Source organism: Dermacentor silvarum, chromosome 3 (genome assembly GCF_013339745.2).
Source record: "Dermacentor silvarum isolate Dsil-2018 chromosome 3, BIME_Dsil_1.4, whole genome shotgun sequence".
NCBI classification, from domain to species: domain Eukaryota; kingdom Metazoa; phylum Arthropoda; class Arachnida; order Ixodida; family Ixodidae; genus Dermacentor; species Dermacentor silvarum.
In genome coordinates, this window is record NC_051156.1 from 18,235,554 (window position 1) to 18,307,642 (window position 72,089).

Here is a 72,089-nt window from a genome sequence, read left to right on the forward strand (position 1 = left end):
CTTATTTCCGCTGACCACATTCCAAACTTTTCTTGGATTATCTCTAAGAAGGAACGGGAGCGTGTGCTGGTAGTAATCTTTTTTACTTCAGACGAAATTTGTTTGTAATCCGTCTTAGCGGTGGCGTAAGCGTGCCAGCGTCCGGCCGTTTGGGTTGCCTTGGCCCGCCGGAATAGTCTTTTTTTCTTGTTCAGCAGGCGCCGCAGGCGTGTGTTAAACCAGGGAGCATGAGAGATAGATATAATACGTTTCTGAGGGATGAATTGATCAATTAAAAAATTGACTTTTTCTTTGAATAAGGTCCAATTTTCATCAACGCTGCGCGTGTGGACACTTGGAGTAAACTGGGTGACAAAATCCATTAGTTCGCTGTTTATAGACTCAAAGTCAGCATTTTTATAGTCTTGGATAACTTTTGGTGTTTTGGTAGCGGGAACAGACGTGCGTAGTTCAAAATAAATGAGGCAATGATCACTCAAACTAGGTAAATATCTTAAGCTGGAATTAAGCTGGGGTGTAGTAGTGAGAAGGAGGTCAAGAATGTTAGCAGACTGCTGAGTAGATCGTGTAGGCTGAAGGACAAGTTGCTTAAAATTAAAATCCAGACAGAGGTTGATGAAGAGAGAGCACTCAGACGAGCAGTCAGATGAGGGAGGAGAGTCATGCCAGTTAATTGTTGGAAAATTAAAATCACCAAGAAGGAAGAGTGGGCATGAAGGGAACCGGACAATTAACTCATTTATTACGTCATGTAAATCTGAATTAAATGTCAAGGGTGAACTGGGCGGCCGATAGCACACACAAAAAATAAAATCACGATATCCCAGAGTGACACGCGTACACACGATTTCCAAATGAGTAGCAATATTCATAACACAACAACTCAAGCCGTCACGTACGGCGATCAACACTCCGCCACCCCAGCGCGAGATACGGTCACAGCGAAAAAATTTGAAAACTCTTTCACATTCAAGGATTTCATAATCTGCAATATCACTCGAGAGCCAAGTTTCGGTCAAGATAACAATGTCAGCTGAACACGAATCAATGGCTGAAGACAGGTCATCACGTTTATTACGCACACTACGCACATTGGAGAAAAGGAAGGAAGTTGGTTTAGCGACAGGACGAGCAGGTAGCTATAGCGATGAACTACTAGTGGCAAATGAAGCATTCGGGATAATATTCGTCGAAGCCGAAACAACAGATGTGCCTCTGATCTCGCTGGAACGCCTTTCGGCAATATCTACTTCACAAACACGATCGGTGGTGGAACAATAGACGTAGCACTTTTTCTTGATGTAGAATCGGTTCAACCGCAAGAGATACTTCTCTCCCGAAGCCTTACCGAATTCAGCCAACTTTTTGCAGCTGTATCTGCCATATTCGTGACATAAATGGCGCTGCAAGAGTTTTCGACTGCGAGAACTGCAAAAGGGAGGAGGAAGTCTTTGCGAGAGGTGAAGGCTTCGGAGGGCGCAAACAGGGCGGTGGAAGAGGGAGCATAGTCGCAACAAAGTGGCACAAGAACACAAGACAAAGGAGGTATATCAGTGTCCGCGGCGACGACCACTCGAGAAGGCGGCTTGTCAGATGCGGTGTCTCACGTCGGTGACAACTCAAGTTCGGCACGCGCACACTCAACAACGGCATGGTTAGGAGCAAGAAAGTCCCAACCCAAAATAACGTCGTGTGAACACGGTGAAAAAACGACGAATTCGACTACATACAAAACGTCCTGAATGACAAGGCGAGCTGTGCATGCCACTGAAGGTTGAATGTGGTGCGCGGTTGCGGTACGCAGGGAGACGTAGGAAAGCGGAATCGTAATTTTTTTGAGCTTGCGGCACAGTTCTCCACTAAAAATAGACACAGCGGCTCCAGTATCGACAAGTGCTTGCACAGAAATACCTTCGATATTCACGGTTACTTCATTCGTAGGTAGAAATCGAGGCCTTGAAGTTGTCGACACGAGCGCAGTTCTTGCCTCGGGAACTGCGAGGGCTAGTTTTCCGCTTGGACTGATGGGGGGCGACGACTCATTTGGGGAAAGTGAACGGCGACGTGGTGAGGGCGATCGACGTGGGCCGTAGTCCCGTCGATTCGGTGAGCAGCAGTTCATCGTTGAGTGGGAGGAGATCGGTTGTGGTGGCTCAGAAGGAAAGTAGCCTTGATTTACTTCGCCCGCGCTAGTACGGAGGTCACGACGACGACAGAAACGTGTGACATGGCCAGTTAGAGAACAGAAGTAGCAAATAGGCCTGTTGTCCTGGGGGCGCCAAGGCTTAGTTGACGGCGGTGCGGGACGCCGAAAAGGAGGCAGATTCGGGTGGGCAGGCGCACGCGCAGCGTAGAAGGTATTTGCTGGTCGAACAGGATCGGTGCTGAGTGGCATTGCTGGTGACTGGCGGCGTGCGACCTCAGCATAGGTCAGAGGAGCGGAAACAGGCGGATGCTGGTAGGTGGTTGGTAGAGCCTTAGAACTTTGCTTCTCTATGGCCTGTCGTAGCGTCGGAGCAAGCGCCTGCGCGGAGTCCGGGACGCAGGAAACCAGGGACAATTGTCGCGCCACTTCTTCTCGGACAAACTGCTGTATCTGCCACATCAGCATTGTGGTGTCAGTAGAAACGGAGCTTACAGTTAACGCTGGAATGTTGGCTGTGTCAGAGCTCGGGAGGCGTGTAGAAAGGCGCTGTTTCCGCAACTCGTCGTAGCTCTGACAGTACTGGACCACTTCCGTGACAGTTTGGGGATTTTTGGCAATGAGCAAGTGGAAGGCGTCGTCCTCGATCCCCTTCATGATGTGTCTGATTTTATCCGCTTCGGACATAGCAGGGTTGATGCGATGGCAGAGGTCCACAATATCCTCGATGTAGGACGTGAAGTTCTCGCCGGATTGCTGGGCGCGACAGCGCAAGCGCTGTTCTGCGCTGAGCTTGCGAACAGCGGGTCGGCCGAAGACTTCCGCGAAGTTCGTTTTAAAGAAGGACCAGTTGGCAATATCAGCTTCATGGTTGTGGAACCACAGCTGTGCTACGCCCGCCAGGTAGAAGTTGACGTTGCTGAGCTTGTCGCCATCATGTAGGCGCTTACCCACTCATACGAATTGAGCCAGTCCTTGACGTCGTGCTCGTCGGTTCGTTTAAAATGACAGGGTCTCCCTGTCGTGGTATGCCGGAGCAGGCGACCACCGGTGGCGCTTGGCGTTTTGATGAATGCCAGAAACAGGCAACGGCCAAGCGGAGCGAGTGCGAGCACCAACCACAAGAAGCGTCTTCTTCTTCGTCTGCTGCTGGCGCGCGTATTTGTCACTACAATACATATATTGTAGTGACATATCTATGCAACCCATGTATGCATATATATACATACATGCGTTGGGTTCGGAAAACTGGTCGGGCCCCTGCCCCCCCCCCCCCCCCCCCCCCCGGAGATATGCAAACTTTCCACCATACAACGCGCTTCAGGTAACCGTCGGGCGACAGCAACAGTATCCCTCCAGAGTATAGACGAGGCAACCTAATGTTTGGCCACGCGGCGCCAGCGCCGAATACTGCCCTGGCGGAAGGATGGAAATGTCGCAGGTCGTCGCTGGGCCAGCGCGCGAGGGTATTTTCTACGGCGCACGCAATTGTTCGTGTTCTTTTCGTGACGGCGAGCGCGACTTGTTCAACCAGGAAAGATGGCACGCAATACTGCTGTGTTGTTGATTCCCGCAACAGCCTCGAAAGGTCGAATGCCGCCCGCGAAGTCCTACAGAATTCCAGGGAGGTGGTACGAGAAGGACAGACGACAAGCGTGGGTAACTGCAGTGCGCCGAGTCAAGTAAGTCACGTACTTTCGATTTCGCGTGCAATAACACGGCCGCTCGATAAAAACGCAATAGTAATGTGCCTGTATTTAGCGCATGGCCGTTTTTTTAGACGTGTCGCGTAGTTGAATCGTACAGTGAAATCCGCTGGGTTAGCTTAGCGGTAAAAGCATACGTGTTGCGCCGCTAAGCTCGACAACGCGAGCTCGATTATCGGCCACGGCGGTCGCATTTCGATGGGTGCAAAATGCAAGAATACACTTGTTACCGTGTACTTTGATTTTTGTGCACGTTTAAGAACCCCCAGTGGTCAAAATTATTTCTGAGACCCTCCATTACAGCGTGCCTCATAATGATATCGTGGTTTTGGCCCGTAAAACCCCCGAATTTATTTGACTGTACTGTTCGTTCACTCGGGATCGGCAAGGACGAGCTCAAGAGAATTATATCCCTTTCACAAACGCTGCAACTTCAATTGCTAGTTGTGCAGGCAACAAAATCTAGGGGCTGCGCGCTTCTTGTCTTTTGTGTGGTGGAAATCCGTATTTAATGCAAGCTGCGGTCATTGCGTGCGTCGGTAAGCGGCAGGTCGGAAAGCAGTTGCCCGAGACGTGCTTGGCCATGCTTTCTAGGTTCCCAATAGCCAAGCATGCTTTAAAGTAATTGCCACCTTGAACATTCTTCCTGCTTCACTCTTCCTGCCAAGAATCTTCGTTTCGTGTAGTAGCCGGCCATCGATGTGAGCTTACTTTAGCTGCGGCGGAACATACGCCGGACAAGAAAGTTGATTAGCTTTGATGAGGCATGTATCGCAAATTGTTGCGCTCGTGCTGTTAGTCCCAAAGGAATCGCTGGTTACCGTGATCTGGGTTCATTTCGCGGAGCAGTTTGTATGAGGAATTTTTCATGAGCAGTGAAAAGATACCTTGCTAATTAATGCAATGAGTTACCATGTCTCTAACATCTGCATTGAATGAGGCATGATATACGTGAAATATTTATACAGCATGATATAAGGCATTATGCGCATACGTAGTACTTACATCGTTAATTAATTTTATTGGCTTATTGGTGCCTAATGCATGTGTTCTTTCTGTGCTGACAGTGGTGATGCCACTCCCTGGGAGCCAAAATGAGAGCAGCCGTGTGTGCGCAACCAGTGACCAACGAAACCAACCGCAATCGTCACCGTCTCTGCACATCTCTGCAAGCATTCATGACCGCTTTGTGACTGCACCATTGAGAAATAAAAGTCACTAAATTAAGGAACTCGGTGTGTACCTCTAAGTCGATGTCGTATACAATCTTGTTTGACACCTGCGACAGGCACTTGGCTTTCACTGTCACATCACCACCCACAATTTGTTGAACACCATACACGTGTGGAAGCAGGCGCTCCCCTTTCTTGAGTTTGCCACCACGAAGAATGCTGTCGGCGTCGGCAACCTTCTTGAAACCGCATTGCAGTCTTTGCATCGCTCTTCAGCAAGCAGGCGATCTGCCGCCGTCGAAAACGGAGCGCCGTGAGCACGAGCAGCGAAGGAAAGCGCGGGCGAAACAATGTAAACAAAGCGGAGACTGCACCACTGCGCGACCGAGCTGCTTGACATTTCAACATTGGGGGCGCTGTCAGGTGCTACTGCGCCTCCTGGCGATCGTTTTCTCGTCTATGGGGTGGAGTGGAGTTAATAAATGTAGTGTCAACACCATGGTGCTGCTCGGAAGAGTCTGTTATCGCTCGGCAAGGTGGTGTCATCGTGTTCAAAAGTGGTATCATCGAAAGGGAACACTCAACGGAATGTGCGCGAAACACTAATGAGAACTCCGCAAAGAAAACTCAGCTGAGAGGTCGCAATATGGCCGGTTTGTCGTCTTGCGTTGTTGCGACCTCATAAGTAGTAGCAGCATTACATTCGGAAACATAGCGCGTCACTTAACTCGGTAACATTTCGCCGCAGCACTAAACTCAGCGACAAGTAATGCTTTCGCATTTACACATCATAATAATTGCTTAGGTGACCCCATAGTTTTTATTGGGATAGCAATTATATTGTTACGTAAAACGGCACAAGGCGGGACTATTTACACTGTATTTACAGTATGAGAGAGACACAGTAGCCAAGATGGTGGACAGCCACCAGCACCAGAGAGAACCGTCTTCTTCGTCGTCTGCCCCAGGATGAATGTCTCTCGCGTAGCATTACCCCCGGCGGTGCAAGCGCCGTCCCGGCGCACTTCACACATTGTCGTTAGGAGGAAGGCGGTAGGCTTTCAGTCTGCTAACGTGAACTATGTCACTGGGAGCGATCGCCGGCGGTAAAGTCGGAGAGACGGGAACAATCTCGTAGGTGACGTCCGTGACCTGGCGGACGATTCGGTAAGGACCCGTGTATCGAGATAGCAACTTTTCGGATAAGCCAACACGGCGGAATGGACACCACAGGAGAACTAAGGCACCGGGTGAGAAGCGAACGTCGCGATGCCGGCTGTCATAGAAGCGCTTCTGGGTCGCTTGCGAGGCCAACAGCCTAGAGCGGGCGATCTGACGAGCGTGATCGGCACGAGCGATGGCATCACGTGCATATTCGCTAGGCGGCGCGGCAGCAGCCGGTAGTAGGGTGTCCATCGGTAACGTTGGTTCACGGCCAAAGAGCATATAAAAGGGTGAATAACCGGCGGTATCGTGACGCGAGGAATTGTACGCGAAAGTCACGTAAGGTAACGCCAGGTCCCAGTCACGGTGGTCAGATGAAACATACATTGAGAGCATGTCCGTGAGGGTGCGATTTAGTCTCTCGGTGAGGCCATTTGTTTGGGGATGGTAGGCAGTGGTCAACTTGTGCTGCGTTGAGGAGGAGCGCAAGAGATCGTCGATTACTCGTGATAAAATGCGCGGCCTCGATCTGTGAGCAATTGGCTAGGGGCGCCATGGTGCAGAATAACATCGTGGAGCAAGAAATCGGCAACGTCAGTAGCAGTGCTGGTGGGGAGCGCTCGAGTGATTGCATACCTGGTCGCATGATCGATAGCAACGGCGACCCACTTGTTGCCGGATCGTGACTCAGGAAAAGGACCGAGAAGGTCCAAACCAACCCGGAAGAATGGTTCGGTCGGGATGGAGAGCGGCTGAAGCAGTCCAGCCGAGGGTGCGGCAGGACGTTTCCGACGTTGGCATTTGTCGCAGGAGGTCACGTAACGTCGAACAGACCGGGCGAGACCGCGCCAAAAGAAGCGGCGCCGGACACGGTCGTACGTGCGGGACACACCAAGGTGACCAGCAGTTGGTTCGTCGTGAAGCTCACGCAGTACCGTTGAACGCAGCTGTTTAGGCACAACGAGAAGCAGCTCAGGGCCATCTGATTGGACGTTACGACGGTAAAGTGTGCCATTCACGAGGGCGAACATGCGCAGTGAGGCGTCGTTAGGTGCGGATTCCAGCCGATCAATGAGCGATCGCAAAGCATCATCACGGCGTTGTTCGTCACCAATCTGGAGAAACTGAGACATAGACATAACGCAGGGGTTAGGTTCGATGTCCGGTCCCTCTGGTTGGTCAACAGGGTAGCGGGACAAGCAGTCCGCGTCCAAATGGAGGCGGCCAGACTTGTAGGTAACTGAGTAAGAGTACTCCTGAAGGCGCAGCGCCCAACGTCCAAGTCGTCCAGTAGGGTCCTTCAGTGAAGAAAGCCAACAGAGAGCGTGATGATCGGTGACAACACGGAAAGGGCGGCCATACAAGTAAGGACGGAATTTCGAAACCGCCCAGACAAGGGCAAGACATTCCCGTTCCATAATAGAGTAATTGCGTTCAGATTTCGATAGGAGACGACTTGCGTACGCAATAACACGGTCAACGCCTTGTTGGTTTTGGACTAAAACTGCACCGATGCCGTGACCACTAGCATCTGTGCGCACTTCCGTGGGAGCAGCTGGGTCAAAATGGGCAAGAATAGGTGGTGTCGTTAGGGCGGCGATGAGCTCAGAGAAGGCGTCAGCTTGTAGAGGACCCCAACAAAACGGGACGTCTTGCTTGAGAAGATCAGTGAGTGGACGTGCGAGCGCCGCAAAGTTTTTCACAAAACGGCGAAAGTAGAAACAAAGCCCCACGAAGCTACGGACGTCATGGACAGACCGTGGAACGGGGAAGTTCGTGACAGCGCTTATCTTTGCTGGGTCCGGTCGGACACCGGAAGCGTCAACGAGGTGGCCCAGGACAGTAATTTGACGAAGGGCGAAGTGGCACTTCAAGGAATTTAGCTGGAGGCCAGCTCGTCGGAAGATTGCTAGAATGGTCGAAAGCCGCTCAAGGTGTGTTGCGAAAGTGGGGGAGAAAATTATCACGTCGTCCAGGTAACATAAACACGTCGACCATTTAAATCCTTGAAGCAGTGTGTCCATCATTCTCTCAAACGTGGCTGGTGCGTTGCAGAGACCGAAAGGCATGACCTTGAATTGGTAAAGGCCGTCAGGGGTCACGAAGGCGGTCTTCTCGCGATCCAGGTCGTCTACAGCGATTTGCCAGTAGCCAGATCGAAAGTCCAGGGATGAAAAGAAGGTGGCACCATGGAGGCAGTCGAGGGCGTCGTCAATACGAGGAAGAGGGTACACGTCCTTCTTGGTGATTTTGTTGAGGTGCCGATAATCAATGCAGAAACGCCAGGAACCGTCTTTCTTCTTTACTAATACGACGGGAGAGGCCCAAGGACTAGAAGATGGTTCGATGATGTCCTTCGCAAGCATTTTAGCCACTTCTTTTTGAATCACTTCGCGCTCTGATGCGGACACACGGTAAGGTCGACGGCGAATGGGCAAAGAGTCGCCAGTGTTGATACGGTGGGCGACAATCTTAGTCTGGCTCAGGGGTCGATCACGAATGTCGAAAATGTCGCTGTATGAGGCCAAAACCCGGCAAAGAGCGTCGGCCTGGTCAGGCGAAAGGTCTGATCCAATCATGTTGCGAAAAATGCTGTCGTCGGAACTTGGTGACGGGGAAACTGCAGCTTCCGGAGGTGCAGTTATGGCGACAACCTCGACGTCATAGTCTGTTATCGCGGTGAGGTGGGCAAGCGACATCTTGTGGGGCAACACTTGGGGGGTCAGACCAAAGTTTAGTAGCGGGAGGAACACACAGTTATCAACTAATGTGGCGATGGTATGTGGCACAGTAACATTGCGCGTCAGGCGGACGTCTGTAATCGGAGAGACGATATAGTCGCCGTCAGGAACGGGAGGGGTCGATGACAAACACACGTACGTGACGGCTCGCGGTGGTAGGCGAACAAAATCGGTGGGGCTTAAGCGGCTGACGGGCGTATCGCAGGCATCTGATACAAGAGGAAGATCGAGGCAGAGCGTTTCAGAAGAACAATCAATTAAGGCCGAGTGTGCCGAAAGGAAGTCAAGGCCAAGGATAAGGTCATGGGGGCAGTGAGCAAGGACGGCAAAAAGGACAACAGTGTGACGACCGGCAATGCTAACACGGGCGGTGCACATTCCGATCACTTGAACAGCACCACCATCGGCAACACGTATTGTCTGTGTCGTAGACGGCGTCATAATCTTCTTCAGGCGGCGGCGTAAAGGGGCGCTCATAATAGACAAGTGTGCACCAGTGTCGATGAGGGCGGTCACAGGAACATTGTCGACTTTGACTTCAAGAAGGCTATGGTGAGTGGGGAGCGTCAGTAGAGGATTTGCAGGGGACGGTGGCATTGCAGCTTCACCTCCATAAGCTGCACTATCTAGTTTTCCTGCGGCGATCGTCCAGAGAAGGACGGCGAGGAAAAGCGGCGAGGCTGCGGCGAGCTGGATTGGCGGCGTTGCGGCGACGGGGAGCGGGAGAAGCGGCGAACAGGAGCAGTGGCGTCAGATGGAAGAGGCTCGTGGGAGGTCGACGAGTAGTAAGTAGGGGAACCAGCGGCTGGACGTCTGAAAGGAGTAGGGTACATGGAGGTCTGGCGAGATACGTAGGTCCAACGGCGACGGCAATAACGAGCAATGTGCCCGGCCTGATGGCAGGAGAAGCAGATGGGCTGATGGTCGGGCGTTCTCCATTCCGCAGGATTGCGGAAGGAGCCGGGAGAGGTTTAGGAGCGTCGAGTGGGTCCAGAGGAATAAGGCGGAGCGTCAGGACGAGTCAGTGGGCACGCTGATGGAAGGCCAAGATTAGCAAACTCCTGCCTGACGACAGCTTGGATGAGGGACACGAATGGCTGCGAAGGGTCACTGGCGTGGGTTGTAAACACGGGGGGTTGAATCGGTGCAGGACAGGCGGCTTCAATCTCGCGACGAACAATGCGAGTAACGTGGTCACAGGTGGGCGGCTGGCGAACGGCATCACACGATGAAGTTGCAGCCGTATTGGGCAGCCGGGTGAATTTCTGGGTAATACGGCGGCTCTTCGCGTGTTCAAACCGCCGGCACTCTTTGATGATTGTGTCGACGGTATCAACGTTGGTATAGACGAGCAGGTTAAAAGCATCGTCGGCGATACCTTTGAGCACATGAGAAACCCTCTCGGACTCAGACATGTGCTCGTCAACCTGGCGGCAAAGAGCAATAACGTCCTGAATGTACGATACGTATGACTCGGAGGATGTTTGTGCACGAGTTGCAAGTTCATTCCGCGCAGCAAGCTGCCGACCAGTGCTGTCACTGAAAAGGTCACGAATCTTCTCTTTGAAAGAGTCCCAGCTGGTAATTTCCGCCTCGTGCGTCTCGAACCACACCCGCGGTGGGCCATCGAGGTAAAAAAGCACGTTGGCGAGCATAAGGGTCGGGTCCCACCTGTAGCCGGCGCTGATCCGTTCGTAAAGGTTGAGCCATTTGTCGACGTCAACCCCATCCTGGCCGGAAAATACGCCAGGATCACGAGCAGGAGGCAGAACGATGTAGGTCGGAGCGACGGGAGGGGCAGGGGGTGAAGACGATGTGCCTGCACCGACTGACATGGTCGCAAGCGTGATGAGGCGGCCGTTGCGAAGCTCCGTGATCGAAACAGGGAACTACCCCGCACTTCCACCAAAAAGATGTTACGTAAAACGGCACAAGGCGGGACTATTTACACTGTATTTACAGTATGAGAGAGACACAGTAGCCAAGATGGTGGACAGCCACCAGCACCAGAGAGAACCGTCTTCTTCGTCGTCTGCCCTAGGATGAATGTCTCTCGCGTAGCAATATGGACACTCTAAGCGCTTTTCCGCTGTCGCCGTGGTCGTCGCCGTGAGGTTCCGTATAAAGCCCAAGGGCGATAAAATCATTGCCGCGCCCCGTACGCTGTATGTGCGAGTGAAAACGTTCGAGGGTCAGCCAACGATCGTGGGTCACCCTCACCCACGCGAGAGAGAAAGTCGGGGCGGGAGCACGCCGTCTTCGTCGTGCGCGAGGCACGGGTAGGGGGAGGTGAAGGAGGCGGAGGGGGGGGGGGCGTTCTACTCCGGCGGCTGCTGCTTGAGACGAAACGACGAGAAGCGACCTGAGACGAGGACAACGTGCGCGCCCGTGCGGCCCTCGCTGTCACGTCGATATGCGATGTGGACAAAGTGCAACTAGCGCCGGTAGCTTCGTATGCGCTGTTCTTCGGACGTTTAGTTCGCGTTGAAGCGAGAGAAAGCACAAAGCTCAATTCGCTCACCGCTGCTGCGGCGCCTCCTCACTCCAGTGTTTTCACAGCGAGTTGCCGCCGTCATCGAGCGAGATGTGCTCATGTTAGCCTGTGAGCATGTGACACCGTGCTTGTTAATGCAGTTAGTAAGTGAATCTTTGCAAGTCTATACGGCCGATAAAACTAATATCGTTGCTTCTTGTAGGTGTCTACTAATTTGCCATTGGAATCGATGCTTCGCCTTTCGCGCGAAACAGCGACATTTTAAGCATAAAATGGTTTTAGCTCCCGTTGTCGGCGACCTTCAAGAGACCTTGATCCAAAATCCAGAGCCGTTATCCGGGCACTGAAGACGAGAATGGGGCGAGAACGAAACGAGAGCATCAGGGCATCGTAGCGAGAGCAAAAAGAGATCATCCGGGCAGTCAGTCAAAACTTATGAAAATGCGGTCTCTGGCCCCCAACCCCTTGCACAGGACCGCATTACATACGCTAGTTATTTCCCAAACAAGTTACAAAAATATTGCTTCCACTTTCTTCTTAACGTTTGTTCACAATGTTACTCAAGCTGTAACTTGAACGCTGAAGCTCAATTTGTCATTTCCAATAGCGACGTTCAAAAGGCGCAGATACAGTGCAACATACACTTGATTGTCATCTTTTGGCACCGAGACAAGGTTGCCTGTGCTCTTTTTAACGCCAGCTGTCCGTCAGTTTCGCGGCGCGGGTTTTGCGCCACCTCCTTTCAGAGATGGCGCCACGTGGCGTGACCAGGCCTAGTGAAAGGCCTAGGCTAGTGAAAGTGTAGCAACACCGGTCGGAAATCGATTCGCGGCACGAGCTGTAGCTTTTTTAGGCGGGCCCCAGGCAATCAGGAAGCAGGATTAAGTATTGAACATAGCGAAACACCAGTAAAGGGCAGAATTAGGCGACCAGGAGTCAGGAAAAGACGCAGAAAGGATAAGAATAGAGAAGGTAAAATTTGCTACATTAACATGCAGGGTGGTCGTAAGCAGGAAAAATGGCTGGAAATTCAAACGCAACTGAATGATGAAGCGATTAGTGTGTACGCCTTGACCGAAACGCATCTACGAGATTTGGAGCAGCCGCCTGTTATTGACAACTTTGTATGGGAAGGGTGCAACAGAATGACCGGGTCAAGGAAAGGCGGAGGCGTAGGCGTACTAATTAGGCGAGGTCTGAAGTGGCGAAGGGTAAACGAGACATGTAAAGAGCATTTATGGATTAGTGGTACATGGCAAGGTAAAAAGACGTGGCTGGGAGTAGCTTACCTGTGGACAGGTAGTGATAGCAGGGAAAAAAATAAGGAATTGGTCGATTGCATTAGAAGCGATATTAATGAGTTCAGTAACTCGGGCCAGGTGATATTAGTGGGAGATATGAACGCGCACATGGACGATTTAGACGGATATACTGATTACAACGGCTCTCTAGTGCTGGATTTGTGTGATGAACAGAACCTTATAGTAGTTAACAGGGAGAATAAGTGTCATGGACAGGTAACGTGGCAATGCGGAAACAGGCAGTCATGTATCGACTACGCCTTAGTCTCAGAAATGGTCTACGAACAACTGGACCAAATGATGATAGACGAAAATGGAAAAAATAGCCTGGGAAGCGATCATAGACGTTTAGCATTAAAGTTTGGGAGAGATACCAGCGCAGAACATGAACCAATAGCCTCAGAGTTTTTAAAAATGAATGACGAGCAAATAACAGAGATCGCAAACAACATAGAGAAGAAAATTGAGGCTTTTCCTACAGCAGTCTGGGAATATAAGGAACTGGTGGAGGTTATGCAGCATGAAATAAGGCGGACACGGCAATACAATTGTTGGATTGGAAAGAGGAAACCACGTAAGTGGTGGAACAAGGAAATTAAACAAGCTATAGAAGAGCGTAAAGAGGCATCTAGGGTTCATCGAGAAGCCAAAAAGTTGGGATTACAAGAAGAAGAGGTGCTCCTTAGATGGAATACGTACCGAGAAAAGAAAAGGGTTGCGAGTGAGCTCGTGCAAGAGAAGATTAAATGCGCAAGTGAACGTTGGGTGCATAACATTCACAAAAGAGACAAAGGCGCCCCAAAAAGATTCTGGAACCATATAAAAGCACTCGGAGCTCCAACTAGAAACTCGCAAACGGCTATAAGGGATGAAGACGGTAACATCTATGAAGGCGATGATGCGCTGCGGTACATCACAGACGTTATCAGGCATAACTTCGGTACGAGAAAAAGCGTAGTTCAGACAACAGATCCAGCAACAACAGAGAGGCCTGAGAGATCAAAATTCAGCATAGAAAGCTTTTATTGGAAAAAGGCAGCAGAAAATGTCCCTAACAACACGGCAGCAGGACCCGATGAAATCCCAATACAGCTAATCAAAAACCTCGGTCCAAAAAGCAAGGCACTGCTGACTAATGCCATAGAGCAAGTGATTAGAACAAAGAATATTCCCGTTGGATGGCGTGAAAGCAAGATGAATCTTATCTACAAAGGCAAAGGAGATAAGGATAAGACGAGCTCGTACAGGCCAGTTACAGTAACGTCGGTGATATATAGAATAGCAATGCAAGCCATAAAATTAGAACTGTCGAAGTGGATGGAAGAAAACGGTGTATTGGGGGAACTACAGAATGGGTTCAGGCCAGGCAGACGCTTAGAAGACAATATGTTTGTACTAACTCAGTGCATAGAGATTTCAGTAGCTCAGAAAAGACCTTTATGGATAGCATTTCTAGATATTAAAGGAGCTTATGACAACGTAGACAGGGAATTGTTGTGGGATATTCTTCAATACGAAGGCATAGATGACGATTTCGTGGAGCTGCTGAGGGAGATATATCGAGACAACCAAGTACAAGTGGCATGGGAAGGCCGAAAAGGAAATGAAATGGTGGGAATTCACCAAGGATTGAAGCAAGGATGCCCTCTGTCACCATTGTTGTTCACGCTTTACGTCAAGGGCATAGAAAGACGACTGGAAAACAGCGAATTAGGTTTTGATTTATCCTACATGCGTAATGGACAAATGGTGCAACAGAAGATCCCTGGACTGATGTACGCAGACGACATTGTGCTACTAGCGGACAATAAAAAAGATTTACAGATACTTGCGAATATCTGTGGGAACGCAGCGACAAATCTAGGCCTTAAGTTTAGCACAGAGAAATCAGGGATTATGATCTTTAATGAGCACACGAGTAACTTCGTGGTGTCAATTCAACAGCAAGTAATACCCATAGTGAAGCAATATAAGTACCTCGGCGTACACATAAACGAAGGAAAGAATTACTCAAGCAACCACCAAGATAATCTGAAAATAAAGGGGAAGCGGAATGCAGCATTAATGAAACACAGAGCACTGTGGGGCCACAATAAGTATGAGGTGGTGCGTGGAATCTGGAAAGGAGTAATGGTGCCAGCGCTAACATTCGCAAATGCCATTATATGCTTAAAATCGGATATATTGGCGGGTTTGGAAGTTAACCAAAGATCAGTAGGCCGGTTGGCTTTGGGAGCACACGGTAATACGACAAATGAGGCAGTGCATGGAGACATGGGTTGGGCCTCTTTTGAAGTCAGAGAAGCACAAAGCAAAATTAGTCTTGAAGAAAGGCTCAGGAACATGGATGAAAATAAATGGGCGGCTAAAGTGCACAAGTATCTCTACATGAAAAGCGTGGACACAGAATGGAGGAAGAGGTCAAGGAAGTTGGCAACCAAGTACAGGATAATCGAAACTGTAAATAGACAACCAGGGGTCATCAGAAAGAAAGTGAGAGAAATAGAGACCGTGAATTGGATGCAAAGAATGGAAACGAAAAGGACAATGGAGATTTACAAGAATGAGAAGAAAGAAATTAGAAGGGAAAATCTGTACGATAACACAAAGGGCAGTGCCTTGCTATTTGAGGCTCGAGCCGGTTGCCTAAGGACGAAAACATATCGGAACAAATATTCGGAATTAGATGAGACATGTGTATGCTGCAGTAAAGATCCAGAGACCACTCAGCACATCCTAATGGAATGCGACGGGATCCACCCAGCGAGAACCGTAGGTAACGTGCAACTCCCAGAAGCGCTTGGGTTTAAAGTGGAAGGAAACATAAACAGATCAGCCGTAGAGATCAGCAAGAGACGATTAGAGTACTGGTGGAAAAAAAGTAGGGAAAAGATGGATGCGACCTGATCTCTTAAAATCATAGGCAGCGGTACAAGGTAAATTTTTGAAAAAGAAAAATAAGGATAGGTATGCAAAAATGCAAGATAAAGAACATGTATAGTATACCTGATTAAATCAAGCAGGCTAGGTGACTATTTGTCGCCGCCCCGTTTCAAAGGGGATGCCAATAGATCATCATCATCATCATCATCATCAGGCCGGTGGCGTCCGGCGCGCCGCGGATTGTTGTTTGGTCAAGACGAGACTTGCAACTTACGAGACTTGACTTGCAACTTGCGAGACTTGCAGGTTCAGTTCAAAACAGGTTCATTTCGGCTCAGTAAGCTTTGAGGCCTGCGTCGCGGCACCAATCTGCTTTGCCGGTAGCCATTTCATCCTTACATCTACTGTCGATTACGGGAGAGCCAGCATTTTTTAAAATATATGTTTGTATGCAAACATTACGTGTAAATATTGTGAACAAGGCTTCCGTACGGGAGCTGAGACGTCTCGTTTGCTTACTTTTCCGTGGTCGGCATAAAACTTTCTTTAACACGGTCATGGCCGCTTGGTACAAGAAAAAAATTGTTTTTTTACTTTCATTTTTTATATCCAGCGGCCGTGACATCGTCTTCTCCTTCTCCGACCATAAAAGTTTTCGTCAAACCCTCGAATTCTTTTTCTGCTATGTATAATGCCCTTTTTCGTTCCCTCAGTGTAGTAACCAAGCAGACACTCTTTCCCGGGCAAAATTCCCGATTTCGCTGTCTCATGATCAAAATTTTCTGCTTTATTGTGCTAACACTTTAGAGACACTCCAGGAAAATTTTCGTTGTCAGCTTCGGCGTTGCCATGAGAATCGACATACAGTCAAAGTGCAATGGGAGTCTTGAACTGGAGTTTGAGGTATAGTAGCGGCGCCTGGTGGCGGCGAAAAACGTCATCTGGGTAGTACCAGCTTGGATAGTATTTAGCCCTGGCTGTGGGGAAGCACGTTTCTAGCCCGCGTTTTGCGTCGATTCGCACTTTTTTCTGCCCTGTTTCGAGTGCGAAAAGGCTCGTCACTTCTCACAGACCATGGCGACCAGGCTGCGAGCTGGCCGCACCCTATAGTTATACGAAAACGGACTCTCCGTGTGCCGTGGGACGTAATACTGGAAGCAGAAGACGTTGGCGACGCCGATCCGGAGAGACCTAGCTCAGCCTAGAAAAAGCGTCACCGTCGTTACTGCTGCGTCGTGGGCTGCCATGAACAAGAAGGCCTGAATCCCAACATCAGATTTTTTTTCCTTCAAGGCCTCACGCTGCGGAGCGTCGGGCGCGCTGGATAACTGCAACGCGCCGCGCTGGGTAAGCGTATTGGAAGACCGACATAGCAGCAGGCATGGCTGGTGATTCACGATTCGAGAACCGGCCACAGCGACAATTAACAATTCGACCGGTGCGAAGTGGTCAAGTGACCAAGTGTGTGCAAATGACCACAAATGGTCGGGCTGATTCGGTGACAATTCACTACCCCACTACGAGCAGCACAGGTTAGAGAGTTGAATGTGCTGATCCTTGACCTCAAGTCAGCACGTTGAGGCAGCGCAGCAAGGAAGTATTGATTACAGCACATCGGATGTTCGAGCGCTGTCATTAAAATCTAGATCAAGCGAGCAGTGCACGAGCGCGCGCTGCAGCGCGATTCGTACGTACGCACGTTACTGCCAGCTTATATGCATTGCATTGTTATTTATCAATTGCTAGACAGATGGCCACTACTACAGCGCAGGCATAACTACTTTCTAGCGGCATGCAGTCAACAAAGATTGCAGGAGACCCGCCGTTTCGCGGCATGTCGAAAGTCTGCTGCCGTCGCGGCGCGTACGATCGTGCGCTCGAGCAGTTCGTACACCGCGGCATGCTGAAAGACCGCTGCCGTCGCGGTGTGTACCGTCGTGCGCTCGAGCAGTTCCGTACACATGTCTGCTTATCGCTGCTGTGAATTCATTTATAGAAAGCATTTCCTCGCGTTTGTGCGCCTGAATCTAGCAGCGTGCAAACATTACCTGAAGTTCAATTTCGCACGTGCGTGACTCGCTTCACTTGCGATTGACACCGCGCGAAAACTTCGCCGCTTATTTCTTGAACGGCGTACACGTATTCGGCGTTGCATAATTTCCTGCCTTTATGCAGCATGCCACCCATAGAAAAATCTTCGACGCCCGATATTTGCTGCAAGCCGTGGTACAACACAACCGAAAGTGGCGGGTCCATATTGTTAACGTACTTCCCGAAGCAGACGACCGAGCTTGGTACTACCCAGTTTCGGATTGAGGGCGCTTTTTAGAACCATTTTCGCAGCGCCCCCTGGGGAACGCAAGAGCCCCATAACGTCGCACCTCCCGCGCTGTATTCCGCGTTTACGAGGGAAAGTGTGCAAGGGTGCGATGAGAAGGATGATGGCTTGGTGGGCGCCGCCCTCTCAAGCAAATAATGACTTTAGTTGATGACGCATGCGCAAGGAGCGGGGAAGGAGCTGAGCGCGCGGTAATGTGATCAAGGGCGTGCTAAAGAGGAAGGGGGCGCAGACCACGCGCTGTTCCTCTGGCATAGTCGTGGCGTGCTGGCGCATGCGCTGCTCGCGAGCCCTATCTTGGAGGTTACGAGGCTGGCTTCGCCGAGATGGCTGGTGGCGTCGTGCGCGCCGTCTAGAATTGGAGTTGTGCGCCTAGTGTTGGAGTTCACCTAATGACACGGCTATTTTTTGGTTCCCTCGTGAAGTAAAAACAACCTAAATAAAAGTGAGGGAAACCTGCACTGCCAGAGCTATCGCAGGTTTAAACCAATTAAACATAAATGAAAAGGGGTATCAACCCAAAAAAAGTTTTGAGAAAAAGCCAATTATTAAATAGTTAAGCGCGAGATCGAGCCGAACCAAATGTCAAAATGTTATCGTGACCAACCGAAAGTTCTAGGCACCAAAGGTCAGAATCGGCATGGTGGGATGCGTCTCGACTCTGTTTACTGAGACATATTTGAGAAAGGCACTTGATGAAAAAGAGGGAATGACATTGAAAAGAGAAGGTCTTAAGAAAAACAAGACACGGATACAACCACAAAGAAGACACGAATACAGACGTCACAGGCTCTATTTAATTTGAAAGGCAGCGAGATATGTACTTTTCCCAATGCGCTGACACACACCCATCACAACGAACAGACGACAGAGGGCGTTCATCAAAGCGTAACCTGCCGTGGTGGCGTCTTGGTTTTGGGGTTGGGCTGTCAAGCCTGAGGGCGCAGGATTAGATCCGGCCGCATTGCGATGGAGGCGAAATGCAAGGACGCCCGTGTACCGTGCATTTGTTACACGTTAAAGAACCCCGGGTGGTCAAAAATTGGTATTTGTTTTTTATTTATGAATACTGGAAGCCTTCTCAGGCTCATACAGGAAGTCGGTACAAGTACAGTGTCAGCACATCACGAAAAAAAAAACACAGAACAGTTATAAAGACAATGAAATCTGCAAAAAAAAACAGGGAAAATAAGTAATGGCAAAAAGGCGAACAGGTCCATACATTAAGAGGTATGTAAATCAAGCGCACTGTGAACATAATATCATTGATCAATGAAGCCACGATTCTTGAAATATTTTAACTTCGCGAACAAATACATCTGCATTAGTGAAATTCGCAATGGTATTCAGTAGTCTAATCCAGTTCGGCGGCAGCGCATTGAATCGTGCACACACTAACGACAAATCTGCATCCTTTGCAGCCATCTCAAGAAGCGGCCGAGATAATCAGCGCTACAGACAAGATTAGTTGCGCCCGTCAAGGCTCTACCACGTGACAAAGATAGCTGGGGGCGTTGCTGTACCTTCCTGACGGCCGACGGCTTAAATACGGTCCCCTTCAGCCGAGGCGTCCCGTTCGGCGGCAGCGCATTGAATCGTGCACACGCTAACGACAAATCTGCATCCTTTGCAGGTGAGAAATAGTGTCGATTTGCTTTGAAATCGTCTTTGCAGCTCTGCGCTGCTGCCGAACACGCCTATTGTCGTTGTCTTTTTTTTGTATGAAAGTGATTGGATTGATACTTGTGCTATTGTACAATGTCGCCGGGGAAAGGGAAGGAGGGGGAAAGTAATGTAGCATCCTTATTCGCCGAATTTAAGCGGGAAATGCGTGCTGAGCTCAGGGACCTGAAAAAGTCTGTTCAGCACTGCAGTGACACGTGTGACGATGTCAAAGATGTGACTCAGGATCTAAAGGCACTAAGAGATGAATTAAAAAGCTTGGTCTCTGAGAATCAAAAACTAAAAGTTGAAAACAAACAGTTAACTCTGAAATTACAAGAGTTGAAACAGTATCAAAGAAGTAACAACCTTGAGATCAAAGGTGTTCCGGACGAGTGCGACTCTTTAGTTTCGGTTCGAAAAATCTGTGAACTAGTCAGTGAGCCAGTTGACGAGAGGGACATTTATATATGCCATAGAGTCCCAACTCCGAACTCAACAACCAAAAACGTTGTTCGTTTTGTGAGGCGTGCTAAGAGAGACTCGATACTAGCCAAGACTAAGAAAATGAGAATTGGCGCAAAAGACGTTGGCTTGGTTGGTGATAACAGTGCAATTTTCGTCAATGAACATTTGACACGCCACAACAAGCAGTTGCTTGGAACAACAGTGGCAAAAAAGAAAGAGCTCAAATGCAAATTCGTGTGGACAGCAGGTGGCAAGGTCTTAGCAAGGAAACGAAGACAGTCGTGTCCTGCGAATATCTTCTTCCGATGACCTTGCAAAAATGAACTAAAGATTGCATCAGATAATTATAAGCTTGCTTTCTCTTTACTGTAGATGAGCACGTGTGGTGTATACACATCAGAAATATTTAACAACACATTTACGACCGAGCAATCTAACATCTCTTTGATTCATTTCAACATTAGAAGTATAAAAACAAGCTTGACAGCTTACAAATTTTCTTGGAGTCTCTCGTGCTGAGATTTGAAGTCATTGTTTTTACAGAAACTTGCTTGACTATTACCGATGATAGACCCGTCATTAGCAATTACACCTGCATTCGCTTGGACCGCGTAGGGAAAAGAGGAGGGGGTGTGGCGGTATATATCAATCATAGCTATGCTTACAGCAACATTGAAGAGTACAAAATTACAAATATAAATGTTGAGTGCTTAGTGATAAAAACATCTCAATTTCAGCTTGCTGCCATATATAGGCAACCAGCTGGTTCTAAACGTGCATTCTTAGACTTCCTTGAGCAATTGCTACAGTTTTTTCAGACAAACAAGTTACCTTTTTTTTCGTTGTCGGTGATGTAAATATAAATACGGTCAGTAATGACCAGTACGCGATGAATTATAAGAGTATGATCACGTCATACGGATGTGAGAATTTGGTTTCGGTCCCCACAGGCATTGATCCTAAAACAGGTACAACCATAGACATCTGTGTTATGAATATCAGTGTATCAGAACTAATGGGTGGAGTGATAGTTAGCGACATAAGCGATCATCTGCCCGTGTTTTGTGTTACTGATCACTTCACACGCAGACAACATCTTGAAGTAAGCAAGTATCGAGTGATAAATGACAAATCACTCAAAATATTTTTCTTTGGTGGAGGCAATAAACTGGACTAGCGTGTTGACTGCAATGATACTAATGATGCTTACGAGAACTTCTATAACAAGTTAAAAGTAAGTTATGATCAGGCGTTTCCTTTACAATGTGGCCGAAAGAATAAGAAAGCAATAAGAAAACCGTGGATTAACCCTGCACTATACAGAAGAATAAGAGAAAAAAACAAGATTTATTATACTTTTATTATTACGCGCGATGTAAACCTGTTTAAGGAGTTCAAAAAGGTTCGAAATAAACTAACTTCAGATCTAAAGAAAGCAAAAGAAAATTATTATGAAAGTTTGTTTCTTCACCATCAAACTAATGTGAAAAAAATATGGGAAACAGTAAACAGATTGACAAGCAGAAAAAATGCAACCAGCGTACAAGATGATGATGATATAAACTTTAATTTTCGAGACGGTGTTCCCGAGCGTTTGAGCTGTGGATCACTCTAGGTGGGAGGGTCCCTCATTCCAGGAATCCTCTGGCCGCGATAGCATCCCGGGCTCTGGCGACAAGACGTCGTTGTTCGTCCAGGGCCGGGGTGGAGATCTTGGCCTCCCACGTCTCGGCGAGGAGGTTCACGTCTTCAGACGTTGTATGTTTAGTAACGGCGTCTTCGGGGCGCCACGGGCACTCTAGTAGCAAATGCGCCAGAGTGTCTGGCACGGCGCAGATCGGGCAGTTGTATGTGTGTAGTGTCGGGTGGATGCGATGCATAAGGATCCCATGTGTGTACGTATTGCTCTGCAGTCTTCGGAATGCGGTGCTTTCCTCTTTCGTCAGTTTTGGATGAGGTGGCGGGTACACCCTGCGTCCCAATCGGTAGTGTTGGAGGATGGCTTTATACGTGGGGGGTATTGTCTCCGTTTCCGTTGCGTCACCAGGCGGTCGGGGCTCTCGCGAGGCGTCGAAAGAGGCCCGGTTGACGTGGTCGCGGGCCGCGGCGTGTGCCGCTTCGTTTCCCTCGAGCCCCTCGTGCCCTGGTACCCACGTGACGCAGGTGTAAGGGAGCGGAGTGCTTCTTTTCTGCAGAATTTTGACTGCTTCCACTGATATTCGGCCTCTCGTGTAATTGCGCACTGCGGATTGGGAGTCCGTGAAGACTGCGACCGCGTTCGTGCTCGTGGTGGTGGCGAGGGCGATCGCCGCTTCTTCCGCTGTCTCCGAGTTCCGCACCCTGACTGTGGCGGATGCCAGTTCTTGGCCTCTCGAGTCAACCACACTCAGGGCGTAAGCGGTTTTTCCCGGGTATTTGGACGCATCTACGTAGCGAGCATCTGGATCGTGCTTGTGGCGTCTTCGGATGGCGTCGACTCGAGCGAGCCGGCGTCCCCGATGATGCTCGGGATGCATGTTGCGCGGTAGTTTGCCGATGCTCAGGGATTCTCTTAAGCATGGCGGTATCTTGACCTTGCGGTCCGCGTCGGAGATGTAGCGTTCTGCGTAGCCGAGGCGCGCAAGGACCGATCTGCCCGTCGGCGTGAGCTTCAGCCTCTCGAGTTGGTTGGTTTTCTGGGCTTCCACCAGCTCTTGCCAGGTGTTATGAGCACCCATTTTAAGAAGTCGGGTGGTAGATGCCACAGGTGGTAGACCCATGGCGAGCTTCGTAGTTTTGCGGATGATGACATTGAGCTTGTCGACTTCGCAATTCTTGAGAGCCAGGTACGGGGTTGCGTACGTTATTCTGCTTGTCAGTAGAGCTTGAACGACTCTCAGGGTGTCTTGCTCCTTGAGACCACTGCGTCGATTAGCTACTCTCCTTACGAGGTGTGTGAGTTGGGATATTGTGCGTTGGAGCCGTGGGAGCGTGGCGACTCCTGATCCATCTCGGTGGAGGTGCAAGCCGAGTACTCGAAGCGAGGCGACCTTCGGTATTTGGATCCCGTTGAGCGTGACGCATGGGTCTGGAGCTTCGTAGGTGGGAGGTCTACCCCTCGTGCGTGCCTTGAGTACGAGTAGCTCCGATTTCTCAGGTGCGCAGTGGAGGCCGCAGCTATCAAGGTAGTGCTCGATAACATCAACCGCTTCTTGAAGGCAACGTTCTTGCTCTCCGGTGCTCGTTCCTCGCGTCCAGAGCGTGATGTCGTCCGCGTAGAAGGCGTGACGCAGGCCTGGGATGTTTTCGAGAAGCCGGGGGAGCTTGAGGAGTGCCACGTTGAATAGGAGGGGCGACACGACGGAGCCTTGCGGCGTTCCCCTGTTCGGCAGCTTGTATTCCTTACTGCGTAAGTTGGATATCCCCACCGTGGCCGTCCGGCCGGTGAGGAAGTTACGGACATAGCCGTAGGTCTTTGAACCGCAGGCGGTCTCCTCGAGGTTTTGTAGTATCGCTTTGTGGCTGACATTGTCAAATGCGCCCTTCACGTCGATGGCAAGGACGCACGACTTGTTATTCTTGCTGAGGTGGTCAATGAGGTCATCCTTTAGGAGAAGAAAGACGTCTTGCGTAGAAAGAAGCTGGCGGAAGCCGAACATAGTGTCTGGATAGTGCCCATTGTCTTCGAGGTGCGATGTGAGCCGGTCGTGGACCATATGCTCAAACAGCTTACCAACGCACGAAGTGAGAGAGATTGGTCTCAGGTTCTCGAGAGCTGTGGGCTTGTTGGGCTTTGGTATCATGAGCACTTCCGAGTGCTTCCACGCGGCCGGCAGCTCTCCTTTGTCCCAGCACTCGTTGTAATACCGGAGGAGAGCCGTCAAGGCCTGTTGGGGCAGCTGTCGTAGGTGCTTGTTCACTATTCTGTCCTTGCCTGGGCTCGTGTTTCTCGTGAGCTTGGAGATGGCTGCTTGGAGCTCTGCTGGTGTGAAGGGCCGGTCCAAGTCAGCGTTGGGTCTGCCTTCATATTCTTTGAGTGGCGGGGTTGTCGCTGGTTGGGAGGGACCGCGGAGCTTGTTGCATAGTTCGCGAAGTAGGTCTTCCTCCGAGCCGTCGTAGTTGTGTGCTAATCGACGGATGTGTTGCCGTTGCTGCGTCTTGGTGGGACCTTCGTCGAGGAGAGCGCGCAGCAGGTGCCACGTTTTCTTGGTACTGAGCGTGCCCTGAAGCTTATCGCAGAAGGCGCGCCAGTTGTGTCTCGCTAGCTGTTCAGCATACTCCTGCGACTGTTCTGTCAATAGGGCGATTCTTTTCTTGAGTTGCGTGTTGAGTTTCTGCCTCTTCCATCTCTTGAGTAGGGCCCTTCTGGCCTCCCAGAGGTGGAGTAGGTGAGTGTCTATGGCGGGGTGATCGTCATCAAGTTGGATGATTTTTGTGAACCGTTCGGCGGTATCCAGGATCTGTTGGAGCCAGGCGTCGATGTCCGATATGGTAGTTTGATCGTCGAGCTCGGTTCTGAAGCCATTCCATTCCGTTATTCTTGCCGTGCCAGTCCTGGCCGGTCGACGTGCGTGCTCGATGTCGAGTTGGACGATGTGGTGGTCACTACCAAGAGTGTCTGGGAGACAGGTCCAGATCGCGTTCTTCACATCCCGCGTAAAGGTAAGGTCGGGGTTGGTGTCTCTTGAGACGCTGTTTCCGACTCTCGTAGCCTGGAGCGAATCGTTCCACAACGTGAGGCCGTGTTGCTGAGCGGCGTCGTGGACTCTCGCGCCTTTCTTCGTAGTGGTGGCATAGCCCCAGGCCATGTGCGGGGCGTTAAAGTCCCCTACGACTACGAGCCGGTGTCCTCTTGTGCGTTTTCGGAGTTCGCGGATGAAGTGATCGTAGTCCGCGAGCTGGTCTCGCGGTGGGCTGTATACGTTAGCCACGTAGAGGCTTTGATGCGACTTGCGGTCGGGTATGATTTCCACTATAGTGTTCTCAATCGTGGTGTCTTCTATCCTGTGTTCTTGGGCCGTAATTGTCTTCTTGAGAAGTATGGCGGTTCTTGTGGTTATGGTGAGGGTGTTGTATCCTGGAAGCCTAACTTTTTTGGTGTTGGTCTCTTGGAGGGCGATGATGTCTGGTTGATTTGTTTTTAGATATTCTTGTAGATTTGCTAAGCGGGGTCTGTAGGATCTACAGTTCCAGTGCCAGATGCGGAAAGTCGATTGCGAAATGGGAGTTTTGCAGTTAGAGTTTGCCATCCACAGGAGCCCCAGGTGCGTTAACGTGCTCCCGTTCAAGAGAGTTCGAACGGGAAGGCGTCTTGCTGTGTGGCCGTCGTTTCTTCCTTCCGTGCCCTTCCTCAAGTTCCGCGTGGCTCATGTAGTTGTTCTTGACATGGGCTATGAAATTAGTGAGCTGGGATTTCATCTCATTGATTTGGGCTGTATGTGTGTCCATGGTGTGGCTGAGTGTCGTGAACTTGTTGCCGATTTGAGTATGAATTGGCTGCAATTTCGCTTGTAAGATTGCTTCGAGCTTGGACTCAACTATCACTGTGAGCTTCGATTCAATTAGAGCCTCGAGTTTCGTTTCGATGACGTGTACAATCTTCTCCTCCACGACAGCTTCAACTTCTTGTTTCGTGAGGTTCTTGGCTTGTTGTTTAGTTAGTTGCTGTTCTTGGCATAATTGAGTGAGCTTCTCGATGTTGTCATTCTGCTTGTGTATAATTTCTTCTCGTTCTTGGCATAGTTGTGTGAGCTTGTCGATGACGGCGCCTTGGCTTTGGATCTGGTCGCGAAGGCTTTGCAGCGCCTTCTGCTGATTTCGAACTATGTTCTCCAGAGCCCTGAGCGCCGCGGTGTCTGCAGTCGAGAAATCCGAAGCGCTCGTGTTGTGAGAGTAACCCCATTGCCGCAGCAGCATAGTTGACTCGTTGAACGGAGCGCGTTCGGGATCTCGTGCCAGACTTGGACCTCGATGGTACGACAGACCTAGACCTAGACCTAGACTTGCTTCGGCCGGCATGGAGTCGCGGTGCACTGCCCGAGCTTGTGGACGGGTTCTCTAGCTTGGGGAATTCGTCATCGCTGCTTAAATTCCAATGGCTGTCTCGGACTTTTGCCTTCTTAAGTTGTTGTTGTCTCACTTGGTAAGGTGGTGGGTTGGGTCTTAGCTTCTTCTTGCACTCCTTTCCAGCGGTCTCGTGTGCTTCTTGGCATATTTTGCACTTGGGTAGGCATTCGTGATCCTCGAGTACTGCGTCTTGTCCGCACTTGTAGCAGAAGTGTTTTCTGGGACTGGGGCAGATGTCTTGCCTATGTCCAATGGCACCACACGTCCGGCAGTACTGCACGGACTTTCGATAGGGCTTACAGCGATAGTCCCCACTTTGGTAGGTGATGTAGTACGGGACGTGTGGCCCGTCGAAAGTGATGACGGCCGTGGAAGATCGACCGAGCATGCGTGCACCGAGAACTGTGTATCTCGAATCGACTCTGAGGCCAGCTACGATTTCGGCACTACTGGTACCTGGCAGGAGACCGTAGATGACGCCTCTGCTTACGTCGTCGGGATGTCTCACGTGGGGGTTCACTTTGAAGAAGGTACCGCCTAACTGGATGGTCGTTATGCTTTTGAGCTTGGTTGCACGTTCAGTGTCGGCGGTACTCGCAATGATGACGTTTTCTACCCTCTGCGTCTGAACTCGAACGTTATCGTGGAAATCCTGTTGCGTGAGGCCGCTGGATCTTCCGATGGCGTGGGTAACTGCGGTTAGGTTCCATTTCGATAAGTCGAGTCCCACTTGTGGCCTGTAGACAATCTTGAAGTCGTCGGTTGGGAAAGGTGGCATCTTCTGGTTGCGTTGTTTTGACGGTTGCGGTGTGGGCTTAGGGTCTTGTTTCGGCATTTCGTTTTGCGATTTTATGGGTTCCGATGCTTGTTTTCTCTTGCGTCCGACTTGCAGCCATTCAATGTGTTGGTTTTCGATTGTTTTCGCGCTGTTAGCATCGTAGGGCCGTGCCGATGTCGTTGCGGAATTCGCGTCCGTCCCATCGGTTTGCATTCTTGTCGGTTCCTCTTGTAGCTGGGTAGCCATCTGTTTTCCTCGAAAGTGCAGGCCGCGGAGACCAGGTGGTGTTTTCCTCGACGCTTTCTTCGTCGATGTAGGCGGCACGCGACGCTCTCAATCGGGCGCCGTGCGCATGCCACGCGGGCACGAGCCGAGCGTGTCCACGCACTCGGCAGGCTACCGCGGCGTTAGGGTTAGCACGGAGGATAGCAGCCTCGAGATGTCAACAGTTCGATTGCGGTAGAAGATGTCCACTCACTGCTTAGTGGCAGGTGTCAGTCCGTTCCTTGTGACTTGCTGAATCGGCGAGCACAAAAACCAAGCACTTTGCTAGCCTTGGACCATGGAAAATAGCGTGAAAGCAGGAGCCCATGTGGAGCGCTACCACACTCCGTGGCCCCCTGGCGGCTTTTTTTCAGCGTACAAGAGATTGAGATTAATGGAAATGCGATTGCAGGGCAGCGTTTGGCTAACACCTTTAACAAGTATTTTATAGAAGGCAAATAGCTCAATTATAGGCAGTCACCAACCAACCAGACACATCAGTTCTTTACCAAATTCGTTTCTTCTGTATCACGTCTCCCCGCAAGAGACTGAAGAGTTACTTAATAGAATAAAAAATGATGTCGCCGCTGGTTATGACGAATTTAGGGCTGAACCAGTAAAGTATGTTTCCAGCTTATCAAAAACGTTCTCACCGATATTATTAACTTAATGTTGGACACTGGTATCTTCCCTGACCAACTGAAAATAGCAAGGGTTGTTCTGATACACAAATCCGGAGACAGAAACGCCCTTACAAATTATCGGCCAATGTCGGTATTACCTGCTTTATCAAAAGTATTTGAGTGGGCAATTATTGATCACATAACAAAGTTCTTAGAGAAATATAATATCATATCTAGTTCGCAATTTGGATTTCAAAAACACAAGTCAACTGAAGAAGCGCTACTTCGTACAAAGGAGAAAATCATTCAATGTATTGAAAATAAGAATTGTACATTAGGGCTCTTTCTAGATTAGCGAAAAGCGTTTCATTCGGTTAATCATAGTATACTACTTCTTAAACTGCAATGTTATGGAATACGTGTCATGTCACTAAATTAATAGCTAGCTATCTTTAGAAACGCTTAAAATTTACAGATGTTAATAATTATGCCTCTACATCGTTAAGTGTAACAAATGGAGTACCCCAAGGATCAGTATTAGGTCCTACCCTGTTTTTGTTATACATCAATGACATAACTCAGATTGACAACACCCTTGATATAGTAATGTTTGCGGACGATACCAACATATTTTTTACTTCACGGACAAAACCTGAACTTCGAGAAAAGACTAATCATTATTTACAAAACCTATCCGAATGGCTAAATGATAATTGCCTACAACTAAATGCCTCTAAAGCCAAATACATGATTTTTTCCCTCCAAATAAACGCGACCAACATGTCATGCATATTACGTATGGAACCAAGAGTATTCAGCAAACAACTGAGCAAAAATTCCTAGACGTTTAGTTCCAAGAGTCCTTGTCATGGTCCTGTGATGTGGACCATTTGGTAGTCGATATAGCTCGATCAATAGGATGCATTAGAAAGATTTCTACACTAATCTAAAAACTCTAAAAAACTCTTTATTACACTTTAGTATATTCTAAGATTGCCTATTGTTCGCTAGTATGGGGTACCACCACTCAGCGCAAATATAATAGATTAATGGTACTACAAAAGCGCGTGCTACGTATTTTTGAAAATTATGCTGGAGATATCCGTGACTTGGGTACCAGCGAATTATTTGTGAAACACAACCTGCTTATGGCCAATCAAGTTTATCTTTATAAATTAGTCCAGAATATACACGCCAGAAACATATAGAAAGATAATGATTTGGTAGTTAAACATCAGTACGGGTTTATGCAGCATAGGAGGAGGCTTCGAAAGATTAGGACAAATTACGGGAAACAATCGTTAGCATATCAAGCTAAACAGATTCTGAATAAACAGAAAGACATAATAAATTGGACATATAGTCCTGGTAAACTTAAAAGGATCTACAAAACGTTTCTTGTCACAACAGAATGCGTGCTGTAGACAGCTTTACATTAGTCTCTACTTTATTCATAGCATTTTCTCATTTTTTTTCATTTTTTTGTTTTGTAGGCACAGTTTACTGGTGCCTAATCATTCTCTACATATCTGTAACACGCTAAAGAGGACTACTAGCTATCTAACACATGAATCCTGTGTGAACATTGTGTATATATCTATCTGCATGATCTCTATGCATACGTATGCATCTCATACTTGTTATCTGATGTACTATAATTCACTTTTTCTTCCTTCTTCGGCTGTACATTGAGGGCAACTGCAATTTTTATTTAATGTGCACCTCATAGTATACGTTATTGTACGGGTAAATGCTGTATGAATTGAACGGGGGCAGGGGCCCTGTCAGGCTGTTTCAGCGTTTAGTCTCTGTCTCCGCAGGAAATGCCCTTAAATAAAGTGATTTTGATTTTTGGTTTTGAAAAAAAAACTTTTGATTGATCCAGCGATGGCGCGCCGATGGGACAAAATCGGGATGCATGCCTTGGCACGTAAAGCAGTTACAGTAGTTACAGTGACGTGACATGCGTACTGACTGCATACAAACCTGAGTTCTTTGTTTTGTACTTTTTCGAGCTTTTCTATAAGACCGGCCTGGCTGGGATCCTAAATTCTCTAGCATATTCAATAACAGGCCTTACTATTGTTTGTGTGAGCTTTTATTTTCGCTTGTGGCAGCGATTCCTAAGTTCCGCGCAAAAATCCTCATTGTTTCAAGGCATTGGTGCTTTCCATTTGATAAGACTTAATGTCCGCAGACCATTCTAGATTCTCTGTAATTATGATACCCAATTATTTGAGTTGCAGCACTTGTGCTGTACTAATACCCGATAACTGGTAACTAAACTGGAGAGGCGTTTTTTTTTCTGGCTACCCTGAGGGACATGGTTTTCTTGACGTTTATCATGTTCCAAGCCAAACACCAGTCAGCAATTTTTTGTAATGAAGAATTGAGACTTTCCTCGTCACTGACGCTGCGCACGGTGGTGTTGATCACGCAGTCATCTGCGAATCACTTGAGTGTAACGCCTGGATCTACACATGAATAAATATAATTACCATAAATGAGAAAAACTAATGGTCTCAAAGCCGATCCCTGTGGGAAGCCTGATAAAACTTTAAGATGGCTAGAATCAACATTGTTTATTGAAGCATACTGCATTCTTGTAGAAAGATACGCTTCAATCTACGTGATCATTTTCGGAGGAATACCTATTTATTTCAGGTTTTCAATAAGCTTGAAATGTGAGAAGCGATTGAAAGCCTTCACAATATCAACGAGAATAGCGTCGCCTTGCAGGGCGTAGTTAATTACCATGGTGAAGTCCCGCGTAATTTCAAGCAACTGGCTTAGAGTTGATAAATATTTACGAAATCCGTGTTATCGGCTATACAGTACGTTGTCTTCCTGTAGCTTATAATTACTTTGTTGATCACGTGTTTTATTATTTCAACTCGTTAAGGATATGGGCCGATTAGTATCAAATTAGGAGTTCGTCGCCGTTTTTGTGAATAGGTATCAGTTTTAAACATAGGCAGTCCACAGGAAGAGCACCCGTATTTAAAGATACTGTGAAAATGGGAGGCAGGAATGGCAAGAGCTGCGTTGCGTATCTTTTAAGAAAGTGGTTCGAAATATTTTCGGGACCAGCGGCCTTTTTTTATGTGAATAAGTAAAATTAAGGTTAAGATGCCTGGTTTAGTTATCTGCACAGGAGGCATAAAGATGTGCGGTTGCTGATAAATCAACATTTGTAGTGGGACTCCGTGTGAAGACAAATTGGAAATGCACCCAAAGTCCCGCACTATGGCTTCCTCATAATCATATCGCTGTATTGGCACATAAAACCCTAGAATTTCCTTTTATCAAAGCTTATGCCTGAATTGACTGCGATGATCGAAAGCAAGTACCAACATATTGTCACGTAGTTGTGACGCTGAAGAAAACAGTCGTGAAACTGCGTATGACAAAACTGATTCTTTATTGGGCGAACCTGTGCCCACAAAAGAAAGCTACACTCAAAGCACAATGATAGCGGCGAACACAGTCGGCGATCGTCGAAATCTGATCAGCGGCGAAACGCATCGGTTTTTATGCATGAGTCATCGAAGGTTCTAGATTAACCCCTGGTGCCCGCGTGTCTTCCAGAAAGTTCTAGACAATTCGCGTCGCTCATACAATCAGATTATACATGAGCGTCGGTGACCACACACGACGGATAGAAGCATCGATAACGTTCGAGAAACTTCTAATGCAGCCGCGTCCTGCGCCGAGCGATAACGTCTAACATTTGTTAGCCGGTGGAAAGCGGCCACCGTTGAAACATAAACATGTATACGTGTCAATATACTGCTTGCTTCTTCCATGCTGTTGCCGAGTCAGGCGATACGTGGATCGACAGTTTATAGCCTCTGTATATACTTCTTGCAGACTAATTTGCCTTTCTACACATTTGTTCTTTGTCTATTCAAAGCCTATAAACTGCCTCTTGGCAAACGGCTACAAGGTGTGTATTTCCATTTGTATACTCCCAGTCTGTTTATGGTTTACAAACAAACAATATAGACGCTTTACAAACAAAAGTCGATACGTTGTTTGTTCTTTTTGTCCTTTCAGAGCCTAAGACTATAATTATACAAATACCAAACAGTGGCTATTTCATTGTCCTTTCATATTTTATAGGCTATCTACAGACAAAAGTATATAAGGTGTCTATCGTCTTTTGTCTGTTCGCAGTCTTTTATCCCTACACGAGAGACCTTAAGATGTCCATTTTTGTCTATTTGCAGTCTAAAGAGTATTAATGGACAAAAGTCATAAAGTTGTATATTGCTTGTTGATTCCCAGGTTATTACATGTCTATCGACAAAAGCTGTTAGGGTGACAATTTTTCTTTGTCAGTGAATTAATTACACAGTCCTTAATTTGAGTTTTACAAGACAATTAAATTTTTAGGGGCCTACTCTCAAAGTTTAGTCGCTCGATATACCAGTTTTCAACGGTATCTCCTGGTGCACCCGGAGGTGGGATGCCTGTTTTTGGTATTATTACCGTGAAGCTCTCTATAGCTAGGATCCCGGCATTTCTTCGTGGCGTAACATCGACAGAAAACTATCATCATCTGTGGCTCATACCCACACATGCAATGGATCGTACCCAGTGGATCATACAATGAAAAATACAGAACCCCCAGCATACGTTTCAATAAAAGCAACCTCTAAACAAGCATCCAAGCTACATAATTGATGATCAGGAGCTCCTGCGCCCATATACAATGCGAAACACTTAGCGCTCCCCGCATACGTCTCCGGGTAAAGATTACTGTTGCGCAGCTGCCTCGGCGACGGCAGCTTGCGACGTGGGGAGTCACGTCCCTAGCCATTAATAAAAAATAACCAGCCCATCAACTCATTTCATTCTTGTTGCAGCACCGCTATGGGGAGCGGCGTGCTGTCAAAATTGCCGTTACTTCCATTCCTCTTAAGTCGTAGTGGTGATGTTCAACAGCTTCGCTGGACATCCACTTTTTGCAGGACCGGCATGGCGAGCCTACTTTTTCAAACCTTTCGGCCCTGACGGTGCGCCTCAGACAACATATCAAAAGAAGCAAATTGAAAAAGTTAGGCTTTTTAAGCGAAGCCAGCATAGTTTTGAGGCAATTTCCAAGAGTTTAGATCGGATGGGGCAATAGAAGCATTGTACTGCGGAAAAATCTAAGAAAATCAATAGTAGCAGCAACACAATTCATTTCACTTTAGAATACATTCTTTGACTCAGCGCGGAACACAACGGCGATACAGAAAGGACGGACACAGCACGAGGGCTGTCCTTTCTTTGTGTCACCGTCGTTATTGCGCTGCCGTGATTCAAAGAATGCCTCAATTCCAACTCGCCTAGTTTTCCACCTCATTCAACTTTAGGACTTCGACAGTGCCAAACAACTTGGACATCGGGATTGACAATTTTAGTGTAGAATAAAAATATTTTCAATAGCATCTAAAAAATGAGCGATGCACGTTTCGTGGCTATAGAGTAGCTCATTTTGCGGTGTACGAATTTTGCGCCACCAGGAGTCAGTGGTTTTAACATCGAGATAAGGATTAGTCACTTCGCTTTCTTCCTTATGTTTCCGGAAGAAATTATTCAATTTATGTGGTTATACGTGTCAAAACCACGATTTGATTATGAGGCACGCCATAAAAATTTCTTTCTCATGATCAGGGTCCCCTGTGAGTAATTGACCTAGATAAACGTACTCCTTTGCAGACTCTAGAGGCCGACTGGCGATCCTGTATTCTTGTTCCCTTGCCAGGCTATTGAACAATATGTTTCTCTTCTGCACACTGATCTTCAACCCCACTCTTACACTTTATCGGTTAAGGACCTCAATCAGTTGCTGTAATTCGTCCCCATTGTTGCTGAATAGGACAATGTCATCTGTAAAACCGAAGGTTGCTGAGATATTAGCCGTCGATCCTCACTCCTAAGCCTTCCCAGTCTAAGAACTTGAATACTTCTTCTAAGCATGCAGTGAATATCATTGGAGAGATTGTGTCTCCTTGCCTGACCCCTTTCTTGATAAGTAACTTTCTACTTTTCTTGTGAAGAACCAAGGTAGCTGTGGAATCCTTGTAGATGTTTGCTAAGATAGTCACGTATGCCTCCTGTACTCCTTTATTACGCAATGCCTCTATGACTGCTGCTATCTCTACTGAATCAAATGCCTTTTCATAATCTATGAAAGCAATATACAGAGGTTTATTGTACTCTGCAGATTTGTCGATTAGATGATTGATGACATGAATATGATCCATCTTAGAATATTCCTTCCTGAAACCGGCCTGTTCTCTTGGTTGACTGAAGTCAAGTGTTGCGCTGATTTTATTGGAAATGATCTTGGTGAATATTTTATACAATACAGAAAGCAAGTTAATGGCTGTATAATTCTTCAATTATTTACCGTCTCCCTTCTTATGGATGAGTATAATGTTGGCGTTCTTCCAGCTCTCTGATACACTTGAAGTTGTGAGGCATTGCGTATAAAGGACCGCAAGCTTTTCAAGCATGATATCTTCTCCATCTTTGATTAAATCTACTGTTATTCCATCTTCTCCAGCAGCTTTTCCCCTGGTCATGACTTGCAGGGACGTTCTACCTTCATCGCTTATTATAGAAGGAGCTTCTGTGTCCTGTTCATCACTCCTTCGAATGGAAGCAGCTTGGCTGCTCTGGGAACTGTACAGGTCAGTATAGAAAGAATTCTTCGGATGTTTTTGTATTGTCCCCGAAATTGCTGATGATATTACCCTACTTTTGTTTTAGTCCATACGTCTTGCCTTGTCCTATGCCAAGTTTTCTTCTCACTGATTTCATGCTGCGTCCATATTTTACTGCTTCCTCAATCTGTTCCACGTTATAATTTGGAATATCCCTTACTTTTCTTCTTTCTTCTTCATGTTCCTGTTCTAAAGCTGCATATTTGTTTGCGAGCACCAGCCTGAATTGGTCTGCTTTTGCCCTCACTGCGTATAGGTTTGCCTGTTTCTTCTTGACTAATTTCATTATTTCTCTTTTCAAATTGAGATAAATCTTTGACCTTACTAACCTATGGTCACTGCACTTTACCCTACCTAACACTTTTTCATCATGCACTATACTTGGAGTGGCAGCGAGTATGAAATCGACTTCATTCCTTGTTTCTCCTTTAGGGCTTTTCTAGGTCCACTTCCTGTCCGTATGCTTACCGAAGAAGGTATTCATTCTTCGGAGCCTATTCCTTTCCGCGAATTCTACCAACATCTCTGCTCTAGTGTTCGTGGAATCAATGCCGTAGTTGCCAATCGCTTGCTCACCAGCGTGCGTCTTCCCCACTTTTGCATTGAAATCGCCCATGAGTACAGTATACTGAGTTTGCACTTTCTCATCGCTAATTCGACAACTTATGAAACTGTTGTATTTCTTCATCATCGTGACTGGAGGTTGGGGTGTAGGCTTGTACTATCTGTATTCTATACCTCCTATACAGCTTTATTATGACGACTGCTACTCTCTCATTAATGCTGTAGAAATCATCAATGTTGCCCGCCGTGTCCTTATGGACTAGAAATCTTACCCCGTATTCTCTCTTATCGGGAATACCTCTGTAGCAGACGGCAAGCCTCACCAGTCCTTCTAAACTCACTATGGCCAATAATATATCAGGCAATGCCTGATAGTTCCTCAAATAGCCCTGCTTAGGTAACCTCACTCGATAGGGGGCGCGTGTTGAACGATGCCAGGGTCAGTTTCCAACAGCGGCCTGTCCGGACCGAGAGATTCCTACGGGTCTTGTCGGGTGAATATTTTGGCACTCTATTAGGATGCGTCGAGTCCTTTCCGGACTTTCGCCGCAGCAGGAACATATCTTCTCCTGTGACGAATATTTCTCCTATATGTTGTTGTCCACAGGTAATCACCTAAACCCTCAAATGGCAAATGGCTTTGTTTTATGATACACATGTGCCCTCTTGATTTCTTTCTTGACGTATATGTAAATGTGCACAGTCCTTTTTGTTTCCATTTCCCGCGTCCAATTGGCTGTTTCTGTTTCTCTCGCCTTTTTTTTTATTGAAGCCTGGTTGTAAATTCGTGCTTTGAAGTACCCTGTACTTGCCTGCTACCTTTCTTGATTTCTTCCTTCATTCCATGTCCACGCTTTTGAGGTACTGATAATTGTGCGCTTTCGCCAACCATTTCTTTTCATCCTGATTCTTTCTTCGGAACTAATGCGCGTATTGCTGGGCGCTTCTTTGGCTTGAAAAGAAGACGAAGAACTGAAAAAATTGTCATTATTTTGAATTGTAGCATGAAGCTACAAAGGAAAGCCATAAGGGTTTTTCAGAAAGAAAGCCTCGCAGCTGAACAGACAGACCGAGATTCAGACCCGGGAACAAAGCCTTTCCGGGGTGGTCGCTGTACCATCTGAGCTACTCAAGAGGCTGGCAGATCTCAGAACGAGGGCGAAGTAAACGACAACTCAAGGCACAAGGACACAGAATATGGCAAATCACTTGTGCGGAAGCCCAGAATTTTACCCGCAGAACTGACTGGCCAGAAGCCTAACTCATGACACCTTGCACTGCCTCAGTTGTGGTTTTACCGTAAGCCCCCAGTGCCAATTGTTCCCCCGACCTTTGGTTAACTTCCAACTCAGAAAAAAATATCTGACTTAGTGCTAGAACTGCATTTGGGAACGTTAGTTCTAGCACCATTACCTCTTTCCAAATTCCTCGCACAACCTGGCATTCATGGCAGAACGAATGTGCTCTATGTTTCATGATTGTTGCATGCTGCTGCCCATTCATGCTCAGATTACCTCCGTGGATGTTTGAGTAGATCTTTTCTTCGTTTATGCATACCCCCCGGTGTTTATATTGCGTGGACTTGGGTACATGACTTGTTGTTTAATGGATACCGCCTCGTTACTCGTTTCTGCATTCAAGATCATAATTCACGATTTCTCATTGCTGAAATTAAGGCCTAGATATGACGCTTCATTGCTGCGCATAGATGATGATGATGATTGTGATTTATTGGCATCGCCTTTGAAACGTGGCGGTGACAAATACTCGCCTAGCCTGCTTGATTAATAAGGTAATCAATGCATGCCTGTCAGTCTAGCATTTTGGCTATATCTCCTTAACGCTTTCTATCCTCCTTAAAACCTCCAAATTTACCTTTCTATGCCTGTAACGGATGCAATCCTATCAATTTCTTTCCTGATTTCCCCCCCCCCCCCCACAAATACTCTAAACGTTTCTTGCTTATCTAGCTAGACTGTTGAACGATCAATGCTTCCATCCACTTTAAGTCCCAGCTCTTCTGGAGCGCGAACGTCAGTTAAGGGTCTCGCTGGGGTGTCGTGAGGTGCGGCTCCACCACAAGGCGGCCAGGTGAAACTGCTGCGTGCCACAGACGGCCGACTGATGTGTTTGAGCGATCGCACTGAAATCCATATAATAGTCCTAAACCACCATGACTTCCCATCGCCTCTCTTGTAAGAGCTCCAATACTTTAAGGAAGCCGAGCACGAAGTTTTGCTCTGCTGCCACATACCTTTTGAAAGCGGCAATGCGCGCTCCATGTCTGAATCGTCTCCTTGATCGACGTCGGTTTGGTCGCGTGTCACTGCGGTGCTGGTCTCAAGGAACAGCGCGCTTTCTCCCTCGTCCCATTCTTGGCGGCCGTCTGTGCGCGCCTCGTCGTCCAGGTAGTCCTCCTCACTCTCCGATACGTCGGGAAAAAGCGGCGCTGCCCCGAAGGCCTCCGTCTTGTGCACGTCCTCGGCTGCCGGCTGCCGGGTGAGCGCGGGAAGCGGTTCGCCGCGCTCATCGGTGGGCTGTTCATTGACCAGCACCGGACCACTGAGCACGGGGCTCACCGCACGCGGCTCCACTTCCCGGCAAAGCCTGCGACCACGTCTGCTGTCAGGAGTCTCGCCGGCGGCGGCCGTCACAAAAATGGTGCTTCAACGCAGCTTAAGCCACTGTGCTCTCCAATAGTTTTCAAAACCCGCGGTGCACATGGGAACACTGCAGAGTTCCGCGATTATCGAGATGCCGCCACCAGGGCGCGCAATTTAACACAGCAGCGGAAGGCTGAGCATTACGTGTTTACATAAAGCGTATGTGCTATTCATAGACAATATCTGTAGCATACCGCAAGTCCTTTCATCATATTTATTCTTGTTAGCGCATCACGGCCTGTTGAGGACCCGAAGCAGTGCCTATGTGGCCGTGATGTTGTTCTCCTGAGCATGGTGAGGTCCTGTCCTCGATTCACATCCGCTGCCCTCAGGCAATCTCGCAATATCCTCATTTACTGTGCTTTGGGTGTACTGTCAAAAACTTGAGATAGACAAATTCCAAAACCCTTCAATGAGTTGTTTCTCCTAGCTTGTGCGCTGCTTGTTGCGACAGACTCAGTGCCTTAAAAGGTCTGTTCAGAGCCCTTATACATCGCTTGATTTGTGGCCTCCTGAAATAATTTTACGAGAAATATGCTTTCGAGCTCAGAGCGTGGTTTGCACTTGGGTATAGCTATATTGCGGGTGTGCTGAGGGGGAAAGAAGCTCGCTGGACGGTATCCTCTAGGGAGTGTATTAATGGGGGCTGTTTATTATTGTGATAGCAATTATATGGACACTTCAAGCCGATTTCTGCCGTCGCCGTGAGGTTCCGTATAAAGTCGAAGGGCGATAAAATCGTCGCCGCGCACCGTATGCGCGAGTGAATGCGCGTGGGGAACGCGCGCGATCACGGAGAGCGAACGCACGGCGGAAAGCAAACGCGACTTCCGTCGCGCGAAAGGCCGTGGGGGTATGGGAGGGAGGGAGACGGGGCGACGCTGTGCTGCGGTACCAAATGCGTATCTTGCAACCGGACGCAAGGGGAACTGACCACTCAATCTTCCACGCGACATGAGGAAAGCGGGAAGGCAGCGTGGGAGGGAGGGGGGGGGGCAGCTTCTACTCTGCCCACAACTGCGCTTGTACTTTGGCCGGCTGCGGCGGTCGCCCGCACCATCTCTTAAAAGCGATCTCCACACGGCTCTGACCTTTGTGTCCGCTGTGCATTCGCCACTCAGTTTCCGGTGAAGCGATAGACCGCACGAACCTTCGATCAATGCGGCGGCTGCGCTTGCTACTAGCGTTTTGACAGTGGTTGTCTGCGGTCATTGAGTGTGATCTACTCATGTTTGCCCGCCAATTTGCTCTCGGTTTGTGTGGAAGGTGTTTCTCTCGACGCCCTTGTAGATAGAACCGCTATTTCTGTTATACATCGCGAACTGTGATTCCACCTGAGAAAAGTGCAAACGCCTTATGTTGGTCCGGTCCTATGTGGTGCCAATGACGTTCCCATCTTTCCTACCGGACAGTGCACAGCTCGGGTTCTGATAGACGGTATTCGTCATCATGTGCAACTTGCGTTGCTTTCGACGCGCGCTCATCAGATGATATTAGGATGGGACTTCCTGTCCGCTGCTCTTGCACTAATTTCGTGCGGCGACCCAAGGATTCACATCAGCGACACCGAGACTTATCCCGTTTTTGGTTTCCCGTGTCCCAACCTCATTGCAGTAGCGGATTTTATTATCCTGAAGGGGGGGGGGAGTTAGTGTGAGCGAATTTTGGGCATATGTCATCGCCATCTGTACATACGACTCATCATTATTTGTGAGCGCTATATGTGCATATCGTCGTCGTCATCTGTACATACGACTCATCATCATCTTTTGTCTCGTGGGGTGCTTCGTCTCTGCCTCGGGTGGCTGCTCGGAAATAAAGGCATCGCATCGGTCGACGTCTCACAATATTGATTTTTATTGCTGTCAAGTTCCAATTAGTACATGACATAAAGCACTGGAATGGAATGCCATTGTTGCAGCCCACTCTTTTAAAGTTGATACTGTCGGTAATACCAGCCATGGAGGCCGACAAGTGGCTCCATTCGGCATTGGTGCGCAGGATGAAGGAGTCGAGGTAAGTACTCGACCTGCAAGTCGACACTCCCGACTTCAACTCCTCTGAGTTATTTTTGGCAGACTAGAAACAGCGCACAAAGGACGCTGTGAGAAATAACACAACGCTGACTTGCACCTGAAATTTTATTGAGAAAGAGAATCATGTTCGTATAAGAGAACAAAATGCATGCGCCGAGTATTGTGGAAAAAAAATACCACCAAGCCAATGAAATGCAGGCTAACAATCATTCATCAAGGTAAAAAACTCAGAGTCATGCAACAAGATTGACGTTCTACTGATACTGTTATCAACGTTGCATTATATGGTACGCAATTATAGTGACCCATGCATGCTTACACTTAGTGTGGTACAAAAGCTTTCCAGCATATGCCGCCACTCACAACGTGCAGGCAAGAAGCTCAAAGTAAGAATTTCGAGGATTCTGTCCTTCGTCCTTTGTGCGCTGTCTTCTAAACATGTACTAACTCGGCCAGCTCTCGATTCTTCTTCCGCGTTAGTTCTTGGCCTGTCGGTAGCGTACATCGTATTTCTAGGATCGGAGTTTGAAGTTTATTGAGCAGTAAATTTACTGTCTAAATATTCTAAGGTGGGAAACCTCACGAAGTTGCCACCTCATGAGGATTAACTCAACCGAATTAGACGTCGACCTCACAATCTGTGATGGGGTTGATATCACGGTGCTGATTGATAGAAATTGTGTGAATGAGGTCAACACTATTGACCTCAACGTCATGCGCGAGTTTTAGGTTGAGTGTGGTCGGATGCTCGCTGAAGTCGAGTTCTGAGGTGGATATTTTCGGTACGTGTGTACGTCTGCTCCTGCCGACCAACTAAGTTGGCAATATTAATTTGACTATATCCCGATCATAATCATTTTCATTTTGAGAACTTGTCTATATACAGGGTGTTTCAGCGAACACTTTCAAAAATTCTTAAAGGTTGTCTGTGGCAGATAGCACAATTCTAGTTCATGAGCTGGTCTGCTCGCAGAGGCGGACATTACTTGCACAAAAAATTGAAATTAATAATAGAATAATTAACAAAATCGACTAATTAGGTTTCTAACTAAATACCTTATGGCCCATATTGCAGTTTACAAGTTCTACCCGTGGAGTTCGCAAGGCGTTTCCATTTGGAACGAATTCCCAGGATGACACTACTTTCGAGATATTATTTCCTGAACTTTGCGGAGAAATGCATTAGCGTTCCAGCCAATTCTGTGCTTGAATGCCTAAAATGACGTTTTGTTAGGAAAGTAACTGGAAGGCAATGCAACTGCACGGATAGAATTTGTAAATTGCAATATGGGTGGCCATGACGTATTTAGTTAAAACTCAATTAGTGAATGTTTGTTAATTAGCCGGTTATGCATTTCACTTTTTTTGTGCAAGTTATGTCCGCCTCTTCGAGTAGACCAACAATCGTGCTGTCTGCCACAGGCAACCTTTACAAAGTATTCAAATTGTTCGCTGAAACACCCGGTATGCGCTGTAAATGTGCCAGTTCTTAATCAATTTATGCTCTTATAATTAGGGCACTACGATTATACAGAGAGAAAGCGGAGAGATTTCGTTTAACGAACCACGCACATGCGCTCTGTCTGAAGATGGAGAAAGAAAGGACGGAGCAAAAGAGAGTAAGGGTGACGCTCGAAGCGAAAATTGTGGCAACTCGCACAACGCGAATGCGCCGTATATCCGCCGGCTGCCCAGACAAGCCAAGTATGTCGGATTGGGAAGGCAGCTCTGCAGTATAAGCTCTTGGCTGAAAAAGTCAGCGACCCAGTGTGCTAGCGGTGGCCGCGGCAAGGCATTTATTTTTACAGCGTAACCTGTTATGGGCTCATTGCAATAGCCGTTTCTGGTCGCGATGATGCCGCCGCCGCCCCGTAGCCGCTAACGCGGGAAATGCGAAAAAAGTACCCGCACTCCGCCGGGATCGAGCCCAGGCCCGCTGCGTGGGAGTCGGATACTTTACCACTGAGCCACGCAAGCGCTTGCTGTCAGGCAAAATAAATATTGCCTTTATACGCGCCCTGCGCCTGCACGCCTAGACAGGCGCGCAGGCGCAGACGACCCAAGCCTCCGACATTATGGTGGCGCCATCTAGTTAACGTGCCTGCAACCGCCGCGTGCGACGAGATGCGATTCAGACGCGATGCGATTCAGACGAGGCGCGCAATCCACGCTATCCCGATATGAGATGTGCGCCACGTATTCTGGGTACCTCTTCGGTACATGTTATGGCGCCTCCTCGCAAGGTACGAACCGCTGCTCAAGAAGCGATTCGTAGAGCTACGTGTGCGGCTACAACCAGGCATCATCGGGGTCAGCAGACTGCTGTGCAGAGGGCATTACAACCGCAGCTCGCCTGCGCCGGCGGACAGTTCAGATCGTTCTCGTCAAAATCGAGGCGAAGACACTGTGGCGCGAAGACCTTGTTGTGCGTGGTGCCGAGATTGGAGCTACTTTTGCGCCGCTCAACCAGCTTATGCTCTGACTGTGATGCGTGTGCCGCGCAGGCCTGTAACGTTTCAGCATTGGCTGGCGGGGGGGAGGGGGGCGAGCTTAGGATTGTGTGTTCGACGTCTGCCATGCCGCTACAGCTGGGTGAGTACACTTTGAGCTTGACAGTGTCTTGTGAGTTGCGGTTGCTTAAAAAGTCGCAGTTTCGCTTGAAAGGCGAAGCACCGATTGATAGCAAATTAGTGGACAGTGACACAAAGTATATAAGGATCGTAGTTTTATCTGCCGTATAAACTCGTAAACGCAGGCATACTAATTAAATCAACAAGCATGGTCTCACGCCCGCACAAGCAAACATGAACACATCTCACTATTTCCCGTAAACGCAGTGTCAAAACGCTGGAGTGAGGAAGCGCGGCAGCAGGAGAGAGCGAAGTGGCCTTCATGCGGCGTCTCGCATCAACGCGAACTAAGCCGTGAAACCAGCGCACGGTGGACTGTGTCCCCGACGCAGATGGCTTTGAAGATAAAGCAGCGTGGGCGGGCGCCCGCAGCCACCGGGGCCGCCCAGCGTAGAACCCCCCTCCCTACCCTCCTCTTGGAGTGTGGCGCGCGACGGAAAACGGTGCGCTTCCTTCCCGCTTTCCTCCCTTGCGTACACGAAATTGAGCCGCGATCACCAGCTCACCCTCGCAAGCTTTCACTTGAACATACAGAATGCGGCGCGCCGTGATGATTTTGTCGCCCTTGGACTTTATGTGGAACCTCACGGCGACGTAAGAAATGTGCCTGGAATGTCCATATAATTGCTATCGCAATAAAATCCGTAACGAAAGCGATGTTAAAAGCAGCAATTTGCGTTTGTAGTACTGCAGACGCAATCGCCGAACTGCGCGTTGGTGTTTCGTGCCTCGAGGACAAAGCTGGCAGTGAGGGAGGTGTTATCTACCTGTCAGGCTGTTTGTTCGGCTAGAGTACGTTGTAAAAAACACGCCATTGTTTCTACTGGACTTTTCATGGCAGCATCGGCTGCCGAATATTTCCCGTAAAATGTGCAGACATCCGTAATTTGCTTTCGCAGCAGTGCAATAACACACAGATATACTTGCAGAAGTTTTCCGTGAAACGTGCAGAAGTAATTCTATGTCACCGCAATAACAGACCGCCATATTCACAGGCATTTCCCGTAAAGAATGCAGGCTTTTGTAATTTAATTGCACGGCACCACGAGGACATGCTGTCGTATTTACAACAATTCTTTTGTCTGCGAATTCTTGAACATTCCTTTGCAATAAAAGCGAGACTGGTAAATTTATTAGTAATCAATATTAGAGTTTTTCGTTTACTCGAAAGGTTTCCTTTGGTGCCCTCGTTGCAGAATCTTCCTGTTTTAACATGTAGCAGTTACATTACAGTTTAGTAGTTGTAGATTTCATTTGAAGCAAGGAAAATTGAAAATAGCCTGAAAATCGGGAATGACAATAAAACAAAAGTAACAGCTGATGGCAACATGAAAGTGTGTTAGCCTTTATTTGAAGTAAATTACAAATCATTACAGCACAAAAAAGAAGACGGTAAGCACTGTAAACAAATAAATCAGGCAAATCGATCAAAAATAGTGAGCAAGTATATATGTCTAGTGGTAGGCTACCGTGCACGAATAAATAACAATAGCTTTTAGTGGCAAACTATGTTCCAGTACGCATTTGCATTACGCATTTGCATGGAACGATGAAAAAGTCGCAGTTTTGCCCGAAAGCCGAGGCATCGATTGCGATAGCAATTTAGTGGACAACTAACAAAGTTAGGATAGTAGCTTTATCGGCCATATAAACTTGTAAACATAGGGACGCTAACTAAATTAACAAGCATGGTGTCACGCGCGCACAAGCAAACATGAACGCATCTCACTCGATGACCGCGGAAACTCGCTGTCAAAACGCTGGAGTGAGTCAGCGCAGCAGCAGCAGCGAGCGAATTGAGCTTCGTGCGGCCGCTCACGTCAACGCGATGTTAGTCGCGAAAACACAGGGAGGGCGGACTCTGCCCCCGCGGAGATGGCTTTCAAGATACAGCCGCGCGGGCGATCCTCGCGGCGTAGAACGCGCCCCGCTCCCCCCGGGGCCTTCCGGCTCGGCGGGAGCGCGCGGCCGCCGTAAAGCGCGGCCCCTACACCTCCCTACCCTCCCTCTGCAGCGTTTTGCGCGACTGGAAGACTGCGCTCTTCCTTCCCGCTTACCGCCGTTGTGTGCGCGAGCCGCGATTGCCGGCTCACCGTCGCATGCTTTCACTCGCGGCGACGGTTTTAACGCCCTTGGACTTAGCACGGAACCTCAGGGCGACGACGACGACGACGATGGCAGAAATTCGCCTAGAGTTTCCAGATAACTGCTGTGGCGATAACAATGTATCTAGCAATACACCGTAACCACGTAGTATAAAAGTGCCTTAGATTATTGCTCTTTCCTCGCAGCACCTTTATATTTCTGGGATCCTACAGTATACACTGATATAAAAGTGGAGAGCAAGTTGGTATGTCGGCCGTGCATACTGTACTTCAATCACCAACTATCACCTTATTACAAACTATTATGCAAAATAAGTGGCAAGTAGAAAGTACCTCATTTATTGCACAAAATAATTTACTGCTCCACGCTGGAGAATTGCAGCATCATTAGGCTGTCAGGCAGAAAATGAACACATAGTACGTTCTCGAGCATGAAATAAAAAATTGACCGACGATTACGATACTCCCTTAGGCGAAATTTCAGCGCAGCTCTATGCGTGTTTTCATTTCGCGATATATTGAGACATCGCACCAACCATCGCACCGACTGGCCGAGCCACGGCGCTATGCTTGTAGACCCGCCACACAGTTGCCGTTTCCCGTCAACTGCAGCTTCATCATCAGCCTATATTTATGTCCACTGCAGGACGAAGGCGATCTTCAATTACCCCTGTCATGCGCTAGCTGATTCCAACTTGCGCCTGCAAATTTCCTAACTTCATCACCCCACCTAGTTTTCTGCCATCGTCGACTGTGCTTCCCTTCTCTTGGTATCCATTCTATAACTCTAGTGGTCCACCGGTTATCCATCGGACGCATTACATGGCCTGCCCAGCTCCATTTTCCCCTCTTAATGTGGACTAGAATATCGGCTATCCCCTTTTGCTCTCTGATCCACACCGCTCTCTTCCTGCCTCTTAACGTCGTCATCTTACGCGGCCTAATATTTTTCGTTCCATCGCTCTTTGTGCGCTCCTTATCCTGTTCTCGAGATTCCTTGTTAACCTCCAAGTTCTTGCCCCATATGTTAGCACCGGTAGAATGCAATGACTGTACAATTTTGTTTTTAACGAAAGTGGTAAACTCCCAGTCAGGATTTGGCAGTCCTTGCCAACCTAATTTTATTCGTCTGTAAATTTCCTTCTCATGATCAGGGTCCCCTGTGAGTAACTCACCTAGATATACGTACTCCTTTACAGACTCTGGAGGTTGACTAGCGATCCAGAATTCTTGTTCTCTTGCCAGGCTATTGAACATTATCTTTTGTCTTCTGCATATTCATATTCAACCCCACTCTTACACTTTGTCGGTTAAGGTCCTCAATCATTTGTTGTAATTCGACCCCATCGTTGCTGTATAGGACAATGCCATCTGGAAACCAAAGGTTGCTTAGATATTGGCCGTTGATCCTCACTCCTAAGCCTTCCCAGTATAAGAGCTTGAATACTTCTTCTAAGCATGCAGTGAATAGCATTGGAGATATTGTGTCTCCTTGCCTGACCCCGTTCTTGATAGGTAACTTTCTAGTTTTCTCGTGGAGAACCAAGGTAGTTGTGGAATCCTTGTAGATGTTTGCTAAGATATTCATGTATGCCTGCTGTACTCCTTGATTACGCAATGCATCTATGACTGCTGGTATTTCTACTGAATCAAATACTTTTTCATAATCTATGAAAGCCGTATAGAGAGGTTGATTGTACTCCTCAGAATTCTCGATTACCTGATTGATGAGATGCATATGATCCATCGTAGAATATCTTTTCCTGAAGCCAGCCTGTTCTCTTGGTTGGCTGAAGTCAAGTGTTGCCCTCATTCTATTGGACATTATCTTGGTGAATATTTTATACAATACTGAAAGCAAGATAATGGGTCTCTCTTATGGATTAGTATAATGTTGGCGTTCTTCCAGCTCTCTGGTACACTTGCAGTCGTTAGACATTGCGTATAAAGGGCACCAAGCTTTTCAAGCATGTCATCTCCTCCATCTTTGAATAGATCGACTGTTATTCCATCTTCTCCAGCAGTTTTTCCCCTAGTCATGCCTTGCAAGGTCCTTCTAACTTCATCGCTAGTTAGAGAACAGCCTGTGTATCCTGTTCATCACTACCTCGAATGAAAGTAACTTAGCTGCTGTGGGAACTGTACAAGTCAGTGTAGAATCCTTCCGTCGCTTTTACCATGTCATCGAAATTGGTGATGACAGTAGCGTGCTTATCTTTCAGTGCATACATCTTTGCCTTGTCCTATGCCAAGTTTTCTTCTCACTGATTTCATGCGGCGTCAATATCTTAGTGCTTCCTCAATCTTTCCCATGTTATAATTTCAAATATGCCTTACTTTCTTGTTGATCAGTTTTGAAAGTTCAGCGAATTCAATCTGATCTCCCGAGTTTACCACTTTCATGTTTTGTCATTTCTTTATTAGTTCCTTTGTTACTTGGGAGAACTTGCCTACTGGTTGTCTTGGTGCCTTACCTCTGACTTTAATTGCTGCTTTAGAGATCAGTCTAGTTACGGTTACATTCATTACCTCTACGCTGTCTTCATCTTCTTGTTCTGAAGCTGCATATTTGTTTGCGAGAACCAGCCTGAATTGTTCAGCTTTTACCCTCACTGCGTATAGGTTGGCCAGTTTCGTCAGGACTAATTTTACTCTTTCTTTGAATTGAGAGAAATCCTAGACCTTACTAAGCTATGGTCACTGTACTTTACCCTACCTAACACTTCTACATCTAGCACTATGCTAGGATCGGCCGAGTGTATGAAATCTATTTCATTCCTGGTTCCCCCGTTCGGGTTTCTCCAGGTCCACTTCTTGTTGGTGCGCTTCCCGAAGAAGGTATTCATGATTCGGAGCCTATTCCTTTCCGCGAATTCTACCAACATCTCTCCTCTAGTGTTCCTAGAATCGATGCCGTAGCTGTCAATTGCTTGCTCACCAGCCTGCTTCTTCCCCACTTTTGCGTTGAAGTCGCCCATGACTACAGTATACTGAGTTTGCACCTTTCTCATTGCTAATTCAACATCAACTGCAGCTTATGTAACGGTAATATTTACCGGGAAACGCTTGCGGCGAACGCTATGTGAGAAGGCGAGCATTCCCCCGCTCGGCCGGCGCCACCGCTGCCGTGGATGCGTAGACGTCGTGCTCCTCTTGCGCCACCTCATAGCGGTCGTCGCAAGTCTTGCGTGGCACTACGCTTCTCTTCTCACGCGGGGCTTCGCGTTCTTTTTAATCTTTCGCTGTGCTTGATCGTTGAGTTACGCCGAGGTAAAACGCCGACGCTCGCCGCAGGAACGGGCGGCTAAGAGCTGAGATCTAAAGCTTTGCGTAATACTGCTCTCACTACGCCACAATTCCCTTTATTTGCAAACGTGAAGATGCTTGAAGTAGAAAAACTGAGTGCCTTTCCACTCCGTGAAGAAGGGCGACCGGCGAAGCTGTTATGTGTTCCTCTAAAATGAGGAAATTATATATATATATATATATATATATATATATATGGAATGAAAACATCACGACAGACACCCTAATTCAGCCTAATCCCCATTCATCCACCTCAATGTACCCTAATCCTTATTAATGCACCTTAAACACCTTAAACGACATTAATCCACCCGAACACACCTTTAGCCACCATAATCTACCTTAATCCACATAGTGCTCCTTAATACACCTTAATCCTCCATCACCCACCTTAGTTGATCTTAATTCACCCTAATCTACCTTAATCCTCCTTTGTTCACTTTAATACACCTTAATCCTCCATTGTCCTCGGTAATCAACCTTAATTCTCCTCCATCCACCTTATTCCACCTTAATGCAGCCGAATCAACACTAATCCTCCTTAATCCACCTTAATCAGACGTAACACGACCTAATCCACCTTAATCCACCCTAATCCACCGATCCTCATCAACCGTAATTGGTGGATTGGTGGGTAAACTCTGACGTAATGGTCATCCATCACTGGTTTCGACAGTTACGTAAGGAACCTACATTAGGCTAGTGTGGATTCAATTTTGTCGACGCGACTTTTATTGCGATAGCAATTATATGGACACTTCAACCGGATTTCTGCCGTCGGCGTCGCCGTCGTCGTCGCCGTCGCTGTGAGGTTCCGTATTGATAAAATCTTCGCCGCGCGCCGTATGCCCCAGCGGAAGCGTGCGGGGACGCGCGCTATCACGGAAAGTGAACGCACTCATCTCCCACGCGCAAGCAAGGTAGCAGGAAGGTAGCGCCGGAGGGAGCGGGGGGGGGGGGGGCGCACTTTTACTCTGCCAACAACCGCGCTCGTCGCTCGTCCGCACAGTCTCTTATCTCTCCCACGCGCACGCAAGGAAGCGGGAAGCCAGCGCCGGAGGGAGTGGGAGGGGGGGGGGGCGCACTTCTACGCTGCCAACAACCGCGCTCGTCGTTCGTTCTACCGCACCGTCTCTTATCTCCACACGGCTCTGACCTTTATGCGCCGTGCATTCGCCGCTCAGTTTCCGTTGAAGCGATAGACCGCACGTACCTTCGCCCGCTGCAGCGTATGGGCTTGCTGCCAGCGTTTTGACAGTCGTTGTCTGCAGTCATTCAGTGTGATCTAATCATGTTTGTTTGTGCGCGCTCACACCACGCTTGTTCAATCAGTTAGTAATAGTCGGGCCACATTTTCCAACGCACGCTACACATGCAATGCTGCCCGGGTCGGCAGTGCAGCGCTACAGGTGTGTCCCTTCGCACGCGCTGCCCACGGGAAGCGCTTCTCATCAACACCACCATTTCGCACGCGCCTTCTCGTGGTCATCGAGTCTCTCTTCATGTCGGTCTACTTATGCCGAAGCACACCTGCTTACTTAATCAGCTCATGTTTACTACAATTCATATTGCTACCAAAGCCGCTCACCTTACTTCGTATGACATTGCTGTGTTGCTATCGCATTCATTGATTCGCCCTTAGGGCGAAACTGTGACATTTTTTAAATAAATCGAAAACATAGCCACTAAAGTCTCCCAAAACCTTTAGAACGTACTTAAACAAATGAACATTAAGTAATATGTGTATACATAGATACAATTATTACGAGATGGCAGATGCTGTGGATTCAGAAACCTTCAATTTCAGTTTCGGATGCGTCTAGGAGGGGTTGGAAAAATGGTCATAACTTTTGAACGGCTTAAGATAACAGCATAATTCTTTCATATAAATATTCTTGAATAGACAGGGAGCTTACGTATGCTAAATCAAAAAAAAATGTTTGTTTTTTCAAAAAACGTGATTTTGAAGGTGGTGACCTACCTTAAAGAAAGTCCAATTGCCGTACCCCAAAGCACACAATCATACACTTTAGATACCAAGCGCACTCTGATATACAGGTTTCCGTGGAACTCCAAGACCAAAAGTGACGTCATCAGTGACGTTACACCTAAACCACGGGTACCCGCTCATTATTAATTAAAATAAAACAAGCTAACTAGACCTACACACCACCTGACACAGAGGGAACGCCTGCTTAACACAGCGCAGGAGTGACGTAACTCGCTCCTCTCTCGCTTCTCCTCTCCCGGCGCGGACCTGCTCCGTCGCTCGCTCACGCGCCAGCTGCGCGCTGGCGCTCGTTACATGCTTTCACGTCAGCGGCGGAGGGTGCACTTCTTGCGCAGTCCGCTAGGGGGCTACGCGTCGCGCCCTCCCTCGCCTGCTCCTCTGTGCGTGGCGGTTTCCCGCAAGTTCCGTTCGCTCGCTCCTCCGAGTTCGGTTTCCCACTCTACACCTGGGTACACCAACGCCGAGGTGCCAGTGTCACTAGCAGACACCTAAGTCAAGGATTAGGGTCGTTTCTCTTTTTTTTTCTCTCTCTCTCTCTTTATGTACCGCTCTGCCTGGGAAGCAGCAAATGATTTCCATGATTTCGTCTATTTGTAATTCGCGGCCCGTTGGGGAACGTCATGACAAACACACTTGTGCGATATGCTCGTTAGTTCGGTAATGAGAGCAATTGTATTAAATATCGTGTACATCTGTGTCACATGTAAGAGGCCTACCCAGGTGGCCCCAGTCAACGCCGGGTCACTTCACCGACGAACTCTCCACAACTCACATCACAACTCCCAAGTAAAGGTGACAATCTGCTTCCTTTCCCGCAAGATTGTGGGTTATGCTTGATTGAAGTGCGGTATTTATTGCATTCAAAGAAACAAAGCTCATAAATTCTGTTGTTTAACCTTTAACATGTTTGATCGAGCTTTTTGCGAATAATTATGAAGCAACTTTCGCACTTGACTAGAACTTGTAATTGTAAATTGTAATTGTAAGTGCCACTGTATTTTTTATTTATTTATTTATTTACTTATTTATTTATTAGTATACCCTCAAGACCCAGAGGGCATTACAGAGGGGGTGGGTACAATGTAAATAAAAAACAAAACAATAAAAGGAATTCACAGGAAAACAACAACATTAGTTTGCAGCTACACCAGTAAGTATTCAGTAACTGCAGACTTGAACAATGCTTGGTCCTCAGTGGCAGCGATGGAGGGGGGAAGCTGATTCCACTCTCCACTTGTCTTCGGAAGAAAAGGAATGGCTACTTTATTTGAGTGGTCAACACGGTGGGAACCACACATCAGTGGGAACTGAATTATGTCGTTCACTGTAGCATCATCAAGAGTAACAATGTTTATGCCAATAAAGAGGTCAGTGCATCAGCATCATTTCTCACTGATGAAGCCTTTCCTGCGCATTTAATCAGGCTTGCTACGTAATACCTGAAATGTTTTCGTACTGCAGCCTGCGTCACAAGTTTAACAACATCGGCTCCAACTTTCTGTTTTATCGCGATAGCAATTATATGGACACTTCAACCGGATTTCTGCTGTCGGCGTCGCCGTCGCCGTGAGGTTCCCTATAGATAAAATCTTCGCCGCGCGCCGTATGCCCGAACGGAAGCGTGCGGGGACGCGCGCTATCACGGAGAGCGAACGCACTCAATCTCCCACGCGCAAGCAAGGAAGCGGGAAGTCAGCGCCGGAGGGAGCGGGGGGGTGGGGGGGGGGGCGCACTTCTACTCTGTCAACAACCGCGCTCGTCGCTCGCTCGCACCGTCGCTTATCTCCACACGGCTCTGACCTTTATGCGCCGTGCATTCGCCGCTCAGTTTCCGTTGAAGCGATAGACCGCACGTACCTTCGCCCGCTGCTGCGGCGTATGCGCTTGCTGCCAGCGTTTTGACAGTCGTTGTCTGCAGTCATTCAGTGTGATCTATTCATGTTTGTTTGTGCGCGCTCACACCACGCTTGTTCATTCAGTTAGTAATAGGCGGGCCACATTTTCCGACGCACGCTACACATGCAATGCTGCCCGGGTCGGCAGTGCAGCGCTACAGGTGTGTCCCTTCGCACGCGCTGCCCACGGGAAGCGCTTCTCATCAACACCACCGTTTCACACGCGCCTTCTCGTGGTCATCGAGTCTCTCTTCATGTCGGTCTACTTACGCCGCAGCACACCTGCTTACTTAATCAGCTCATGTTTAGTACAATTCATATTGCTACCAAAGCCGCTCACCTTACTTCGTATGGCATTGCTGTGTTGCTATCGCATTGATTGCTTCGCCCTTAGGGCGAAACTGTGACATTTTTTAAAAATAAATCGAAAACATAGCCACTAAAGTCTCCCAAAACCTTTAGAACGTGCTTAAACAAATGAGCATTAAGTAATATGTGTATACATAGATACAATTATTACGAGATGGCAGATGCTGTGGATTCAGAAACCTTCAATTTCAGTTTCGGATGCGTCTAGGAGGGGTTGGAAAAATGGTCATAACTTTTGAACGGCTTAAGATAACAGCATAATTCTTTCATATAAATATTCTTCAAGCCCTTCAAGGCGAAAGTTATAGTACTGCATGAAATATGTCAAAGTACAGGACGAAAAGGAATCGTCAACGCAGTGACTGTCGCCATGTGAGGAAGACCGCACGTCAGGCAGCTGGAGACGAAAAAAGGGCCAGAAAAAACAATGCGTGCTTCAGCTCGTTCAAAAGGAGATCGTGCAGCTTCCAAGGAGGGCCCAAGCTAGGAGCCTGGTGAATTTTAGACATATTGAATGTTTTTTTTTATTACGTTGACATTCGGTTCAAATATTTAATGCCATTTTTCTCAAAACGTGATTTCTTGCATCCTACTGTTACGCGAACAGTGATAACTTTCCTTCTAATAAATATTTTCGCATAAAATTTTGTGTGCTATTTCTTTATATATGGAGCTGTGCATTCATGTAGAATGACTAAAAACGAGCAGTAACTATTTATACTAGGGCCAAATATGTGAATAACAAACCTACCGGATATCAACTTTTTAAGTCTTTTTATGATAACGCACCTTAGCTTAGAAATGTGGTGACTGTGGTGGTTAGATGCACAGTTTATTGCCCTCATTACGTACCTGCCAAGTCGCGTTTGAATCTCACCTACCATGTTGTAGTTATGACTGTTGGCGCAACATACACATTTTGGCACATTTTGATTTATAGATATATATTTCTTGTTTACATTTTTAGCAATTTGATCATTTTAATGTTTCAAACTACCTATAAGGTTTACAAACACAAAATATAATTGTAACTTTTAGACTACAATTGTAAATTTTTTTCTCGAAGGTGGTGACCTACCTTAATTGTTCTTAATTATTCCTGACACTTAGTAGAACCATCGATGACTACATGTTTTGACTTTTTATGATTTATTTTGAATTTCGTCGCACCTCTCTGACAAACCAGACGTCGATCCCTAAGAGGGAGTTGCTGCGCAAGAAACAAGTGGGTGCTCGTGCCACTACGAAATGAGAGCGAGCACCACGCGCAGTTTAACACACACACGCACAAATCGGAAGAAAACGTAGCGCAAAGCATTTGTGCAGCCCTGCGGGACAAATTATTAACACAGCATGGTACTCAGATAACGCCTCCCTCACTGCCAACGATGGCGTAGAGGGATGCAAAACCAACGCCCAGTTAAGCGAGCACGTGTTTTGTGCTCCAAATGCAAGGTACAGTCAAGCGCCTCTACAACCCTATATAACGAAGGAATAACTCTGTCTCGGTTCTACTGTGAGCTGTGCGGTGCACGACGCCTACAACGAAATGACCTGCATAAGGAATTATTTCGGAGGCCCCAAGAACTTCATTTAAAGGGCCATTTTTGAGCTGACAAGCGCAGTGCATACAATGTGCGCTAACGATCGTGTCTGCTAAGTATTACACCGCTGCGCGCCGCGGAAACAGGTCAAATTTCAAACTAAACGCCGTTTAACTTTCCTCTCGCGGGTGCCGCGATGCCAGACGGAGAGTCGCCGCCAATCCCACAAGTGCACTTACGTAGATCGCAGTGCTGTGACGTCACTCTCAGTGACACATCGAGAATTATTCGAGGCAACATCAGTTGTTTGTTTAATCTGTTGCTTCAGTAGACGAATTAAAGTTTAGAGAAATAATAAAAGGTACAAACCGAATGTCTGCATGTTCTTGTTTTACTTCGCACCCCAGCAAGAGAGATGTATTTCCGTTTCGTCTGCTTGTTCCCCCGACGTGCCGTCAGGCGCGCTGACAACGAAATTATATAATTTTCTGCTGTGTTCCAGCACGCGATCGCGCTTTGTGATGCGCTTGCGTCTGCCTGAGCGTTCGTACAGCTCTGGCTTATACCTCTAGTCGGGTGTTCTCGTACACAGCGCGCAAAATCGTGCGCTGCGCGAAATCAGAGAAACACAACAGCTCGCGCGCGCGAACGTCAGCGCAAGTGCGCCGCGCAGCAAAAAATCGAGAGAAATAAAAACAAAGAATGAAAAAGAAGGCGGGGCCCGTGACGTATGCGTCACACGATCCTCCAGCTCCGGTATGGGAGAATGCAGAGAAGGAATTTCGATTGCGGAGAGTAGACGGGGCAAGTGGAGAGAGTGCCTACGTTAGCGGTGACGCTCGCCTCCTGAAATCATGGGGTTGCGGCACTGAAACGTTTCTATCTTGGCTCTAATTGAACCAATTTGCAAAAAGTTTGCGGTAGAATGCTCCCAAGAGAGCACGTAACACCTTCCAGCATATAACGAAAGTTTGCTATGTGGCCTGGTTAATGGCTTGCCGGCACGAGGGCTGGTATTAGCAGAAAACCACTCAAATTAGTCTGAGTTGAAAGGTGGCAACCGTTCGTGGTACTCGCTGTGTTCGGTCTGTGGACCCATGGCAAGAAAATACTGGTGACGGAGTATTCCTTAACATTGAGAAAAGATAGAGTGACAGGGTTGCGTGAAGGAAATACGGGAGAACTGTTCTAAGGTGATCAAACAAATCTTTCTAAATCGCCTCCGACTATCACCTTGCCGAAGTGATGACAGTATTGCGAGGCGTCCCACTGAATATCCGACCCCATTTAGTGGAAGCCATGGTCCTAAGAAATTTTTCACCGTGGCGACATGCGTCGTAGTACGTGCAGCGGAATACCGGTAGAACAACTTGTAGCTAGGATAGTTGGTAATCTATCTTGTTAACAGCTTCAGAGCGCAAGAAAACACTGGCAAGCCCACGCACTCTCACACACAAACACTAAAGAAAAGAGCCTCTGTTTTACACAAGCGCTAGTGTAAAACATAGGGTTCTTTCCTGGGTGTTTGTGTGCGTGCGTGTTGGCGAGTGTGTTTTCTTGCTCTCTGAAGTTGTTTACAAAGAATACAGGTGCATTACCTTTACTTTACTTCGCCCCCATTCTAATGCGCCGACGAAGAATCAACTCTGAACGACGTAGGCGCCACAGTATATGAGCCACTGCTAAGAGTAGGTGAGAGAGCTTACGTGTTCGTCGGATCCGGATAGAGCAAGAGCCAAGGGTGCTTAACAACCATGCCCATAGTCGCTCGCTGCGTTGTCACCGGCTCGAGCAAGAGGCGAACCAAGTTGCGGTACTCGTGCGTCGAGTCCAAGTACCGGGGAAAACGGATCACGCGGTTCATTTGGAGGCGAACCTGAGAAAGAGGCGCCGCACTTAGCCACATGGTGCGAAGTTTCTTTTGTTACAGTGTTCAGATTTCTCAGAAATAGTTCAACATTTCGCGTACGCGATTCTCTTCAAAACAGGGGCGGTTTGTTGCATATGCAGTCCGGAAATGTGGTAAAATGCGTGTGTTTGCGCCTTCGTTCTGCAAAGATCTATCTGCACTGAACTTTCTTAATACAATTCTTAAACATATATAATGCCACTGATCATTGTATACCTATCAGAGGCACGCATTTAAGTCCATACTGTATAGTTGGTGCCTCAATAGAAACATAAAAGTGCCTTTGTTATATCGGAATTCGTGCGTACATCTCAAGGTGGCCGCGAAGAAACCCCAGCTGAATACATTCATCTAGCGCTGTTCGAACAGTGAAATTTCTGAATTGAATCTAAAGAGAACGTTCGAGAAAAATGGCTTCCAATACTAAATATTTTCTCATTTCTAAACAAAGTGGAATATAAAGTTTGCACCAAGTCCATCTGCCAATAAAATGATGCTTCTTTACACTATTTCATACAAGCATGCAATGCTCTTTGAAACTGGATGCCATATCAAATTTTGAGCTTGTCATGCAGTGACAGTGGTGAACCAGACAGTAGCAATATCCTGAGTCACAAAGTCACCTTTTTATTGTCAACGGAGAAATAAAGGGGGGTAGTTGGTTCATTGCGATTTATATTAAGAAATGCGCTGACCTAAAGGCAGTACCCATTTGGAGCCGGCACGGCTGCCGATATGGGGCTGACGCTCTTGCTACTTGTGCAGGTGTTCACCTTGGTTTTGTCAACGTTCCTTCCCTTCACCCTCGGTAGAGATTAAGCAGTGACACTGTCACTCGGCTAGTCTATCTGGTGCATCTAGTATCAACTGGCCATCGTCAGTAACCAGAGACTTCGAAGGACCGCCAGTATCGTTCAAGAAACGTCAGCCACGTGGTTCTGATGCGCTTTGTAAGTGGGGGCCACGTGACGACAAACAAGACTACATAAGGGAGCAGGAGCACTTTGTGACAGTGGGATTTCGAGCTACTTGTCGTCTTCTTTCTGGGGTTTTACGTGCCAAAACCAGTTCTGATTATGAGGCACGCCGTAGTGCAGAGTTCCGTATTAATTTTGACCACCTGGGGTTCTTTAACGTGCACTACAACGCAAGCTCACGGGCGTTCTTGCACTTCGCCTCCATCGAAATGTGGCCGCCGCGGCCGTGATTCGATCCCGCTACCTCGTGCTCAGCAGCTACTTGTGCAGGTTAGTCACGGCTACCTATTCTTGACACCTAAACGCCAATAAGCTTTGCCCGCTCCACCCATTTTGGCACGTGCGAGTGCTCATTACCACGAAGGGTGTGTCCATAGGCATGCAAAAGTAACCATTTATTTCTTTCGAGAATACTGTATTACATCCTGCTGTTATTAGTTTCCGGAGATGTCGAGCTAAATTCTAGCGCTTGTGATACATATGGCTTACTGAAACGCCTCCAGGATGGCCAAGCTGGCATTAAGAGCAAATGAAATTTCATCGAAGCAAGATTTGCGAGGTGAGAATGTAATGAGCATATTCTGGAGAGCGAAGACGACGATGAACAAAGTTGGAGAATACACACATACACACACGGCCTCCACTTCCAACATAGTTTATTCGGAAAAAGCACCGTATATAAGCTGAAAGCTATATCACAGTTTTATCAATGCGCCGTCGCATTCAGGTACCTCAACTCTTTTGATGAGAGTGAAACCGAAGCCGCGATTACACACCTATCGCCTGCTTCGGGGATTCTCCTGGCTGAAACCTAACGCACTTATCGGGGCTTCTGGCGACAACAGAGCAGGCACGAAGATAACGTTTACACTTGTGAACGCAATCTCGCCAATGAATTGTCAGCTGACCCACTCTGCCATTCCTGGCGTTATTGTTGCGCTGTCATAACCTATCATTCAAGCATTGTTCAGTTTGATCCACTTATTTTCTTTCTACCGCACGACAAGGGAATTTCGTGGACCACATCAACCTGGCAATCGACGTAATTATTTTGGTGGTTTACGACGCAGGCCGGGGCTCTGCGCAGACAAGGATTAGTCATCCTGCAGAGTCTGTGACTGCGCATTGATAAAACTGTGATTGAGCTTATATGCGGTGCTTTTTATTGCGATAGCAATTATATGGACTCTTCAACCGGATTTCTGCCGTCGGCGTCGCCGTCGCCGTGAGGTTCCGTATAGATAAAATCTTCGCCGCGCGCCGTATGCCCGAGCGGAAGCGTGCGGGGACGCGTGCTATCACGGAGAGCGAACGCACTCAATCTCCCACGCGCAAGCAAGGAAGCGGAAAGCCAGCGCCGGAGGGAGCGGGGGGGGGGGGGCGCACTTCTACTCTGCCAACAACCGCGCTCGTCGCTCGCCCGCACCGTCTCTTATCTCCACACGGCTCTGACCGTTATGCGCCGTGCATTCGCCGCTCAGTTTCCGTTGAAGCGATAGACCACATGTACCTTCGCCCGCTGCGGCGTATGCGCTTGCTGCCAGCGTTTTGACAGTCGTTGTCTGCAGTCATCAGTGTGATCTATGCATGTTTGTTTGTGCGCGCTCACACCATGCTTGTTCATTCAGTTAGTAATAGTCGGGCCACATTTTCCAACGCACGCTACACATGCAATGCTGCCCGGATCGGCAGTGCAGCGCTACAGGTGTGTCCCTTCGCACGCGCTGCCCACGGTAAGCGCTTCTCATCAACACCACCGTTTCACACGCGCCTTCTCGTGGTCATCGAGTCTCTCTTCATGTCGGTCTACTTACGCCGCAGCCCACCTGCTTACTTAATCAGCTCATGTTTACTACAATTCACATTGCTACGAAAGCCGCTCACCTTACTTCGTATGACACTGCTGTGTTGCTATCGCATTGATTGCTTCGCCCGAAAGGCGAAACTGTGACTTTTTTATTGACCTTCAAGATTCACTTTACTTAAAAAGATAGGCGAAACATCGATTGATATAGCAAATTAGTGAACAGCCATACAAAGTACAGATAGCAGTTTTATCGGTCGTATAAACTTGTAAGCATAGGCACACTAACTAAATTACCAAGCAAGGTGGCATGCGCGTACAAGCAAACATCTCATTCGATGACCATGGAAACTCGCTGTCAAAATGCTTAAGTGAGTCAGCGCGGCAACAGCAGTGAGCGAATTGAGCGTCGTGCCGGCGCTCGCATCAGCGCGATCTTAGCCGCGAAAACAGAGGGAGGGCAGACTCTGCCCCCGCCGCAGATGACGTTGAAGATACAGCCATGTGCGCAGGCGCTCGCGTCCAGAACGCACCCCTCCCCAGCAACCACCCTCTCCCTGGAGCCTTCCGGCCCGGCGGGAGCGTGCGGCCGCAGTAAAGCGCGGCCCGTCCACCACCCTACACTCTAAAAAAAAAGGAGTGACCCTTGCTCCTTTAAAGGAGGAACAGCGATGTACCCTATGTTCGTCTTTAAATGGAGGAACTTTCCTCCCTCATGGCTGGGAGCAACTGTTACTCCCTTTCCAAAACCAACATGGCCGACTCCAGGCAAGTGAAGACAGCAACACGACTATAGGCTTAACAACTAGGATTGAAGCTACTAGGGGCGCCAATACAAGGCTTCGAGATTCGCACGCACTGAGCAATGAGGCTACAGGCAATAAAAGATTTTAAAAAATTGTATGTACAAAAAGATTTTTCCCACACGCGAAACATGTGTGAACGTATTATAATATTAGGACACACATTTCTTATTTAACATTCTATTAATTTTCAGACATTATAATATAACGCTTAATTAATAGAGCTTACACTGGTCCATTCACCTAGAGCAGTATTCAAATGTACAGATACGCATTCAACTCATAGAGCACTTGACAATCAACAACACACTGTCACACACTGTCCGGTTTATATAGTACACATGGTCACATTAACAAGCATACATAGACATTTTTTACACACACGTAATCGAACTGATTCATTGACACAACAATTCATAGAGCAGTGACAGAACCAACTCGCACACATTCGCATATAACGACATGGTTCACGTTCTTCTTTTTTTTTACATGTTTTGTGTACCTGCGTACGATCTTATATAGTCACGAAATGCGACCCCCCAATCGTGCCGGAATGCAAATCAGTTTTCTGCCAAGTTAACCAATTGCTTGTAAGACAAAGCTAAACGTATTAGATGGTATTACAGGTGCAGGCAATGCACACAGACCTTTTAATATAAAGATGCAGAATTTTGAATGGTTTAATTACAGGGCTTTAACGTAGTCCCGTGGCTACGGCGTTGCGACGCTAGCCACCCTACCGCTGGGCTCGAGGACGTGACGGCCGCTTTTAGGCAGAAAGTAAAAACGCTCGTACAGTGCATTGAATGCACGTTTAAGGACCTCGAAAATACATTACAGAATTAACCGTTTTGTCTCGCAACATAGTTGGGCGCAACACGGCTAGTTAATCATGTATCACGGAGGCCACCACAGCCTCACTAGTGTGCAGGTGGCGCCGTTGTCATTCCTCCGTCTACAACGTGCTTGTTGGATGTGCGAGCGTTTGATCGTGTGTTTTTGTGTTTGCGGTAATGAAATGTGGCGTAGTTAGCTTCAATAATAGTGCGAGAAGATAGCTTGTGTCTTGCTGCAAACTCGCCTTATGCGTGGCGCGCCAGGCAAATGTGGACCAACGATTTGCGTGCCGGGTAGTGCGTTGCCTTTGTGTCATGGTTGCGGAAAGTTGGGTGCATGGCGCAAAGAAAGCATGCGAATTATTAGCGTGCCTGAGCTCGTCCGCTACGCAGCGGCATGTATGCTGCGACAGCGTCTCCTTTATTTTTAGAAAAATAGAGGAGGCGCTGGCTGGGACTAACATCGTCGATGCAGCACCGGGAACTTGGAGAGCGCTTTTAGACCGCGTCGTACCGTTTGAAAGGTAAGTAATCGTGCTTGCTAACTACACGCGTATTGTGCGTGCTCCCCATGTGTGCACAGAATGCGTGAACGTAGGAAATGGTACTCCCACGACAACAGTAATACCTGTGCTGATGCTTGCTGAGCGCCGGTTCGCAGGATTTAGTTATGCGAGTTTATTGCCTCAATGCGAAATTGAAAATCTTGATAAGCGTCTTCTTCCGATGAGAAATATTACGTTCGGAAATAATCATGATCATCATGTGCACCTGTGCTTTTCTGCTGAAGTTGCATAATAGTGACACGTATACATGTTTGTCTTTCACCGGTGGCCACTTTCCACCGGCTAACAAATGTTAAACGTTATCGCTCGGCGCAGGACGCGCCTGTATCGGAAGTTTCTAGAACGTTATCGATGATTCTTTCCATTGCCTGTTTTCACCGACGCTTCTGTTATCTGATTGCATGACTGACGCGAATTGTCTAGAACTTTCTGGAAGACACGCGGGCATCAGGAATTAATCTAGAACCTTCGATGACTCAGGTATAAAAGCCAACGCGTTTCGCCGCTGATCAGATTTTCGACGATCGCCGACTGTGTTCGCCGCTATCGTTGTGCTTTGAGTGTACCTTGATTTTGTGGGCACAGGTTCGCCCAATAAACTACCAGTTTCGTCGTACACAGTTACACGACTGTTTTCTTCAGCGTCACTACTACGTGACATCTGGTGGAGGTGCTAGTGCGTTCATGCAGCGAACGCACCCGCAAAGCCGCGATCCAAGCCCGAAACCGGAGGACAACGCCAACGTCACCAAGGACCAGCGAGCTAGCCGTAGGCAGCAAGGACTTCTGCCGGAGTACGGACTTCTTCCCGAGAAGACCACAGCGATCAAGGCCAAGTCAACGACCTCAATGGCAGCCCCAGCGTCCCCCATCCTGCTGCAACAACCTCGGGAGCCCCCGACCTTCCGTGGATCATCGGCTGAAGACCCTGAAACCTGGCTGGAGACATACGAGCGGACCGCGACGTTCAACAAATGGAGCGACGACGACAAGCTACGCCATGTCTATTTTTCGTTGGATGACGCTGCTCGAACCTGGTTTGAGAACAGAGAGACCACCCTGGCTACGTGGGACCTCTTTCGTGAAAACTTCGTGAGGACCTTCACGAGTGTCGTACGAAAAGAGAGGGCAGAAGTTCTCTTAGAAACCAGAGTACAATTGCCGAACGAGAACATCGCGATCTTCACGGAGGAGATGACTCGCCTCTTCCGCCACGCCGACCCCAACATGTCTGAAGAAAAGAAAGTTCGGTTCTTGATGCGGGGTGTCAAAGACCAACTATTCGCCGGATTGATGCGCAACCCGCCCAAGACTGTCGCCGAATTTCTTTCCGAGGCTACAACGATCGAGAAGACGCTTGAAATGCGCGTCAGGCAATACAACCGCCGTGCCCTGACCAACTACGCCGACGCTCAAGCGCTAGGCGCCGACGACCTGCGCGAGACCATCAGAGCGGTCGTTCGCGAAGAGCTGCATAAGCTCTTTCCCAGGTCGCAGCCTCACGTGGCATCTATCGCCGACGTCGTCAAAGACGAAGTTCAGCGCTCACTTGGAGTTCCCGATGTGCAGCCACAATCGCCGCAACCCCAGCCGGAAGCGCTGACCTACGCTGCCGTCGCCCGATGTCAAGGCCTCCCTCCGCGCTCGCGCCAGGGCCCCGTAACGCCGCAGTTCCGTCGCCCAGCGCAGCTACCAGAGGAAGACGGACATTTGGCGCGCCCCCGACCACCGCCCGCTCTGCTATCACTGCGGCGAAGCCGGCCATGTCTACCGTCGATGCCCATACCGCGAGATGGGCCTACGAGGGTTCCCCGTCAACGCGCCGCGTCCCGATCGAGGTGAACGACCGCGCGACATCGCCGACTACCTCGCCGGAGCCCAGTGGCAACCACGACGATCCTCACGCTCGCCGTCACCAGGCCGCTACATCTCGCCGCATCGCCGTCAGTACAACGGTCCCACCCGGGGCCGATCTCCCAGCCCTTACCCGGGAAACTAAAGGCAGCAACCGATGGAGGTGCGGTTGCTGTACGACGCAATGCCGAAGATCCTCCGACGCCGCCGACGACGACGATTCACGATTCATCACGACGAGATATCAGCACGCCGCCTAGCAACAGCCTTGACAACACTTCGCCGCCGAAAGAAGACCTTCCGACGCGACGTAGCAGCAGCAGAGCAAGCAGACGCAGCCGTGATCCGACGCCACGAATTAACCGCAACGCCAGACGCCGGTCTACCGATCTAGACGTGCTCATCGATGGCCATAACGTCACCGCTCTCGTCGACACTGGAGCCGACTATTCCGTCTTCAGTGGCCCGTTCGCCGCCAAGTTGAAGAAGGTGAAAACAGCCTGGCAAGGACCCGATGTCCGGACAGCGGGAGGCCACCTAATAACGCCGACTGGAATCTGCACAGCGCGAGTCACGGTAAACAACCGCACTTACCCGGCGAGCTTCGTAATCCTGCAGCACTGCTCCAGGGATGTCATCCTAGGCATGGACTTTCTAAATCAACACGGTGCAGTCATCGACTTAAGGTCCAGGTTGATAACGCTTTCAACGCACAACGCGATACCACCGGATACAAGCATAAGTTACCATGCCTTGAATGTGCTTGAAGAACAAGTCACCGTTCCGCCTCGCTCCAGCGTAATGATTTCCGTCGGTACCGTAGTGCCTGCAGACATGGAGGGCGTCATCGAGGGAGATCATCACTTACTGCTCGACCGTGAAATTTGCGTCGCTAGAGGCATAGCTGAGCTACGTGCAGGGAAAGCAAGGGTGATGCTCACGAACTTCAGCCCCGAATACAAGCACATTAACAAAGGCACCACGGTCGCCTACATCGACGAAATAGTACAAGCCAGCAGTGCGTTCGCCTTCACGGATTCCAGTGCACCTGCAACGACGACAATAGTACCTGAACCAACTTTCGACGTCAATCAGAACCTTCCCAGGCACAAGAAAGAACAACTAAAGGCTCTGCTCCTGCAATACGAGGACTGCTTCTCGTCGTCGTCAAAAGTTCGACAAACCCCTGTCGCCAAGCACCGCATCATAACCGACGAAAATGTCCGGCCACTCCGTCAGAGCCCGTACCGAGTTTCGGCGCGCGAACGCGACGCCATAAGGCAACAAGTCGACGAAATGCTACGCGACGACATCATCCAGCCGTCCAAGAGTCCGTGGGCGTCCCCCGTGGTGTTAGTGAAGAAGAAGGATGGAACCCTACGTTTCTGCGTCGATTATCGTCGCCTCAACAAAATCACGAAGAAGGACGTATACCCCCTCCCACGGATTGACGACGCCTTGGATCGACTCTACAACGCAAAGTATTTTTCGTCGATGGACCTCAAAACCGGCTACTGGCAAATCGAAGTCGACGAGAGGGACCGGGAGAAGACTGCGTTTATAACACCAGACGGACTGTTCGAGTTCAAGGTCATGCCGTTTGGTCTTTGCTCGGCGCCTGCCACTTTCCAACGTGTCATGGATACAGTACTGGCAGGCTTGAAGTGGCAGACTTGCCTCGTCTATTTGGACGACGTCGTTGTGTTTGCCTCAAGCTTCGAGGAACACCTCCGGCGCCTTGAAACAGTTCTTCAAGCAATCAAGACCTCCGGACTCACGTTGAAGCCAGAAAAGTGCCGCTTCGCATACGAGGAGCTCTTGTTTTTGGGCCACGTCATCAACAAGTCTGGAGTGCGCCCCGACCCTCAGAAAACTGCGGCCATCTCCAACTTTCCTGCGCCCGCTGACAAGAAGGCAGTGCGTAGATTTCTTGGACTGTGCGCCTATTACAGGCGCTTCGTCAAGAATTTTTCACGGATCGCTGAGCCACTGACGTATCTCACGAAGGCCGACGTCGAGTTCAAGTGGGAGACGCCGCAAGTCGAAGCATTTGAAGAACTGAAGCGACGCCTGCAATCGCCGCCAATACTTGCGCACTTCGACGAAAATGCCGATACCGAAGTCCACACCGACGCAAGCAGCGTAGGACTCGGCGCCGTGCTTGTGCAGAGGACTGACGGACTAGAAAGGGTTGTAAGTTACGCTAGCCGGTCGCTATCGAAGGCGGAAGCAAATTATTCCACAACCGAAAAAGAGTGCCTCGCCATCATCTGGGCAACATCTAAGTTTCGCCCCTACCTCTATGGCAGGCCCTTTAAAGTTGTAAGCGACCACCACGCCTTGTGTTGGCTAGCTAACTTGAAGGATCCTTCAGGTCGCCTCGCACGATGGAGCCTGAGACTTCAAGCATTCGACATCACCGTCGTTTACAAATCCGGGCGAAAGCACGCTGACGCCGATTGTTTGTCTCGCGCCCCCGTCGAACCGCCGCCACAAGACGACCAGGATGACGACACTTTCTTGGGACCCATCAGTGCCGACGAATTCGCCGAACAACAGCGAGCCGACCCGGAACTAAGGAGCCTTGTAGACTACCTGGAAGGCAAGACCGTCATTGTGCCGAAGGCGTTCAGGCGAGGATTGGCGTCGTTTTTCTTGCAAAACGACATTCTCCTAAAGAAGAACTTCTCGCCTCTTCGAGCCAACTACCTCCTCGTGGTACCCTCAGCATTGCGTCCAGAGGTTCTGCAAGCTCTCCATGACGACCCAACGGCTGGACATCTCGGTTTTTCCCGCACTCTCGCGAGGATACAAGAGAAATACTACTGGCCTCGCCTCTCTGCTGACGTCGCCCATTACGTAAGGACATGCCGAGACTGTCAGCGACGCAAAACACCGCCGACAAGGCCAGCCGGGCTTCTACAACCGATCGAGCCACCTCGCCGACCGTTCCAGCAGATCGGGATGGACTTACTGGGGCCTTTTCCGACGTCGACGTCCGGGAATAAATGGATCATCGTAGCTACGGACTACCTCACCCGCTACGCCGAAACAAAAGCCTTGCCCAAAGGCACTGCCGACGAGGTAGCCCGATTCTTCGTTGAGAACATCCTCCTGCGTCACGGTGCCCCGGAAGTCGTCATCACCGACAGAGGTACGGCCTTCACGGCTGAACTAACTCAAGCCATCCTGCGATACAGCCAGACAAGCCATCGCCGCACCACCGCCTACCACCCGCAGACGAATGGCCTCACCGAGCGCCTAAATAAGACCATCGCCGACATGCTGGCAATGTACGTCGACGTCGAACACAAGACGTGGGATGCCATCCTTCCGTACGTGACCTTCGCATACAACACGGCCGTGCAAGAAACGACGCACATGGCGCCGTTCAACCTGGTCTACGGAAGGAACCCGGCAACGACACTTGACGCCATGCTACCGGACGTCGCTGACGAAGAAAATCTCGACGTTGCCACCTATTTGCAGCGTGCCGAAGAAGGTCGACAGCTCGCCCGCCTGCGCATCAAGAACCAGCAGAGAACCGACAGCCGACACTACAATCTTCGACGACGCTACGTCGAGTACCAGCCCGGAGACCGTGTTTGGGTCTGGACTCCGATACGCCGACGAGGACTTAGCGAGAAACTCTTACGTCGCTATTTCGGACCATATAAGATCATCCGACGTATTGGCGCACTGGACTATGAGGTCGTGCCAGACGGCATTTCGCAATCACAACGGCGCCGCGCACGACCCGAAGTCATCCATGTGGTGCGTCTTAAGCCTTTCTACGCCCGCTGACGAACTTAGGTACTTTGTTACTTTATTTTTTTTTCTCTTTATTACGCGTGGTTTTGTTTACGCTTTCACATTTGTTTGTAGCATCGGGACGATGCTTTTTAAGGGGAGGGTATTGACACGTATACATGTTTGTCTTTCACCGGTGGCCACTTTCCACCGACTAACAAATGTTAAACGTTATCGCTCGGCGCAGGACGCGCCTGTATCGGAAGTTTCTAGAACGTTATCGATGATTCTTTCCATTGCCTGTTTTCACCGACGCTTCTGTTATCTGATTGCATGACTGACGCGAATTGTCTAGAACTTTCTGGAAGACACGCGGGCATCAGGAATTAATCTAGAACCTTCGATGACTCAGGTATAAAAGCCAACGCGTTTCGCCGCTGATCAGATTTTCGACGATCGCCGACTGTGTTCGCCGCTATCGTTGTGCTTTGAGTGTACCTTGATTTTGTGGGCACAGGTTCGCCCAATAAACTACCAGTTTCGTCGTACACAGTTTTACGACTGTTTTCTTCAGCGTCACTACTACGTGACAATAGCGACCCATGTGCTTAACCGATTCTTACTGCAATCCCGTTTCCTCGCTTATAAATGCTTCGACGTCGTAAATAATCTGCTTATGAGGTTTTCGGTTTACGAGCAGTTTAAGAGAAAAAAATCACAGCTTGCTACTAGTACAGCTTACTTTTTAAGACAAGGTTTGTTGACATAACTTATACGCAACTAAACATGACAGGAAAGTTGCTTATGAAAGAAAAAAGAAATGAATTGTTGGTGTAAAGAAACATTTGTTTGTGATGTGCTGCTCCTGCGTGTGTTGAAAATTTTACTGAGATGAAGGGGCCCTATTATCATGTGCACTGTTGCCACCCTGCACTAGTGCAAACATTGTTTTCATGACTATTTTTAGGTGCTCCTCGCATGTGTTCACCATGTGACAGCTTTAATGGGCTACTGCTATAAGTTAACACAACTTATTTTATAGTGGCGAGGCTGTGACCACATAACGGAGGGGACTCCTTGGCTATGGCTGCCATTGTGCAACGTGTAATCTGGATGGTCGAGTCAGGTATGTATGAAGTGTACGTGTTCCAAATAGGATCTCGGTATCATTCGTCGATAAGTTAGTCGACATATTACTCAACACAGCTTACTAAATTGACTAAATATTTATGCAACTTGCTGCTTATTTGTGTTCATAGCTGTTTTGCGCACATTATCATGCTCTATAAGAAAACTAGACCCAACATGTTGTGATGAGTATTTTTTCTTTCAACAATCACTTGGCTGCGATTAACATTACATTTTTGCTAAGTACACGGTGTGTTCATTACTTTTTATTTTGGCTTCATTGTTCTGAAACTGTTTTTCATGCTGTAGCTTTTATTTCCGATTTTCATCTGTTTATGCTACACGCTCGTGCAGTATCTGCATATGTAAGAATTCAAAGTGTAGTGGGCCAAATTTGTCACAGGTCTAAGCACACGGCGTGCTTAGCATTGTTTAACATTTACAATTATTTGTCTTGTTCCCAGAATAAATGCCACTGGCAAATATACATTCGACGAGCTTGGAACTTCTTGAAATGATACATGAAGGCCAGTATTCACTGTGCATAGCTACTACACCAGTGAGGTGTTTTCTAGTAAGCTTGCTATTTTATTTTATATTCATGGCAAGCTATTCCGATGCATGCAAGTAGGCATTGTAGCAGTTGCGAGTCTGTCCAGTTACATTGTTTTTCACTTTACGTCAATACAGCATAGACCGCAGAGTTAGCTGGTAAATAGTTCAGAGTATTGATACTGTCTCATTAAAGAAACACACTACTTCGCACATAGTGCTTAAATGTCTGCTTGCTCTTATGGCATTTGCTGGTTATTGCAGTGTTGCTCATCAAATGCATTTGATTTCAACATGACCACACAGAACATTCTGATTGACACTAGTGTAATTTTAATAGTGATAATCAACCAGCTAAGGCTTAATTCTACAGCTCTCAAGAATTATTTCTAATACTTTGGGTTCCTTTCCATGTGTTCTGTTTCATCCTGTGTTTCATCAGCACAGTGGGCAGTCCTTTAAAATTATTCATTCTACTTGGCGCTGTTCAGGTAGAAAATGTTAACCAGCAAGTCCAAATTATAATGCTATCGGTAAGACTTCTATTACTGGGTGGATGAATACAAAGTGCTATATGTAATTGTAAAAGTATTTTTGACAAGAATGCCGGTGTCTAGAGCAAGCGCCATATGCACTGCAACTCTTATTGTGTTAAGTTGGGTAGGCAAGTATCTATGCCAACTATACTTGCACATATACTTTCTACATATTAGCTAGTATTTTAGCTACATGAAAGAGCGTATGTTGTGACTGCTGAAGTCAAATTTATGATTGATGTGCCTGCCTGTTTTTGTTGTGCACTTACTGCTATGGTGTCTTAGCATTGTAGCCATGTGACAACTGAAGTATTGCAACAATGTGTAAGCTAGCTTGCACCTACTATTGCTACAGTATGCCAACAGATACCTATCACCATATTTGTGCATTTTCTGAGAACCAGCTGTGTTGGCTATGTGCAATTTGTAGTATCCTTATGAGTTTGCCGGTCAGTTCACGTAACTTTTGATGACATAATTTACAGAGAGGGAAGGGAAACAGTACAACATGAATGCTGTTAAAAAGGGACTTTTTATTTTGATGGAAGGATTCAAAATAACAATAAAACTGGATGTGTGCTTATATCTTGCGCAAGTCCTATCAGAGGGAGGCCGGAAGTTGTAATACAAAGGCATAAAATCACGATAAACAGTATTTGCATTAAAAAAGGTGGATAAGCACAGACTAATTTCGTTCCCTTGTCATCAAGAAAGGGTGCTTTTTCATGCATTGATAACGGGGTTGGCTCACATGTCTCGTTTGTGTGGTATGCCTCACTGATTTCTCTTGGCACTCTTTCCCCGTTTGTGAAAACCGATGAACAATCTTAATCCGGCCTCAAGCCCTATCATGACAATGCACGGCCATGTCGAGCGAGCATACTGGCCTTTCGAGTGAAATGTGATGATTAACGTGTTCTCCTGGATGCATGTTGAGGCACCAGCCGGCCAGTCTGCCCCATGTACATTCGACCAAATATACAGATGATCAAAGGAATAGACCACACTAGCACTGACGGACATAAGACAAATTTGGTGGTATCTCTAACTAAGCAAGCCTCGCTTGCCTGGGTGCCTTTCTCACTTCACCTGTGGGCTGCTATGCACAACAGTCCACAAGTGAATTGAGAAAGGGGAGCAGGCAAGCGAGGTTTGCTTGTTCAAGGATACCACCAAATTTGTCTAGTGTGCTTGGCAGTGTGCTATATTCCTTTCACAGGTGGTCAAATGTATACAGGACAGACTGGCTGTTATCTAAATACGTGCCAAATAAATCATCACATTTCACTCGAAAGGCCAGTATGCTCGCTCAACATGGCCGTGCATTGTCATGATAGGGCTTCAAGTGGGATTAAGATTGTTCATCTGTTTTCACAAACGGGGAAAGAGTGCCAAGAGAAATCAGTGAGGCATGCCACATAAATGATACGTGTAAGCCAGCCCCGTTATCAATGCATAAAAAAGCAACCTTTCTTGATGACAAGCGAACAAAATTAGTCTGTGCTTATCCACCTTTTTTAATGCAAATACTGTTTATCATGATTTTATGCCTTTGTATTACAACTTCTGCCTTGCCTCTGATAGGACTTGCGCAAGATATAAGCACACATCCAGTTTTATTGTTATTTTGAATCCTTCCATCAAAATAAAAAGTCCCCTTTTAACAGCATTCATGTTGTACTGTTTCCCTTCCCTCTCTGTAAATTATGTCATCAAAAGTTACGTGAACTGACCGGCAAACTCATCAGGATACTACAAATTGCACATAGCCAACACAGCTGGTTCTCAGAAAATGCACAAATATGGTGATAGGTATCTGTTGGCATACTGTAGCAATAGTAGGTGCAAGCTAGCTTACACATTGTTGCAATACTTCAGTTGTCACATGGCTACAATGCTAAGACACCACAGCAGTAAGTGCACAACAAAAACAGGCAGGCACATCAATCATAAATTTGACTTCAGCAGTCACAACATACGCTCTTTCATGTAGCTAAAATACTAGCTAATATGTAGAAAGTATATGCACAAGTATACTTAGCATAGGTACTTGCCTACCCAACTTAACACTATAAGAGTTGCAGTGCATATGGTGCTTGTTCTAGACACCGGTATTTTTGTCAAAAATACTTTTACAATTACGTATAGCACTTTGAATTCATCCACCCAGTAATAGAAGTCTTACCGATAGCATTATAATTTGGACTTGCTGGTTAACATTTTCTACCTGAACAGCGCCAAGTAGAATGAATAATTTTAAAGGACTGCCCACTGTGTTGATGAAACACAGGATGAAACAGAACACATGGAAAGGAACCCAAAGTATTAGAAATAATTCTTGAGAGCTGTAGAATTAAGCCTTGGCTGGTTGATTATCACTATTAAAATTACACTAGTGTCAATCAGAATGTTCTGTGTGGTCATGTTGAAATCAAATGCACTTGATGAGCAACACTGCAATAACCAGCAAATGCCATAAGAGCAAGCAGACATTTAAGCACTATGTGCGAAGTAGTGTGTTTCTTTAATGAGAGAGTATCAATACACTGAACTATCTACCAGCTAACTCTGTGGTCTATGCTTTATTGACGTAAAGTGAAAAACAATGTAACTATAGTCGGGTACAACTTTAGAAGACAGGAGGAGGCCCCGCCCAGTTGACCGAAGCGCAGCAGCCAATTCCTCCGCGACTAAAGAAATAGTCCCACTCAAAAAATTGTGACTGCTTCTAAAACACGTATTTGTCGGTATAAATAAGATTTGTGTATCTTGACGAGTGGTTTGGTAAAACTGTCATGATGGAAATGCTACCGCACATGCCGGATCGCGAGAGAAAAATAACTCCGTGCCTTCTACAACGCTGTGCGTCGTCTGCTACGGAGCAAGATCGACGGCACCGGGCGTAGCAGTCGCATAAGATTCATATATACTTTTTGTGTGTTTGCACAACCTTATTTTTTTAATGCGTTGGGCTTATTTTTAATTAATATTTCTTTCTTTTTTTTCGCGGTTGCGAACCTGCGATCTCGTGAGTTCGGGCACGATCGCGCGCGGCATTCCGTGCCAGTTTTCCGCCATGGAGCCCAGCGAGGTGACATCGGAACGCGATCCTTTGTTGCCGAACGATCCTTGTGTCGCCTCGATGACCACACCACCAAGGAGCCTCGGCAAGAACAAGAGCGGCCACATCCTGAACAGCGATTCACGCAACATGATCTTCCACTGCTACACGTTTTGGCGCAACAGGCAGCCTGAATGCAGCGTGGAGGACACGAGCAAGTTTGTCGCCGACATGCTTGGTGTAAGCGAAAGGACTGTGTTCAGAGTGAGGGAGGAAGTTAAAGCTTCGCATTTTTCGGGTGGCAAACTGACGACGCCCTCGCGAAATCGCCCACGCAATGCGGAGAAGAGGAGACGCAGCGCGAAGTTTGACAGCTTCACGTTGTGCGCGCTGAGATCATGTGTGCACGATTTCTTTCGCTGCAACGAGATACCGACGGTCGAGAAGGTAACTACCGAGTTCTCGGAGCGTATGGAACTACCATCACTAAGGCGGTGTACTGTGCGTCGCCTGCTTGCTGAGATCGGCTGCAAGCAGGAAAAGAGAAGCCGCAACTCGCTGCTTATCGACCGGGATGACATCACCGATCGGCGGAATCGCTACCTCCGTGACGTGGAGCGCTACCGGGCGGAAGGCCGAAAGATCTTCTACCTGGACGAGACATGGGTGACGGCTGGACACACTCGGTCGAT